A 72,089-nucleotide genomic window follows, 5' to 3' on the forward strand; every position below is an offset into this window, starting at 1 on the left:
CTGAGCTCGACGACGTAGATGTGACGTGAGCAAACCGTCTGTCTTCTAGTGGCTGTGCCAAGATCAATCTGAATCATTACCTTCCGAAACTCGCAGAGACGGAGAGCGTGAGTAGGAGCTGTCCATGATCTTGGAGCAGGAGAAACTTTTTGTAGGTGTTCTGATTAATTACTTTGTCATTTTGCCTCGACGTCCTCCCGATTGCCTGCGAGCTTCTCTTCCTGTCCATACGGTAATTTCCTACTGTGCGACAGAGAGTCGCGTGGCTGTGACGCAATCGTTAGCCTACTTTTACAAAAACTGCTTCTACAGGGCCATAACGTAAGCTACAAGGTAATGGAGCCTTTTATACATTTTCGTGTTTCTTTAGAAATAAATAATGGACAAATGGAGTCTTTAAACGCCTCAGATGTGAAGTTATTCGCTGTCAAAGTGACGCCAAAATGAATGGGAGTCAATGGGATGCTAACTGCAGGTGGGGTTCCGTTAGCCAATGGCGGCGCCCGGGGGTGCTTCAAAATAATACAAATCCCTGCACCCTTGGCTGCACCTGAAGTGACAGGGAAGTGGAGAGATGAGCGGGCCGCGATATTTTTTTTTCAATGGCTAATTTCATTGCGGACAGTTCTGGTAAAAGAAAAGGCGATGACCAACTTGAAAATAGCGAGAGAGAGAGAAAGAAAAAAAGTCAAGCTTCATATATACGATACCTCGTACCTGTACATTGGATTTACGACAACAGGCGATTCCGTGGCGCCAAATCCGTTGTGTTATTTGTGGTGAAAAACTGTAAGCTGGTTTTCGTTCATATTTGTGAAGCAGACCTTTTTAAATTTCGTTTTATTGTATCCTGGAATTTGTGTGCATTGTTTTGGATGCATATGTTTTTTATGGATGCTCAGGAAGAACAGCTTGTCTTGTGCACAGCTATGTAGTAATATCAATAAGCAGTTCATGCTCACATTAAAATAGTTTTGTTCTCATTGGTCTGATCTGGTATTTTTTGTTAAAGGTTACAGCTTAATCTCTAATTTTATACTTTTAAAAATGATTGGCTGAAATCACTAAGTTATGTGTTTGCTATTGTATTCTGAAACTGTCTGACTGTTGAAACTGGCTCTTATTTTCATACAATTAGCCTTTGTTGTCACCTGTTGGTGATTGAAAACAAAGTTGCTGTTGAAGTGATTGTCTTCAGTGGTTCTGGAGAGATTTGACAGGTGAAATGGACTGGTATTTTCATACAATTTGCCATTACTGCCACCTGCTAGTGAGTGAGTGCTGTGTGAGTTGCTTTTGAAGTAGACCTAATTGTATGGCAGAAAAGGGAAAAATTTTGTGAACCGGTCTGAAAGTTTAAAAAGATTGGTATATTCATACAAGTAGCCTTTGTTGCCACCTAGTTCATTATATGCAAATAAATGATAGGCTATTACTGTTTTACACAGTGATATGTTCCAAACGATGCATCTTAAAATTGACAACTGGTCCCTGGAATTTTTTTTATGAATATGCTGGTCCCTGGCACAAAAAAGGTTGGGAACCCCTGCCTTAAAACACCGGCACTGCCCACCAAGCCATGTCGTACTACATCTGCTTTGGTGGGCAGAGCTTATATGGCGGCAGGTCGGGCTGGTGCGAGCCTGCACACGATGGCTATCTTGCAGGCGTACCAGGCCGACCTGTTAAGAGAAATAGATCAAGGCGAGGGTCCTACTATGGAGGATATAGCTGAGCTTCGCAAAGCCACAGACCTGTCTCTCCGGGTTACCAAAGAGACGGCCCGTTCCATCGGTCGATCTATGGCAGCTCTGGTAACCACGGAGAGGCATCTGTGGCTTAACCTCTCAGGCATCAAGGAGAAGGACAGGGCCTTCCTCCTTGATGCACCCATTGCTACCACTGGTCTGTTCGGCGAGGCGGTTAATGCTGTCGTCGACAGATTTCAAGATACAAAAAAGCAGAGCGAAGCATTCAAGCAATATCTCCCACGCCGTTCAAGGTCTAGGAGGGCGGCTGCTAGAGATCAGTCACAGCCATCAGCCAGCTCCTCTTACCGCCAGAGCCAGAAAGGGAGTGTCGCTTCTAGAGGTCCCCCTCAAAAAGCTTGGGACTCTAGGCGGCACTTTCACCCACAGCCTCCTGAGAAGGCGGATCTGAGGACCGTCATCCAGTCTAGGAAGGCAAAGGGAAAGAGGTCCTAACTCCTATGAGACCTCGGAGGGCCGCCCCCCCCCGAGAGAGAGCGATTGAGGTCCCTTCTCTCGTTGGGCCCTCAGGAAGCTGGCGTCAGTATCCCGCCGTCTCTGACGCTTCGGGACACGCTAGCTTCCAGCGAGCACACGCTGGTCTGTCTGCCCCAAGGGCTTGCAGCCAGTCAGCGTTTGGGTTCGCACACCGTGAGTCGTTGTCGGTCTTTCCCTGCCGGTCCTCCGCTTCAGGGTGCCGTCAAGGACTTGCACAAAACACTGGACACCAGCCCCGAGGGGCTGGTTCCCTTGGTGAATTTTGCAGAGGCATGGCAAAACCTCGCGAATATTTCTCCATGGGTCCTGCGCACTGTAGAAATTGGGTACAGACTGCAGTTCCAGGTCCGCCCACCAAAATTCAACGGGGTGGTCTGGACTTCAGTGCACCCAGAGCAGGGTCTGGTGTTGGAACAGGAAGTTCACTCGCTGCTGGAAAAAGGGGCCATAGAGCATGTTCCCCCACCAGTCAGGGAGTCCGGGTTCTACAGCCGGTACTTCATAGTTCCCAAGAAGGATGGAGGGTTGCGTCCAATTCTAGATCTAAGGCACTTGAACCAGTCTCTGAGGAGATTCAAGTTCAAGATGCTCACTATTCCCATCATCGTGAGTCAAATCCAATCCGAGGATTGGTTTGTCACGATAGATCTAAAGGACGCATACTTCCATATATCCATCCTTCCATGTCACAGGAGGTTCCTGAGGTTCGCTTTCGGGGGCGAAGCGTACCAATATCGGGTTCTTCCATTCGGCCTAGCACTCTCCCCTCGCACATTCACCAAGTGTATGGATGCAGCTCTGGCCCCGCTGAGGCTCCAGGGCATCCGTGTGCTGAATTACATCGACGACTGGCTAATCCTGGCCCAGTCTCGAGAGTTGGCAGTTCGGCATCGAGATGTCGTCCTTGGCCATATTCAGCACTTGGGGTTGAGGCTCAACACGAAAAAGAGCGTGTTGACACCCGCCCAACGGACGAAGTTCTTGGGGGTGGTATGGGACTCGACAACGATGCAGGCACAAATGTCTCCTGCACGTATCGAGTCCATATTGACCACACTAAACAGGGTGAAGCTAGGCCACACCATCACAGTGAAACACTTCCAGAGAGTGTTGGGTCTCATGGCAGCAGCGTCCAGCGTGATTCCTTCTGGCCTTCTGCACATGAGAGCCCTGCAGTGGTGGTTGAAAGCCAAGGGGTTTTCCCCGAGGGGAAATCCTTTCCGCATGATAAGGGTTACGCGCAGATGCCTTCGTTCCCTATCAATGTGGAAGAAACCTTGGTTTCTGTCCCAAGGTCCCAAGTTGGGAGCGTTATGTCGCCGAATTACGATTTCGACAGACGCCTCCCTCACGGGCTGGGGCGCGGTCATGGACGGCCGCTTTGCGAGAGGTCTCTGGCAGGACCATCATTCCTCTTGGCACATAAATTGCCTAGAAATGTTGGCGGTGTTCCGGGCTCTGAGGTGCTTCCTGCCAGACCTCCACGGTCGCCATGTCCTTGTGAGAACCGACAACATGTCGGTGGTGTCTTATTTGAACCGCCAGGGGGGTCTGAGGTCGCGCCCTCTGTGCAGACTGGCGCATCAGATCCTCCTGTGGTCCCAGCGGAGACTATCGTCTCTCAGGGCGGTGTATGTCCCGGGGGACCAGAATCAGGGAGCAGACGTCCTGTCGAGGCAGGGGCTGAGGCCCGGGGAATGGAGACTCCACCCCGAGACGGTGGAGTTGATATGCGAGAGGTTCGGCCCGGTGGAAGTGGACTTATTTGCGTCTCGAGAGACGACACACTGTCCCCTGTGGTTCTCCCTCACGCATCCAGCCCCGCTGGGGTTGGATGCCATGGTACAGACGTGGCCGAGGCTACGTCTGTATGCTTTTCCCCCGATCGCTCTGCTCCCGGGAGTTCTGGAAAGGGTCCGTCGAGACGGTGTCAGTCTACTATTAGTAGCCCCGTTGTGGCCGGCCCGAGTATGGTTCTCGGATATCATATCACTCCTGGCAGGCCAGCCATGGCAGATCCCTCTGAGGAGGGACCTGCTGTCCCAGGCAGGGGGCTCAGTTCTCCACCCTCGGCCCGAGCTGTGGAAACTGTGGGTCTGGCCCTTGAGGGGGCACAGTACCTAGAAGCCGGCCTATCTACAGGAGTAGTTGAGACTATTCTCAGTTCCAGAGCTCCCTCCACGAGGAAGTTGTACGGCCTGAAGTGGAATGTATTTTCCATTTGGTGCAGAGAGCGTGGATTGGACCCAGTTAACTGCCCGGTGGCTTCAGTACTGGAGTTTCTCCATGACCGCTTTTCTGCTGGACTTACCCCATCCACACTCAAGGTTTATGTGGCTGCCATTGCGGCTTTCCACGCTCCTCTGAGTGACTGGCCTCTGGGGAGGCATCAGCTGGTCGTACGCTTCCTACGGGGAGCCTGGAGGATGAGACCTGCGACTCGCACCAGGGTTCCCACCTGGGACCTGGCAGTGGTCCTCGAAGCGTTGGCTGAGGCCCCCTTCGAGCCGCTGGAGTCGGCTGAGGCCAAGAACCTGACTCTCAAGATGGCTTTTCTCCTTGCCATCACCTCTCTTAAGAGGGTGGGAGATCTCCAGGCACTCTCGGTATCTCCTCAGTGCCTGGAGTTTGCTCCTGGGAGAGTCAAGGCCATCCTGCACCCCAGTTTGGGCTATGTCCCTAAGGTGCCAACCAATATGGCTAGGTCTACGGTTCTGCAGGCGTTTCATCCCCCACCTCATGTGACGGCAGAGGATGGAAGACTTCACCTGCTCTACCCTGTCAGAGCATTAGACATTTATGTTCAGAGGTCTTCACAATGGAGGAAGGCGGACCAGTTGCTGGTGTGTTTCGGGTCCCCCAAGAAAGGGCTTCCCGCCTCTAAGCAAACCATCAGCAACTGGATCGTTCAGACTATTTCCCTGGCCTATCAGGTGTGCAATCTGCCTTCACCTATGGCCGTGAGGGCTCACTCTACTAGAGGCATGGCGTCCTCCAAAGCCCTCCTTTCAGGGACTCCTATCCATGACATATGTGAGGCGGCGGGCTGGGCCACTCCGCACACATTCATGCGATTCTACAGTCTGGACCTTCCCTCTACACCCGGTGCACGAGTGCTTTCGTCCTAAGTTGTGCCTGAAGACAGCTTCACACTAGGATGAGCGGGGTTCGTTGTGGTATAGTGGGTATCTCGTTCCCCTAGTGTCGTCACCGACGCAGTTCGAGTTCCCTCGAAAGGGAACGTCTCGGGTTACGTATGTAACCCTTGTTCCCTGAGAAAGGGAACGAGACACTGCGTCGGTTCGCCACACCTCACCCCGCCTGGAGCACTTGCTTCATAGCAAAAGCTGACATTTCTGTGTGCCGGCGTGCTTTTGTACACATCCGTATATGCCGTCACACACTACGTCATCACGCAACGCCAATAGGATTGGACTGAGTTTCATTCATAAATTCAGACGCGCTACGCTGAAGGGCGTTCCCCTAGTGTCGTCACCGACGCAGTGTCTCGTTCCCTTTCTCAGGGAACAAGGGTTACATACGTAACCCGAGACGTTTTGCTTGGAAAGCCAATATGCGAGGGGGAGGAGTAGTTTACACCTTAGATTACAATGTCCCACCCACTCTGCATAATGACTCTGCCTAATGAGCCATTCATTCAGGTGTGACACTGACTGAGCCACAATGCAAGGACAAAAGATGTATTTAGACTTATATTGACCATTTAAGATTTCGCTTACATCTCTCTTGTAAATATGTTTTGCTATTTTATTAAAAATGTTACAATTACAACAATAATTACAATTTCAACAATATTTCAAGTGTACTCTTTCTTTGTAAAAAAAAAAAAAAAAAAAAAGATTATAGGCCTACATTTAATCATATGTATTCATTAGTTTGAATTTAGCCAACATTGGAACATCTAACATCTTAGTCTATGACTTTATTTTTGACAAAAATAGTATTTTATATATATATATATATATATATATATATATATATATAACGTTAGATATGAGCAAAAATTGCTAAACAAAAGCTTATTAGATGTGGCAGTATATTCTACAGTAGCCTAAAAACTGTTTAATACGTTGCTTATACAAAATTCATTTTATTTCAACATATTCCAGTCGATTTTTACTCATCTCAGTAGGCTATAGCAAAGCAGTTTATTCTTTCACACACAGACGCGCGATTCATATTTAGGCAAAACAGTCTTTACAAATATGTACCCTTCATTCATCTCACAGAAAGGTGAGTCATATTATAGAAATGCGATTCATCTTTTTGCGGTTTACATAGGCCTACACTAACGTTATTCCAAAACGTTATTACACATCAACACTTGAGAAAAGAAAACAGCCTACCTCACTCCTCAGCGGGATCTGCTCCTCATATCAATAAAGTAGGCTACATGTAGGAGCGGTCGAAGTCTCGGACGTGGAGCTCTCGGCATTTTGAAAACACCGCGCTGATATTGATTCTCGTTTTAGTTCTCCTTTTTTATCCAAAGTCTGCTTGCCATGGTCCATAATGTTTGAACGAAACAACAACAGCGTGCAGATAGACATTGCGAACTACACAGTGGTCCACCGTCGTTCATGGCTCTGGTTGCTATGTACGAGCGGAAACCAGGGAGAACGCAGATATGACGCCATTGACGGCGACAAAACGGAAATAAAGAAACGGGACGTGTCTTCGAATTAAATTACAAATTTCTCCTGGTTTGAAAGTTGTTGGAAACAGTCGGGATAATGTAAGTACAAAACTAAAAAAAATATCTAACATAGATACAGTGATTTTTGCAATTTTTTATGCAAAAAAGTTACATATTGTGCCTTTAAAGTCGGCATGAAACGGAAGTTGAGATTGTCATTTTTTTCCTTGTTGTGACGTATATCCGAGTGAAACGGCTTCTGAAATTAGAAAAATAATTTAGGGCGGGGCTTGATTTCGTCCATCGGGAATTGATTGGATCGTTGGAGGTTGGGCGTTGCACACAAAATGGAGGCAGATTTGAATGCCAGTTTAAATTTGTGGAGGATTTCTGAGAGGCGGTGCAGACACCGATAGCCGCATCCTCATCGGCTCTGGCCGCACCCTTTCGCCATGGCACGTGACCGAAAGAGAAGAGAGGTCATTTCGAGGGGGTAGGGAAGGGTAATGTATTTGATTAAAGATTATAAGGGTACACGAATTAAAAAAAAAAAAATTATGAATTGCACAGATAAATCATTTATAACAAACACTACAATATTACATGTAAAAAGAAGATTTGTCAAATTTGATTTCATGCCGACTTTAAATGTTTCCAGAAACAGTCTATCTATAGTCTAAGAGTCTATAAGAGAGAAAATGAGGGAAACAAATCCAGAAAATCACATTGTAGGATTTTTTATGAATTAATTGGTAAATTCCTCGGTAAAATAAGTATTTGGTCAATAACAAACAAGCAAGATTTCTGGCTCTCACAGACCTGTAACTTCTTCTTTAAGATGCTCCTCTGTCCTCCACTGGTTACCTGTATTAATGGCATCTGTTTGAACTCGTTATCAGTATAAAAGACACCTGTCCACAACCTCAAACAGTCAATCAAAGACCAAAGAGCTGTCAAAGGACACCAGAAACAAAATTGTAGACCTCCACCAGGCTGAGAATCTGCAATAGGTAAGCAGCTTTGTGTGAAGAAATCAACTGTGGGAGCAATTATTAGAAAATGGAAGACATACAAGACCACTGATAATCTCCCTCGATCTGAGGCTCCACGCAAGATCTCACCCCGTGGGGTCAAAGTGATCACAAGAATGGTGAGCAAAAATCCCAGAACCACACGGGGGGACCTAGTGAATGACCTGCAGAGAGCTGGGACCCAAGTAACAAAGGCTACCATCAGTGACACACTACGCCGCCAGGGACTCAAATCCTGCAGTGCCAGACGTGTCCCCCTGCTTAAGCCAGTACATGTCCAGGCCCGTCTGAAGTTTGCTAGAGAGCATTTGGATGATCCAGAAGAGGATTGGGAGAATGTCATATGGTCAGATGAAACAAAAATAGAACTTTTTGGTAAAAACTCAACTCGTCGTGTTTGGAGGAGAAAGAACACCATACCTACTGTGAAGCATGGGGGTGGAAACATCATGCTTTGGGGCGGTTTTTCTGCAAAGGGACCAGGACAACTGATCCGTGTAAAGGAAAGAATGAATGGGGCCATGTATCGTGAGATTTTGAGTGAAAACCACCTTCCATCAGCAAGGGCATGAAGATGAAACGTGGATGGGTCTTTCAGCATGACAATGATCCCAAACACACCGCCCGGGCAACGAAGGAGTGGCTTCATAAGAAGCATTTCAAGGTCCTGGAGACTCCAGATCTCAACCCCATAGAAAATCTTTGGAGGGAGTTGAAAGTCTGTGTTGCCCAGCGACAGCCCCAAATCATCACTGCTCTAGAGGAGATCTGCATGGAGGAATGGGCCAAAATACCAGCAACAGTGTGTGAAAACCTTGTGAAGACTTGCAGAAAACGTTTGACCTCTGTCATTGCCAACAAAGGGTATATAACAAAGTATTGAGATGAACTTTTGTTATTGACCAAATACTTATTTTGTTGCACTTATTGTATACTTATTTTAAATTCTTTAAAAATCAGACAATGTGATTTTCTGGATTTTGTTTCTCATTTTGTCTCTCATAGTTGAAGTGTAGCTATGATGAAAATTACAGGCCTCTCTCATCTTTTTAATTGGGAGAACTTGCACAATTGGTGGCTGACTAAATACTTTTTTGCCCCACTGTGTATATATATATATACCTCACCCAGGTCTTCAAACCTGGTCTTTGTCTTCCAGGTGCTAGAACAAGGAGGGTAAAGACTGCAGACTCCAGCATTCAGTTTAAAATGAGTTTTACTCACACAGCAAGTATAAGCAGACCTCCGTTACATACAGTAACTGTTGCATATGCTACATAAAAATCATATTCAATATTCGAACTGAAAAAAAAAGACACCAACTATCACAGAATGACTGTTTACATAAAGCTAATAAAGAGTGCAATATTTAAAGTGTAAAACCTTCAGTTGAAAAGATATAACAGTTGTACAAATAAATATGCCTTTCGTCCTCTACATTTGAAAGTAGACGGGCTTCATTTACAGCTTGGTGAGGAATACAGTACAATCGAAACATTCTCTTCAATTTTTGGATGTTTCAGCAGAATCAGACCTTGATTTATCGATTCCGCTTTTTAAACAAAATTGATTTAAAACCTTAAAACCTTATAGTGAGATATCTTAGTGAAGATCATACATTCAGATAATGGAATGAAAATAAACATTTACGGTATATTGAAAACAAATTTGACGACATCCTTGATCCCCTTTACTAGTTTCTGAAGGAAACCATTGTTTAGCTCAGCTTGTAATCTTGCCATTTCCATTTGATTCTTTGCTAATTCTGCTCGCATTTTCTCTAGTTGTTCCCCTCGAAATTTGTGCTCTAGAGCCTCAAATTCCCTCTTTCGCTGTTCTTCATTCTCTTTCAGGATCCGTTGTTTCTCTTCCTCAATTGCTCTCTCTGCCTCCTGAAGCAAGTCATTAGTGTAATATTCTCCACCATTATCAATGACCATTTCATCAATCTTGTGTAGCAGCTGCGTAACCTGGTTTGAATCCTTATTATTATTATCAATCGCAAAATATTGTCCTCTGCATCTATTGACAAATTCTAGTAATTCTGAACTGTTGCGCACAAAAGTTTGAATGTCCTGTCCTTCTAGTTGATCTCCATGAGTGAACACTACCATGGTGTAATTTAATGCATTTTTACCAAATAATCTTTCAATGTATTCTATTGCTTTTGCATTTTCTTCTGTGTATCTTTCCAATCTAATAACAATCAGAATGGCATGTGGACCAGGAGCAGAATGAGAAATACACGTCTTAATTTCTCTCTCTACCGTTTCTTTACTCAAACCTGTGTCAAAAACACCAGGAGTGTCAATAATTGAAATTTTTCTTCCATGAATAATCCTAAATTTCTTTTTAGAGTCTCGGGTTACAGATGAAGGTGAAAGACATGATTCAAAGACTTTTTCTCCCAGGATTGTGTTTCCAGTGGCACTTTTCCCAACGCCAGTCTTTCCAACCAGGACAATCCGGAGCTCACCTTTTTGTTCTGTTAAATAAATCACCACATTCAAGGCTTATTATTGATTTTCTGATTCATGACAGATAAAATAATTTCATTTTATATTAAAGCTATGTTTTGTTAATGCATACAAAGCACAAAAAGAACAACCAATAGAGGATAGGATAATGATTATTACCAATACAATTTTCTTCGAGAACACATTGATTGAGGGAAGTTTCGGTCTCAGTCGTCCACATCTGCAAAAAGTGGATTTGGGGAAAGTGGTTGAAAGTAGATGGAATGCAAATAATTTTGGACAAGTAAATTCTATTAATTTTATTAACAAAACAAATAAATCCTGAAAAAAAAATAAAAAAAAATAAACCGATGTCCATGTATTTTTAATAGTATTACAACTGACCCTGCGGAAGAGATATGAGGACATCCCCATCATCATTACATGAAAACAGTTTTTTATTAGTCGTTTCATTTTATCATTTTTAAGTGAATATGAGTGGATTTTAAATAATGTGTTATGGTGAGCAGATGCAGTTTTAAAATGAAAATCTTGTTAATTAAGAAATGTTTTTATTTTTATTTGTTCTCTCTTCAAAATGTTTTTATCAAAACATGTGTCCTAATTTCACTTTTAATATTTGCATTAGCAGTGGAGTGAATCTTGTGACGATTTGTCAGATTATTTAAGACGTTCAAGGCTGTTTGATGAAATTACAAGATATCAACAAGAATCTTAAAAATCCTAAAATGATGAAAATATGAAAATGAACATTACATTGACACCCTCATAACTATTAATTTCTCACCTAGCAAACTTATTTATTTCAATTCTATTATGTTCGGTTAATGGATTTACCATTGTGTAAATAAGCAAAGCATTAGTATAAGTGTGTGGTGTATATATAAACATCTCTATAGAAATACTTGAACTGCAACATATTCATCTTATAGTTGAGAAAGCACTGCCTAACAGGAATAACAGGAATATTCCCTCTGTGCCTCGAGGATTTTCATATTTAAATACTGACAGAAAGACTGTGATTGTTGGTTTGAATCCCACTAGTTCTCTTGTCCTAATAATATTATTTCAGTCTATTCTGAACATACAGAGCAACAGACAAAACAATATTCAATTATATTTCCATAGTGATAATTACCTGTGAACCGACTGCAAAACCACTGCAGAGACACAGAAACCAGATTCTGGATACAATCAGTTTCATTTTAGCTGTAGTTTGAGATTTGGATGTGTTAAAAATATGTAAATATAATGTAATTTATTTATTAATATAATACATAAAAAGCATTATTGGCAGTTTATTTATAAAACTAATTGCATTTTGTATTTTTCATGCTAAAAGGCAGTTCTGTCAGTTTAATCCTACCTTTCAGTGCCGATGTGCCGATCAGAATATATCTCTTCTGCTTTGTTCAGTTTTAGTTTCATCTGTTATTTATATCAGTTCTCTGTGAAGGGGAGGAGCCTGATGACGACTGCATGCTTAAAGACACAGGTTTACTTTCTGTTACTGATGTCTCCGGACAAAAAGTTAATATAGCTCAATGCAACACTGTTTATCTTCAAGCAATTTATGTTAGCTTTTGCATTCCCGTGAATTACAACTGATGACAATCACTGGTCGTCCTTGCCGTTTTGTGATGTTGAAAATAAATGAAATCCTTTATACAGGTTCAGGGTTAGTAACTGTGGCCAGTTATTGCCATTTCTATCCACTTTATTCCTACGCCCCATGATGCTTTGTGTGAATTATGTAACTTCAGTTAAGCTGTAAACAATCAGTGAAAGGCTCACTCTATGAACGCAATAATACGTTTAGGGTCTACTCACCCTTCAACCATCAAACATTAAATAGACATTTAAAAGTGTAAAAGCATCAACAAGATACTTTCAACAGACCATGAACAACCCCAAATGGAGGGTTAAATATCACTGTAGTAATATTTATCTGTAATATGTAACATGTTTGTAGCACTTGTTTGGATTATCAGCAGTTATTAAAGGTATAATGGAGGATTTTTTACTTCCGGGTGGATCACCTATACTATTGGTCCTCCTAATTGTCAATCATTCTGGTGAATCAATCAAACTTGTTCAAAAAGTGGAGAGGGCGGGTCATCTAAAATTTGGAAAGATCCTCCACTATACCTTTAAGCAGCTTTTTACTTTATTATTATAATACAGATAATATTTGAATTCTGTCAGAAGAACTAGGGATCGCTATGGAGACGGCGGGTTAGCTTAAGAAGTAACAGGCAGACACAAGATTAATTTAGAAATATAATTGGTTTAAATTTTGATTTGGAAGAAAAGTAGAAAGTCAATAAAATAAAATAAATTACAGGATCACAATAAACAATAAAACTGACTGTGCAAATTTCCACCTCGAGTGCACTCTTGTCTGTGTTTTCAAATATGAACCCACATAGTCAATTCAGCACTCAGAAAAAAAAATAAAAAAAAATAGACAGAATATCACAAGAGTATAATCTCTCTCTCAACAACCCGGTATCACGACAAGACGTGAAATAATCACGTTGGTCCCCTTTGGAAAACGTGTAGATGTCACAGTTTAACGCCCTCAAACGTGAATCTTAAGGCCTCATTATACTTCTGCGTCGGACATACGCCGGAGCCTATACGCCGTAGGCAACGTGTTGGTTTTAATTTATACTTCTGTGTCGTTGTCCGCGTTGACGCGTACCTAGGGAGCGTGTGAAACCCCGAGGGAGGGGTTCTGGCAGACCAATCACAGCGCTTTGTGTCCGCGTAGAATTGACGCGTTGTTACATTTTTGGAGAGGTGCACGTCAGGGTACGCCGTAGGGTACGCGCGCTACACACAGCCTACGACGTAGCTACGGCGGCAGTTCGACGCAGAAGCATAAAACAGGCTTTACACGTACCCTCAAACGTGAATCATACACGTACCATTATCCCGGGACGTTTGCTAATCCTACCCCAATCTAATCATAACCATTTCTTAAAACTAAGTTACGTAGGCTACAATTATAAAGAAAAACAACAGACAGACAAGTATAATCACAATAATTTATTTATTGAGAAAATGTCAAAATCGGTACCAAAAGTTGTTCACGTGACGATGTGTCGCAGTCCTCTCTGGCAGTGGTTTTGTATGAGGTAACAGAGCAGAATTTAAGTTATTAATTCAAATCCATGAAAATGTTAATCCGTCTTCGGTTCGGTAGTTCGGTTCGCTCTGAGGGCTGCGCGCTTCATTTCAAATGTGAATGTGCATGACGAAGCAGGCGAGGCGAGAGCCAATGAGCGTTTGATATTGCCGTAACCATAGTAACCTTGAGGGCGCAATTTTTGAATTTGAATTCATAACAAGCGCGGGGTTTGACGTTTACGGTCAAGATGACGATTACTGGATAAAGGGCTGAGTTTGGATCTTTTTCTTACAATATATGGATTCTGAAGGTTTGGATTACATCAAGCTAATAAAAATTATGTATTTTGTGAATCGATGTTGTGTTGTAAGGTTAGTATATTATGGTTATTAGGAACGATAAATAAATTATTGTGATTATACTCGTCTGTCTGTTGTTTTTCTTTATAATTATTGCATAGGTAGTTTTAAGAAATGGTTATGGTTAGGTTTAGGGGTAGGATTCGTGGCTCAAACTATCTTTTAATGACATATTGTCAGAGGCGGACAGAGTACACAGCTTCATTACTTGAGTAAAAGTACAGATACCCCTTGCTAAATTTTACTCAAGTACAAGTAAAAGTACTACAGTCAGATGTCTACTTAAGTAAAAGTACTAAAGTACTTGTTTTTAAAAGTACTTGAGTATCAAGAGTACAAGAGTACATTTTCTAAATATTGCATTACTACTGCCACAGTGCTTACATTGGTAAACACAGCAAACACTTGAAGCGAAAACTATCATTAACTTGTTCAGAAAATTGAAATAGTCTGGCGAGGTGGGGCCACGGGTTGGCACATTCCCGGGATGCGATATTTTTTTCCCCAGGATGGTAGGGGAAGACTCATGAATATTCATTAGGGAAGTCATCCCTGATTGGTCTGATGACCTACCCCTAACCCCACCCCTAAACCTACCCGTCACTGGGGGTCTTATGACCTCCATAACCCCGCCCCTAAACCTACCCGTCACTGGGGTTAAGACCAATCAGGGATGACTTCCCTAATGAATATTCATGAGTCTTCCCCTACCATCCTGGGAAAAAAAATATCGCTCCCAGGATGGACCTGCTGCGTATTCATCCATTGTTTCGTCCATGGTTTCTTCTCTTATCTAAATCTGACCATGGAGTTGACTTTGGCGGAAAGCTGAAGGTGATTGCTGATAGGCTGTCCCAATCAGTGGCATCTGCACAATCCAATCACATTTGAGAGGGTTTCCGAAATGTTTCTTTTTTTTTTAGAAGAAGTAACGGGTACTCACAGTTATGGATAGAAATGTAGTGGAGTAAAGAGTACAATATTTGCCTCTCAAATGTACTTGAGTAAAGTCATGAGTACTCCCCAAAAATGATACTCGAGTAAAGTACAGATCCCTCAAAATTGTACTTAAGTACTGTACTCAAGTAAATGTACTCAGTTACTGTCCGGCTCTGCATATTGTTCATAAAAATGCCATTTTCATACACATATCTGTCCATACGTTTTATCATTTTAATATTGTCCATAAAATGGGTATGTTTAGGTGTGGGAGTAGAAGGGATCTTACATTTATAATCTATAAAATGGTAAGGAAATTGTACAGATATCTTCAATGGCAAACGTGTATGATTCACGTTTGAGGGCGTTAAACTGTGACATCTACACGTTTTCCAGAGGGGACCAACATTTCACGTCTTGTCGTGATACCGGGTTGCTTCTTTTCTACAAACTGGATTGGCTCGCCATCAAACTCGCAGTCTACAGAATGTTACAGGAGGTCGTGCAGGTCTAAACGAATCGAGAAGAAAAGAAAAAAGAAAAAAACAAAGGAGAGAAAAAACCTGGTCTGATCACAGGCCAGAACATTCATTAAGTACATTTCAAAATAAGTTCCACATCTAAGATCCAGAATAACATCTAATACACAATTGCAATTTCTTCATGAACTAATATAATCACATTCGTTTACCTCTGAATCACTAGCTCTCTTTCATACAGACATGTGACCAACAATGGTGACGCTGAACTCTGAAATGAACAAATAACCATGCGGTTCACTATGACCGCTCAAACTGAAGTAATTACATACTAGTAACATACAAATATCTCTTTTTTTCCCACAGAATTGATTAACTAATTATTTACCTTTATGATCGTTTTTTTTTTTCTCACTCAGGCACACCTCGTGCGTAATCGTAAAATGGCGTCGGTGAACTGCAATGTACAATGACCATGCGGTTCACTTTAGACATTTGTTACTACTCAGATCAAAATACAATTTTTAAAGAAAATAACCAGTCCACAGCAACTAATTTAATGTTTAGTAGCAGTAATTCTATCCTATTATGAAGTATTAGTCTTTTTTTTTTTTCATTAATTATATGATACTGACCAAGTATCATTTATTCCTCTATTCAGTCGGCATCTTGTTCAGAATGCATCAATTTAACTAAATCTCAACTTCTCAATACTTTTTTCAAAGATTTTTAACCTCAGATATATAAAATGGATCACGACGATGGGATTGCGTCTGCTCCTCTCAATCAAGCTCATCTCTTCTGTCATCGCGCATGCTCGTCGACACTCATGACGTTAATGACAAGAGAGCTCTCATTGATTGATCGCTGAGAATTTATTCTAGAATATATTCACATATTTTTTCTTAATATTCTTAATCTTAATAAAAGGAAAATCATATAACTAAACTGTGTAAATTAAATAATTAACTTTATTTAGCCTGTGTTACATGTTGCCTTGATCAGAAATGTTCATTAACTTCAGCGTTACGTGATACTATTTCAAAGTGATATCCTTCATTTTGACAGATAATAAATTGTATTTACCTGTGAAAAGAAATCTGGAAAGAGACGTGAGGATTTGAGGAGAAAAATGAGAGATTCTTTGTGCATTCCAGTGAATTATTAATGGAATATATCGTAAATTAAATCGGGAGAACAGACCACAAATGTGCAGTGTATGTTGTCCTTTTTCATACTATTAGCGCAGAATGCAAAAGGGAAAAAATAAAATAATCACAAGGAAAAGAATACAGCGACTGAAAAGAGCTTTAGATATTCTCGTTATAACATATCACGTTGTGTTGTGTTATTCTCATGATGTCTGGAAATTTTTTTAAATAATGTCAAATTTTACTGACATTATCCTTTCTCATGACTCTGCTGACTTTGTACTGTAATTTTGTAGTAATGGTTATGGCAATGGTTATGAAATAAAAAACGCAGCCACATTGTGGCACATGAGCCACATTTAGTGAAGATTGACGTCAAAACATCCTGACAACTGATGGAACCAGCAGAACAAATATTAGAAGTAAAAGCAAGTGCTGTATCGTGTTCTCATTTCCTAACACATGAACCTGATGATAATGCTTCATTTGCATCCGTTCGAATCATCACTCATGACCACAGATTTGTTGAACATTTGTTTAACATGACCTGCTCTGAAGATGCTATGGGCGTTCACCCTGAAATGTACCTCAGGTTTGGGAACCGAAGCCCAATTATGTCATTAAACCTGCTTTCCAGAATACTCCCTGAAGAGTGTGTGAAGATTCAAACAAACACTATACAGAAACCTGCATGAAACTGCAGATACTTCTTCTAAAGTGTGTGTTTGTGTGCAGGACTGACTGACTGAAGGTGGCGAAGCAAATACACAAACCTCCTGTCTGAACAAGACAGAGGATACATCAACGTATACACACATTGCACCCATTTTACCCTAAAGCTACACTATGGGTGTGTCTCAACCAGAAGACCTAGTTAGGCTGCATATCTCGGCTGCCACGCCATCAAGAGTTGTTGAAGGCCGTCTCAATTTGAAGGATCCTTGGAAGACAACGTTAGTTTCGCATCCTTCCTTCGTTTTGAAGGATATATCATATCTTTCATGTCCTTCAATCATCAGTCACCCACAATCCATCGCACACATTCCAATTATCGAAACAGAACTGATGGAAAACGAGTCGGCACTGAGCTTGACTGAGTTTATTATGAAATGTAAGACACAAATAATGGGTGTTTCTCAATACTAAGTTTGAACCTGCTAATTTAGACTCAGGAGAATGAACTCTAAGAAAATCTTTGTAAACACTGGGTCCGTTCCCTTTCATTAGGGAACTCGCACTGCGTCGTTGAAAACGACTCTTTGGGGACGCTCCCTTAGCGTGCGCCTCTGAAGTATGAATGAAACTAATCCAATCCTGATTGGTGTTGCGTTGACGTAACGTGACGGCATAACCGGATGCATAAAAGTGACGCTGGCACACACACATTAGCTTTTGCTCTTCAGCAAGCGTTCTCTGTGAAACTGTCTGTTTTATTTGGTGTTGTTTGTCTGTTGAAATCCTCTATATTATGCGAGTGGAAGATACACTAAGTGTGTGCACCCCTGCCCTAGATTTCTCACGGGTGGGGCCACGCATCAGTTGTGTGTACACTGTTTAGGAGCGCAGCACGCACAGGCAGTTCTCGAGGGGGCTGCCTGTGAACACTGTGAAAGTACTCTGGATCAGAGTGCTGCGCTTCCGCTTGGCTATTTTTTTCTGGTAAGTAGATTTTGTAGAAGAATGGCAACGCCTTCCGAATATATCTATATGGGTCCTGAATATTATAAAATATGGGTACAGACTGCAATTCGGTCACCGACCTCCCAAGTTTACTGGGGTGGTACCGAATGCAGTGGTTCCAGAACAGGCTCGGGTTATGGAACAAGAAGTACAGACTCTACTGGATAAAGGGGCCATAGAAAGTGTTCCCCTACCAGACAGGGAGTCCCGGTTTTACAGCCGGTACTTTATAGTTCCAAAGGAAGTATGGCGGGCTGAGGCCGATTTTAGATTTGAGGCAGTTAGGCCGATTTTAGATTGGAGGCAGTTGAATCGTTCTCTGAGGAGATTCAGGTTCAAGATGCTCACTATTCCCATCATCGTGAATAAAATCAGATCCAAGGATTGGTTTGTCACGATAGATCCAAAAGATGCCTATTTTCATGTCTCCATCCTTCCATGTTACAGGAGGTTCCTTAGGTTCGCTTTCGGAGGCGAAGCGTACCAATATCGGGTTCTTCTGTTCGGCCTAGCACTTTCTCCCCGCACGTTCACTAAGTGTATGGATGCAGCTCTGGCCCCACTGAGGCTTCAGGGCATCCGTATACTGAATTATATCGATGACTGGCTTATTTTGACCCAGTCTCGAGAAATGGCAGTTCGGCATCGAGATGTCGTCCTTGGCCACATTCAGAAATTAGGGTTGAGACTCAACACTAAGAAAAGTGTGTTAGAACCAGCTCAGAAAACTACTTTTCTGGGCGTGGTATGGAATTCGGTTACGAAGCAGGCACGGATGTCTCCCGCACATATCGAATCCATCCTGATCATGGTGTCAGGGATAAAGCTAGGCCAGGCCATCACTGTAAAGCAATTTCAAAGACTGCTGGGCCTCATGGCAGTGGCATCCAACATAATTCCTTTGGGCCTTCTTCACACGAGGCCCCTTCAGTGGTGGCTCAAAGCCAAGGGGTTTTCCCCCAAGGGGAATCCGTTCTGTATAATAAAGGTTACGCGCAGATGCCTTCGTTCCCTATTAATATGGAAGAAACTAGAGATGCACCGATTGATCAGCTGGTGACCGGAATTGGCCAATTTTCAGTGATCAGCCGTGACCGGTGACCGGCCGGTCAGTCTGACAAATGCCGATGTTATGCTGGTCAAATGCACTCGGGCGCCGCATGAATAACATCGCGCAACATCAGCATCACACGTGCACACGGAACTCACATGTAGGAAACCTCGTGAATTACATCCATTCAGACCGCAAGCGCATATTTTTTTTCGGCATGCATGTTAATCAATGAGTGCATTCACAACGGGAGCAGGAGCAGCGCGTGAGCGTCAAGCAGGAGCGTCACGAGCAGTGAAGCGCGTGTTTCGGCCTATGGTTTCGCCGCCGAGTCTATTTGCTGCACTGCTCACGCTCAATTAAAGGGAAAGCACACTTTTGATGGACAAAATAGCCTAAACAGGGTTTCACAAAAAAAATGCACAAAATGCACAGAACTGGAGTAGGCCATGTCAGAAAAGAAAACGAAGACTAATATTTATAGAAAATGTACCCATTTAAACTTGTTTTATTATTCAGTTTGTACAAGTGATTGCAATAGGCCTGTGTGTGTGTGCTTTGAGAAATATCTTTATACTGCAAGGATATATTTATTTTATTTTGTATTTATATATTATTTTATTACCATTCCCTGTTTTCATACAGATGTTTAGTTTGCTAAATACATATATAAAAAAATGATTGGATATTGAATGTGAAAAGGAAATGGTTCTTCCATAACACTGCACTTTAGATGTGTGTGAATTACCCACACCTGGAGTAATTTATATAGTTCTATTTTATAGCATTTATCTGTTCAAAAAAATATGTATTATGTAAATTGTAAAAAGTTCTATTACAGAAAAGATATAAAACTGGGGGCAGTCATGGCCTAGTGGTTAGGGAGTTGGACTGGTAACCCAAAGGTTGCTGGTTCAATTCCAGAGCCGGTGGGAAATGACTGAGGTGCCCTTGAGCAAGGCACCTAACCCCTAATCGCTCCCCGGGCGCCACACAAAGGCTGCCCGCTGCTCTGGGTGTGTGTATCCACGTTTGCAGTGTGTGTGTGTGTTAACTACTCACTACTCTGCTCCTAATGTGTGTGCATTAACTTGGATGGGTTAAATGCAGAGGTCAAATTCCAAGTATGGGTTACCATACTTGGCCGTCACGTGTCACTTTCACTTTCACTTTCATAAAATAAATATTCGTGTGTGCTGTAAAGTGGTTAGAAAAAATGAAATCGGAATCGGCTAAAATCGGTATCAGCAGGTCAAACTTAATCAAAAATCGGAAATCGGAAACGGCCCAGAAAATTGTAATCGGTGCATCTCTAGAAGAAACCTTGGTTCTTGTCCCAAAGGCCAGTATTAGGGGCGTCATGTCGCCGGAAAACCATTTCGACAGACGCTTCCCTCACTGGCTGGGGCACGGTTGTCGGCAGCTTATCCAGGGGTCTGTGGCAGAACCATCATCATTCTTGGCATATAAATTGCCTAGAAATGTTGGCTGTGTTCAGGGCTCTGAGGAGCTTCCTCCCAGACATCAAGGGTTACCACATCTTGATAAGTTCGGATAATACATCAGTGGTAGCGTATCTGAACCGACAAGTGGGACTTAGATCGCTTTCTCTATCCAGACTGGCGCATCAGATTATTTTATGGTCTCAAGGGAAAATATTATCTATAAGAGCAATATATGTCCCGGGGGTTCAGAATCAGGGAGCAGACAACCTGTCAAGGCAGGGGCTGAGGCCCGGGGAATGGAGACTCCATCCAGAGGTGGTGGAGCTGATATGGCCAATGGAAGTGGATCTGTTTGCGTCTCGAGGGACGTCCCACTGTCCACTTTGGTTCTCACTCACTCATCCAGCCCGCTGGGGTTGGATGCCATGGTACAGGTCTGGCCGAGGCTTCGCCTGTACGCTTTTCCCCCGATCACTCTGCTCCCGGGAGTCCTTCAGAAGGGCATCAGTCTTCTTCTGGTAGCCCCATTTTGGCCGGCCCGAGTATGGTTTTCAGACTAAATTTCACTCCTGATAGGGCACTATATTCCATCCCCGCCTGGAGCTGTGGAAATTGTGGGTCTGGCCTCTGAGGGGGCTCAGTACCTAGATGCTGTCTATCATCTGGGGTGGTCGAAACCATACTTATCTCTAGGGCTCCGTCTGCTAGGAGATTATATGGCCTCAAGTGGAATGTTTATCCACTTGGTGTAGAGAACATGAGTTAGGTCCAGCTAACTGCCCAGTGGCTTCAGTTCTGGAGTTTCTTCAAGATCGTTTCTCTACGAATTTCTCCCCATCCACATGTAAGGTGTACGTGGCTGCCATTGTGGTGTTCTATGCACCACTGAATGTTGGGCCTTTGGGGAGGCACCAACTGGTCATACTATTTCTCCATGGTACATAGAGGATGAGACTGACATTCAGGTCCAGGATTCCTTCCTGGTACCTGGCGGTGGTTCTCGAAGGCCTATCCCTGGCTCCCTTCGATTCCCTTCAGTCGGCTTCGACTAGGACCTCACGTTCTAGATAGCCTTTCTCTTAGCTGCTTATAAGAGACTGGGAGATCTCCAAGCCCTGGCATTAACGTCAGCTTGCTTGGGGTTTGCCCCGGCGGAGTTAAGGCCATCCTGCATCCGAGACCCAGCTATGTGCCTTAAGTGCAATCTAACATGGCTAGGTCCATGGTCCTGCAAGCATTTCATCCTCCACCACATGTGTCGGCAGAAGAGGAGAGGTTCCTTGCTCTGCCAGTCAGAGTTCCGAGTATTTACCTTGAGAGGTCCTCTTCTTGGAGGAGGTCGGACCTACTGTAGTGTGTTTCGGGTCACCTAATGAGGGGCTCCCGGCTACAAGGTGAGCAATTTGCCTTCACCTTTGGCCGTAAGGGCTCATTCTACTAGAGGCATGGCATCCTCTAGGGCCCTCCTCTCGGGAGTGCCCCTCCAGGAGATCTGTGAGGCAGCCGGTTGGGCTACCCCACACACTTTTATCAGGTTTTATAGTCTGCACCTCCCTTGTCTGCCTGGCGCACATGTGCTCTAGTCCTAGCTGAGTGTCTGAGATCAGTTTCACTCTAGGGCAGGCCTTTTTCGGTGCGTGGCCTAGTGGGCATTCGTTCCCCAAAGAGTCGTTTTCAACGACGCAGTGCGAGTTCCCTACGAAAGGGAACGTCTCGGGTTACGTCTGTAACCCTTGTTCCCTGAGGAGGGAACGAGACACTGCGTCGTCTTGCCATGCCCCTCGATGCCTAGGAGCGGCTTGCTTCATCGTGAGGCTAATGTGTGTGTGTGTGCCAGCGTCACTTTTATGTATCCGGTTATGCCGTCACATGTTACGTCATGACGCAACACCAATCAGGATTGGATTAGTTTCATTCATACTTCAGAGGCGCACGCTAAGGAAGCATCCCCAAAGAGTCGTTTTCAACGACGCAGTGTCTTGTTCCCTCCTCAGGGAACAAGGGTTACAGACGTAACCCGAGACGTTTTACTGCATCTAGTGTTGAAACTCTGTTACTGCACCAAACAAATCTTACACCAAACTCAAATCTGGAACAACTTATTTAGATTTATGGCTTTAATTTTCTAGCAGTTTCAGAGTTAGTGCTGCTAATTTTTTGCTACCAAGAAAGAAAGTTCATTTCGAGCCCTGTAAATCTAGCTTTATATGTATTGGTACTGTATATATATATATGAGTTTTCATCTTAATGTCCCTCATCGGTCATTAAAGAGAATGAAGGAAAACACCAACCTGTTTGTTCCTCTGTATCTTCATCTCTCATTCTGCAGGGTTCCTCCTCAAACTCCATCTTTCAGTCGTTTCTCCTGTGGGAAGACGGGAATAATCCCAGGATTTAATCTCTCATGGCTTCACTGACTGAAGGAGTGAACTGTCATCACACAATCCTCTCAGTTATCCAGCTTTATTTACAAACAATTTAATTTCAGTTTCTAACTCATCTAGCTGCTTTCTGTTTCGCTTTTACATAATATTTATCATAGACTAAGTCGGTTAAAGAATTAGGGAGATTTATGCTTTAACAAATAAACATTCTTGAACTCAAAATGTCTTTATTATATGGTATGTCTGAAATAACAAATTCTTCAGTTGCTCATATTGTGTTACATCTTGTCTATCAGGTTTCATTCATTTATTACATAAAATATTGCTCAACACAATTCATAACCTTCACAAATTTGTCATGTGATCATCCAGTCAGAGCTGAGTTTACGCGCGTAAATCGGACATGACGACTAAAGGAAAAAAATTTGTTTTTAAACTCTGATTCTGATTAATTCAGAGTTTGACCAAACATTTGATATTTATATTTACCTGGTAATTAATATAATTAATACAATGATTGTAGTAACAGTTTGAAACAGCAGATTTCCAGCAGCGTATTGTTCTTGTCCTCCAGTCTCCTCCGTTTCTCCTCTGACTGTGAATGAAAGCAGCGGCTCGGGTCAGTGTTGACACCTTGTGGACAAACTCATTAACACACACATGATTTAATATGAGCTACAATAGTTTTCTGGTTCCAAATTAAAATACTGTTTGTAGTATAAAAAAACATAACCAATGTGATTAATGTTGCTGTCATTAACTAAGTTAAATGGAATAAAGTTTAAATAAAGTGAAAATAAAGTGCGCTGCTGCCATCTCGTGGTTGAAAGTGGCACTACATCCCTAAAGATCAGATTCTCTTTGAACAGAGTTTGAATTTTTTTTATGTAAATGAATATATTTCGAACATTTTAGATTAGATTATATGTAAGCTGTTTCTAAAGATCCTTTTAGATTAACATATCCATTATGTCTTGATAAACTTTCCAGTAGTTTCCATGTTCACCACACGATGGCACATCCACACACAGGTTCAGTGTAACAAAAAATGTGAAAATATATTTATAAACAATCTATTTATACGAGTTCATTTTCCTCACATTTTTTTGAACATACATAGCTTAATGACGTAATGGATATTAAAATAAAGTTAAACTAAATAGCGGAGCATAACCTAACACTTTTAGACTCTCTCAGTTTGTGTAAATCTACTTAGGGTTCAGAGTATTTATTTTTCCCACATTAATTTCCCACATGTCTAGTACACTTATGTGGTTTAGACAAATCTCTTATGTGGGACACGCATGTTAATTGGGTGTGTGAAAGACTTCAGCAGAGATTGTATTTTTTCGATTATGGAGTAAAAACACAACCTAACACACAGGGCTCGTTGTAACACACTTGTTTTAAATACTTCCACACATGCTAGCATGACGAAACCTAGTGTACTTACTAGATGCCATTTCAACACTATTTAGAGGAAAAAAATTCAGAAATCTTTGGAAGATATCACCAAACATTTATTTAACCTTAGCTAAAGTAAATTTCTTACTTATGGTAATTTTTCTTAATTTATTTTAAATTATTTTAAATCTCCGATATGTTATTAATTTAATTAATAACTTTTCTCCTTTCGGGTCGCGGGTTTCTGCCTAATCTTCATCTCAACCATCACCTCCATCTGTCACGATCGTCTGCATCTTCCTTCTCTACGCCTCACCACTCCACGTCTGTCTTGATGGTGTCTTTCCCCTCTTCCTCTCTCCTCCTACTGGCATCTCCTCATGTCCGCCTCTTCATCTCCCCGGCACACGTGTCCAAACCTTCCTTTCCTCATCAGATCTTGTAGTGGCATTACTTGTGCTTGCTTCCTTATCGCTTCATTAGTTTGGTGTTCCTCTAGACTTCAGGACAGTACCTCAGCATCCGCATCCCACAGGATCCTATCTGGTCTGCCAGGTTTCCTGCTATGGGCCATGTCTCACTTCCGTACAGTAGGGTCGGTCTTATAGCTGTCTTTTAGATGAGTGTTTTTAACTTTGTGTGTATTTTCTTATCGCACAGAACTCCTGTCAGCTCCTCCATCTACTCCATGCTTTGCTTATTCTCAACTCTTCCTATTTCCCGCAGCCTCAATCTTGGTGGATGGTGGTTCCCATGATATCTGAAGGCCGTTTGTTAGGGAGATTTGCGTGCTCTGTCATACTCGCTCCATCTTATACTCTCTTCTCTTCAGGTGTCAGGTGTTCTAACCATTAGGCCACGACTGAATGATATGTAGTAAACAAATGTTATCAAATGAGACTTTATTGTAAAGTGTAGAAGATGTAAAACCTTCAATCCAACGCAGACAGTCTCCCGGAAGTTCCCTGAAATTACTTTTGTATGTCGTGAGACAAAAGACTCAGAGTAAATACTACACTAAATGATGCCTGTGTGACACATTCTTGGCTTATCACCACATTTTTTTCATTGTGACTGAATGTGGAAGTGAAAGATTAGTCCAACAAGTCTAATCCACATCTACAGCTCACAGTGGTTTAAGATCTTAACTCATCATTCAGAGAGCTAGCACTACAACTACAGCACTAGAGTTAAAGATAGCATGCAAAACATACATAGGTCATATTTCTACATATCCTTCTAGACTCATTCTAGTTAAAAATAAAAATATGACAGCCAAACAAAACACATGTTTAGAAAACAACTACTTAAATCAAAAGTAAAAAATATACAGCGGGGGAAATAAGTATTGAACACGTCATCATTTTTCTCAGTAAATATATTTCCAAAGGTGCTATTGACATGAAATTTTCACCAGATGTTGATAACAACCCAAGTAAACCATACATACAAAGAAACAAACAAAAATAAGTTCAGAAATTAAGTTATGTGTAATAATGTGAAATGACACAGGGAAAAAGTATTGAACACATGAAGAAAGTGAGGCGCAAAAAGGCACTGAAAGCCAAGACAATTGGCCCCTGTCCGTGGAAATTAATAACAGCTGGTTCAGTCCCAACGGATGGCCTACAAAAAGGTCTCATTGCTAAGGTGTCACACAAGACACATCTCATGATGGGTAAAAGCAAAGAGCTGTCTCAAGACCTTCGCAACCTAATTGTTGCAAATCATAATGATGGCATTGGTTATACGCACCATTCTAATGGTGTGTTCACACCAAATTCGAATAGAGCGTCAAATTCGCGTCTATCGCGTCTAGTTATACGCTTGACCACTTTGTGTCCATTCGCGTGTCCGCGTCACTCGCGAATAAAACATCCCACGAAAAGGAGTGTCATCATTGTTTCTTTCTGACATATGTTTCTGTCATGTCTGAAATAAAAGATATTGTTGCTCTGTACTTGTTGTGGAAGTCCCAAATACGGCAATAATAGTTCACAGCACCATACAGAGGCGCACTCAACTCGGTGAATTTCACCGTCTTCACGTGAATTTTCCGCTCGAGTTGAAATTTTTCAACTTGTGCGGAATACACGATTGACGAGCTTTCGCGGCAAACGCGTCGCTCCCAATTCACGTCATTCGCGCCGCCCGGTGCGAATTCGCGTCTATTCGTGTCTTTGCATTGACTTTGTATGTAATCTACTCACACAAATAATTAAATTCGCATTTGGTGTGAACGCACCATAAGCTTCTGAATGGCCCAGTGAGCACTGTTGGGGCCATAATACAGAATTGAATAGGTGCTTTTCTTTTAACCATTAGCTTCAAAAAGACCTGCAGATAGCAGGTAGTGTGTTCTCAAAGAAAACAGCAAGTAATGCACTCCACCGCCATGGCCTGTATGCACGCTCACCACGCAAGACTCCATTACTGAAGAAAAAAAGCATGTTGAAGCTCATTTAAAGTTTGCTGCACGACATTTGGAAAAGCCAGTGAAATACTGGGAGAATATAGTGTGGTCACATGAGAGCAAAATTTAACTGTTTGGATGCCATAATACACACCATATTTGGAGGAGAAATGGCAGTGCACATTACTCTAAAAACACATTAAATCACCATTTAGAGAATTAAAAAGACAAACCCCTGGTTTCACAGACAGGGCTTAAGACTAGTCCTAGACTAAAATGTAAGTCTGAGCTGTTTCCACTGAAATAAACTTGCACTGACTGATCTTAAAAATATATCAGTGCCTTTTTAGTTTTAAGATGCACATCGGTAATGTTTTTTTCTAAGCATGTTTATAAAAATTACTTAAATGTCCTAATTGATCTATGGTCTAATCCTGGCTTAGTCTAAGCCCTGTCTGTGAAACCGGGCCATAGTGTGCTACTTGGGTGGCTTTATTCATAGCCTGCAGGCCTACATTTACAAAGATTCGAGGGGATCTTTGTAAATGTAAGGATGGAAGATGGTGAGCATGATGCGGCAACCCTTCCCTTCTCAGACCCTCTCTACCTAAAAGCTGCATTACTTGACCCCTCCTTTGGCACCATGTGGTTAATGCATGATGTCTTGGCTCCTGATCAGACCAAGGAGGTAGTGCCTACAATGAATAAAGGTAATTTGTAATTTAATACTGTTCAATTTGAAATATAACACAAATTGGTCTATAAATTATTTTAGTGTAGAGTTCATGTCTGTAACTCAGTAACTATAACTTATAATCCATACATATCTTCAACATTTTGCAATGAATGTTCTGTATTTTTCAGACCTGATTACCGAAGAGGCACACAAGACCACGCCATCTCCAGCTTCCACCAGTAACCCTGAAGTCCAAGTTGGAGAGCCAGAGGCAGGGCATCAATCTGGACTTTTCACAGGTTACCGCAAAAAAAAACAGAAAACCAATTCGTGCTCTAGTCCGCTTATCCAGCTTAACCACTACCTTGACCTTTGTGATGGACATAATGCTCTTCAGTTTTGGTCTATAAAAAAGTACCCGCTTTTTAGGTCAAGTGTACTGAATATTGTGGCACCATGCAAGGATTCCAGAATATCTTGGATCTGTGGCATAGGGTATCCATCGAGGTGAGTTTTAGCATTCAAACCCCGATAGTCTACACACAATCTTGAACTACCATCCTTCTTAGGCACTACTACGACAGGTGCTGCCCATGGAGACGCTGATGGCCTGACAATCTTCTTGGTTAGCAGATTATTGATTTCAGATTCAATGAACTGCTGCTTGTCCAGAGACACTTTATATGCGCGTTTTCTGACTGGTACTTCATCAGTTGTGAGGATTTGGTGTTTTACCATGTTGGAATGTCCTATTTCATGAGTGCATACTGCGGGCCATTGCAACATTAACTTTTCCAATTGTATTCTGAACTGACCATTAGTATTAGCTTGCTGAACCAGTTTTTGGATGATCAACTGGGTTTCGTTAGATGTAGGAGGGATGGGTACAGCTATATAAAAATGTACTGTCGCTTGGGATCCATGTGGCAAGAAAGGGAAAGTTTCTTCAGCTCTTCCTTCTCTGGCGGGTATGGTGTATTGTGATCTCTGAAAGTCTAAAGTCAATCCAGAATCCATCAGAAAGTCCATCTCTAGGATGATTGGCACAGTCAAATCCACATCACTCATTATGTATAATGTTAGCTCCATCTTACATCCTTGGATCTCACACTTCTAAGTCACTCTTCCAATTGCAGTCTGCTGCTGTCCATTGGCGAGAACAAATGCTTGTCCACCACAGGGCTGATATGACTCATTCTTGCTCATCTGGTCCCAGGTTGACTTTTTAATGAGAGAGAGTGTGCTACCAGTATCTACCATTGCTGTACAGTATCGATCTTGTAAAATAATAGGGATGGTGACAGTCTTGACTCCAGACAGTTTATGACATACAACTTTGCATACAATATACAAAATTTATTAACAATATGTTCAATGTCATCAGAATACAAATGAGGTAAGAAGAGTTAACAATGAGCTGAAAAATATGATAGAGAAAAAGAACGAGGGTAAGATATTAATCTATACATCAGTTACTCTGGACAATTTTTGTCATGTTATGTTTAAAAAAAGTTTCATAAGAAATGTTAATGCAGGGTCCAAAGATGAGAAGGCAAGTTTTAAAGTTGAGCCACTCACACACGGATAATGCATATTTTATAAAAATATTAAAAGGAATGGAACTGAAAATATCAGTGCTCGCTCCTCTATAAGCGCAACATGTTCACATATTCAAAACGATGAATAGTTTATTGGCATTGAGTGACTACAGTAATCTACAGCAGTGTTGACAACAGTGGCTGACATTAACCTCTACAAACACATCTGTCCTAATAGAGTGTATATCAGCTCTATAAGCTATAGCCAGTGCCTCCACAGTCCCGTCAGTAATGCTCAAGTTCCCATTATCAACACCAAAATACTTGTGTTCCTGTTTCCTGAATACAGGACAGTCTCTGACTCTATAAAGACACAACAATATTACAAATAACTCCTCTTCTGATTTCCATGCAAGCTCTGGTTAATATTTGTATATAAACTTAGTACTCTTCTAATCTACTTTGTGCACTTTAAAACAAGTCTTTTTAGGGATAGTTCACCCGAAACTGTCCACTGACTTCTAATGTATGGACAAAAAATATTGTCTTTTATGTTCTACAGAAGAAAGGAAGTTATCCAGCTTTTGATCGACATGAGGGCATATGTACATTGTCAATTTTCATTTCTGAGTGAACCATCTTTTTAATACATTTACATTTAATCATTTAGCAGACTTACAAATGAGGAGAACAATAGAAGTTAAACTGACAATATTCAAGTGCTGTGAATAATAGCGTGAATAGTAGTTATTTGGTAAAAGAGTATAATGTACATGCATTAGGAACACAAGCAAGACTATGACATTAAACTACTTGATGTTGTTGATCTGTCAGTCTATCGGGGGAATTAATGAGAATAAACCGTGCTTTATACAAGCCTCCTCTCCATCGTATGACACAGATCGTCAGCAGAAGCATCAACGGCACATCAATACATCTTTAACAAAACTCTGTTTACCGTATGTGTTTAATGGAGCGCAAGCAGAGCATTTGTGTTTTGAGTTTTATGGGTCAAGAGTTATCTCTAATAAACCTAAATATCACAGAAAGGAAGGGTGTGTGCAGTGAGAATGACATTAGGCGCGTTTCCATCACAGATTTGAGCAAAACTTTTGCGATTTTTTTAAAATGTCGGCAAAAAACTATTGCGAAATAACGGCGTTTCCATTAACCGATGCTATGCGACTAAAACTTCATTTTTCCACTCGCGATAAGTAAAATCTCTCCAAAAACCATGGCAATGGACGTTGGTAGGATTATGTACTATATCCCGGCCACTGCACTGGCCATTATTATTAATCGCAGGAGATGTGTGTGTGTTTTCAAAGCATTAATGGTTAGGAACGGCCCTTATTATACGTGTGAGCGGCACATATGAGTTTCTGGGTGTTTCTCCCTCAGATCTGCTTCCAGGTCTTGATCGTGGCATTTATTTGAGGTTTAGAATCCAGTATTCCTGTAATTATTTTGTCTTATATGAATTTCAAAAAGAGCTCAGTCTCGTCTTATGTCCAAACACACCGCGTCGTCTACGTCAGCTGACCTGTAAATGCGCAAAAACTGTTTCCATTGAAGTTTTGCAAAATATTTCTTTTTCGAATTGCCTGAAAAACCTCCTCATGCGAGCGGAGAAACTTTTTTGCGATAAATGGGAGTGTTTTTGTTGACATGTTTCCATTGGGCGTATTTTCAATTCGCAATTGCAATTTGAAGGGTAATGGAAACGCGGCTATTGACTTCATTTATTGAGTGCAGATGTTTAGACTGAACAGCAGGCGGTCTGTGAATGAGACACAGGCTTTTGCTTTGAAACACAGCAGGCAAACGCTGCACTACTGTCTCGAGAGTGTTCGTCCCAGCTGGGTGTCGAACACTGATGTGTGTCAGTTCTACAACAGCAATTCATTAACCCTCCAACATCAGGCCTCAAGAACACGTACAATACACAGTCAGCCAGTGAGTTCAGAAACATGAGACAAAAAAAAACACCTACACTGTTGTGAGCTCCTAAAATATCATCTATAACGATCACGATTAGACTGGGGAGAATGAGAAAAGTGTAAGTCAGAAGCACCACGAACAAACTACCCAGAATTTTTTTGCGCTTTAGAGGAGTAAGTGATATTGCGCGTGAAAGACCGCGACAAGTGCCAACAAAACACAGAATGATTATCGGGTAGGGGATTAAACAGATGATCAATATGGTCAGAGAGCTATAGTCTATGACTGTTAAGATCAGAGGAACAAGCCAGATGATCACAGAAACCAGACAGCAGACCTTTAGTGAATGAGATCTGTACCAGATAGGAGGAGAAACCAGAAGATATCGTTCAAAAGCAACACATGCCATAAAATACAGACCCACAATCAAACTATGCAAATATACTTCACCCCCCTGCCCTGTGAATATTATTATTAATATACAAATGATCTGAATGAGATCTGAAAGAATCAAATTAAAAACAAACACTGGAGTGGAGCGATCAGATTTGATAAGACCACACAACTCTAACAGAGTTAAGATCGTGACTAGAATCTCAGTGCCTGAAAAGATCATGATAAATATTACTGTTGAAAGCTGTTTCATGACAATCTCTTCAATCTGACGGGTCCATTCATCTTCATTATTTACTCCACTTGATCCGTCGATGCTGGCCATTGTTTCATGAAATCTTGACAGGCAGCACTAAATAACAAACCAGTCATTAGTTTTAAAAAATGCATTTACTATTTACTAATTTATTAAAAACATGCCATAACTTTTCTGTGTGACTGTTGAAATAAAGTTTCCTCAGTTTGCTTTAGAGGAGATGTGTGTAATGTTAGAAAGCTTGAAATACGTGAAATGTGAGATTAAAGTTTGGAAATCCTCCATTTGAAGAATATCACAGAAGCAAGAATGCTGTTGTTCTGAATATTCAGTCCAGCACAGCTGCAAGTGTACAATGGTTTATTAAACTGGGAATAAGTCTTGAAGAACTTACGTTACTGACAGGAGTGTGTGTTTCGTCTGCAGGTCAAAGCAGAAGTTTGTGGAGCAACACACAGACTGACAGATGTTTCACAAGTTTCCACTGCTCTTCATTCACTGCACACACTGTAAAAACACACATCTTAAAGCTTGTGGATCTAATGTAGGAAATGCCTGAGATTACAGACAAACAATTTGATCCAACGTGTGAAACTGTAATTACCTTAAAGACTCAATTAACTAACAATGGTAGTTTGAAAAACCAGTCTAACTTTCACAAATGTTTCGGCTCAACTACGACGACTGAAGTAATCTGAAAACGCTTTATATCTGATTCTTACATTTTTAAAGTTCACTCAGTGTTTATTCATATCCCCAGTAGAATCAGAAACCCATGAATGATCGCGAGAGAAAGTGGTTCCGACAGGACCTTAAAGAAAACTTCCAAACCAATTCCATCTACATTTTCTTCTACACATAATCAAGCACACTAGAGAGTCAACAAGCTGAACAACATGTGCTAACGTTTGAATAAAGGCTGAAACACAACGACACAATAATTCCCACATGAGACGACATGATCTTACCGGGAATCAGACGGAAGACTGAAGACGCTGCTCATCAGGAGATGATGGTGTTTATGAGCTGCTCACGTTCTTTTATAGCCTGAATTAACTCCAGAAACACCAAACACAGATGCATTAAACATCATTAGCAGTTAATGAACATGCAATCGCATCAGCAATCAGCCAAACTCCACAATATTAAACCATTTAAGAGCCACAAGTGTTATAGAAAGGAAAATGTGAATAGCCAGAAATACAGTGATATAATACTCAGATTCTGTCATACTGTAAGTTTATCAAATTATGATTAAGCAGTAAGGGCTAAATAAAAATGTCATGAGGTTGAAGGACAGGGTAAGGTGACAAGACAACGCAAGCACACAGCCCAAACAAATGGCCATGTGCTTACACATAAAATATGAGTCAGTCATGATCCTGCCTCAAGACAAGAGAAGATCTGGGACACAAAGGCAGAATCATGACAAAAAACATCAGTAAAGACAAAATATTTTAACAACTTTTACTACTGAAAACAAAATCACTACATGTTTATTTGCAGTTTCATTCCAGACACTGATGTTTGTGAATCACCGCATCAGTCCGTCAGTAAACGTTGAGTTAGTTTGATTCTGCACTATGCTTTAATAATGTTCCCCTAATGTGTGTGATGTAGTGATACATGTAAAGTATACTAACTGTATCCAAACGAGAAATGGGCATTTCTGTTAAATATTTACAAAACGTGCGTTCCAAATGTTAAAGGTCCCGTTGCATGCGATTCCATGTTTCAAACTTTAGTCAGTGTGTAATGTTGTTGTTAGAGCATAAATAATATCTGTAAAATTATAAAGCTCAAAGTTCAATGCCAAGCGAGATATTTTATTTAACAGAAGTTGACTACATAAAACAGCTCGATTGGACTACACCCCTCTACATCCTTCATTAGTGACATCACCAGAACCGTTTCTTGACTAACCTCCGCCCACAGGAATGCTCCCTCAACTCTACTGGCTACTTGCGCACTTCTTATAACTTAGCCTACTGTGTTTACTCAGCTCTTACGGTGATTTTCTGAAGTAAAACTGACGCTTCATCTTTTGTGTGGTGTACAATAAACTTTATTAAACTCATCAGTACATGTTTGATCATCATTCAGACAGCAGACTTGTAGGCTATTAATACATAGCCTACAAGCAGATGACAAATAAGTTATAATAACAGTAATTAAACTACTAAACCATACCTGTTTCATCTCTATACAGCACTCTGACTCTGTAGGCATTATTGTCCGACTCGAAATGAACGCCGTTACAGAGAGTTTCTGATATTATCATCATTCCGTGAGATGAATTTTTCCTGACAGACTGAGCACGAGCTCATGAAGCTCCGCCCCCTGTGTCGTCCAGCAGCACCTCATTTGCATTTAAAGGGGACACACTGAAACGGCTCGTTTTTCTGAGCCCCAAAAAATGTCAATTTAAACATGCTGTAAAAAATGATCTGTTGGGTATTTTGAGCTCAAACTTCACATACACACTCTGGGGACATCAGAGACTTATTTTACATCTTGTGAAAAGGGGCATAGAACGGGACCTTTAAATTAAATATTGGTGAAAAGCTAATTCATGTTCAAATATTGTGAACACTAGACTTTTCCACAGTACGGTACACATGAGGAACAATCAATCAGCATCTCAGCTTATGGTGAATAATGACAGTAATGAACACTTTCATCCACATGTTGATAGTGAACACAAAAGTGATGTTATGTATATATTTCACATATGATGAAATATGATGATTATATAACAGCTAAAATCATCAACAATACAGTTTTTATGCATTCTGTAAAGTTTCTGTCATGAAAGATGTAACTTGAAGCATTTCTACTGAGTTTAATAATTGATTTTCTTCCATTAGAAAACGGTTCCCTATTGAGTGGATGTGAGTGATTTTTTTCCTCAATTTTCAAAAGCTTGTCATTAAGAGATTCAGTATGATAGCACATTTCCTCATTTCCCATCAGCATTAATTCATTATGAATGTAATGAATGAATAGCACTGATGTTAACTGTTTCCTACTGAAAGTATCTGCACAATATACTGGACTATCTGTGAGTTGAATATGCTTATGTGGACTTAAATCCCGACTAGCATGAATTTAGATTTTGAAACAGATTTTGGTGAACAAAAGTGAGGTGACGGAAGCACTCGGGTCGTAGAAGTCTCTTCTCCAACTGAAAATCACAAGCGAAAAGTTCACTCGAGTCGGTTCACTCGAGACGGTTCACTCGCGACGGTTCACTCAAGACGATTCACTCGAGACAGTTCACTCAAGACGATTCACTCGAGTCGGTTCACTCGAGACGGTTCACTCGAGACAGAACACTCGGGTCGGTTCACTCGAGTCGGTTCACTCGAGACGGTTCACTCGCGACGGTTCACTCAAGACGATTCACTCGAGACAGTTCACTCAAGACGATTCACTCGAGTCGGTTCACTCGAGACGGTTCACTCGAGACAGAACACTCGGGTCGGTTCACTTGAAGGGTGATTCTTAGACTATGGGCACTTTTATGTACTTTGGTCATATTTTTAAAAATACATATAATTTTGGAAAATATACATATAATATACAAAAAATATACAAAAAAAAATACATATAATAAGAAGTCCTCTTTCTTTTTCAAACTAACAATAAAACCTCTTTGAAAACTTTTTACTACCTTTCTATTATGATTTTTTCATACTTTTCAACCTCCTTATAGGTGTCAAAATCACTGTTTTATGCCTGTCGCACACCCAGACTTTTTAACTTCAACACTGAAAATACAGTTTAAAAGTATGACTTATCTGGTAACTATTAATATACCTAAATTAAGCACTAGTAAAATAATTAAAATACATTATAGTATTTAATGTGAGACCACCATCAATGTTACTTTTTATACAAAATATAGCTGTCGCACAGTATTGGTGTCATTTCCACCACAACACTGTAATGTCCCTTTAAAAAGTTTGTGTGAAAGATTGTTTAGGTGGTTTCTATGGAAATGTTCAGAGACATCAGAGCACATGTTGGACATGGAGGCAATTTAAAATTTTCATCAAGAACAAAATAAGAAAAATCAAGGTAAATATTGCTTGATCAGTTAATATATATTTTTCTACATCATTTCCAAACATGCTTTACCTTCAAGGGTGTTTTTAAAAAGTTAAAAATTTTAAGTTAAATAAGAGTATTTTGCATACATGAAATGCTAAGTATTAATTCAAAGCTAATCAGTGAAGCTATCTTCCATTTTTTCACAAGAAACTACAGAAATGTCATTTCCACCACACTGCCCTCTGTGGTGGAAATGACATTTGTGATTACAAAGTACAATTGATATGGATTGCAAGAGTAGATTGACTTTGTGAATTGAGTTTACTGAGTGTGATGAGTTTAAGAGTTTTTCAAATAAATATTTCTCTAAATATTACTGTTTCTCAACATTCACGTTAATTCATTGTCATTTCCACCACCCTGTCATTTCCATCACCACACACATTTTTTAAAACCATTTAAAAAGTTCTCATCACACATTAAAAATGTATCCACAATTTAAGAGATCATGCTCTACTTAATATAAAAATTCAAGGTAGGCCTATTTATTTTTCTAATAAGCTCTTGCCCAAACCAATATTAAATTTCAGAGTGTGAAGTTCATCATTTGGTCCTTAGGGCAGTTAATTTATCTCATTGACAAATGTATAATTATTGTACACTGTGGAAAAACTGACAAAACTAGTTACAAAAATGATCTTAGACAATTCTTGAGTGACATAAGTTTTTCCGTTTTTAAATAACAGCTGTAGAGATGTGGTGGAAATGACATTTGTTCATTCCAGGACGGAATTTTTTTTTAAATATTAACTATTTCTCTTGTAATCTATCATACAGACCTTAAAACTAGACAAATTATTTAAACTTATGAGACTGTGTTACGTGACTTTTGAACAAGTTTTTTTTATTCAACTTCACAAGCCTAAAAGTGCCCCTAGTTGAAGAAACGCCCTGAAACAGAACAGCAGCCGATGAGGAGCAGAGCAAACAGCACTTAATGATGAAGCAACGGGCAGATCATTCTCATGCAGGACGCCGCTATTGTCCTTATCGCGTGCCTAAAAACAAAACAAAAAGGTGTTACACAGCGATTCCCTCTCCCTTGGCTTCACGCTCGAGCAGTATACTCACAACAAAACATGCTGTCCCGGGATTACTATCCCCAGCCAAACTATGCGGTGGATGGAGCCAGATGTCTCTGACAAAGCTCGTTGACAGAAAGCGCAGATAGATCTTACACTGCGTTTAGCATACAGATTAGTCAGATTACCCGCTCAGCCAAAGCAATCCATAGAAACTTAATTTACAAAACACCGTCGCATACAAATTTCCCTTACCTGTCTCAAATGTCCACATTCAACTCTCCAGAAAGCACAAAGACCGGCAATCAGCACCGACAGTGGGTAAGCAGCCTCAGCGATCTTTTACGAGCAACACCTTCTTCTTCTTCTTCTTCTTGTTGAATTTTTATTGGCGGTTGACAAACAACAAAATGGTGTATTTCCGCCACCAACTGGTATGGAGTGTTGATGGGGTACCCCCCCCCCCCCCCCCCCCCCCCCCTAAAAATAAAAATAAAAATATAACACTCATTTCTCGAGTTATTTTGCAGAATATACTTTGGTATAAATTGCATTTTTATTTTTTTTCAATTATGAATTAACAACCTTCTTTCATTCTCATATTTCTGACAATGCATTAAAACATGTTCTACTGTTTCCTCTTGCCCACAATAATCACATCTTCCCGTAGCCTATCATGTTTACCCATTTTATAAAGTGTACTATTTAATCTTGTGTGTCCAAATCTCACCCTTGATATAACTATTTCTTCTCTCCTGTTTTTCCCTGTAATTCTCATCTCTCCCACTTTCCTTAGAATTCTATAGAACCTCCGACCTTTTTTCTCCTTATCCCACTGTTTTTGCCACCTTTCCTTTAGTCTCTTCTTGATAATACTCTTAATTTCATTCTTACTTAAATTAACAATTAAATTAATGTCATTGTTTTTAACTGCTTCTTTATCTGCAATTTCATTTCCTTGGACACCAACATGTGCAGGCACCCACAAAAATACTACTGTAATCCCCATCATTTGAATTCTGTATATTGTTTGCATTATCTCCATTAAATTATCTGGTTTCTGAATGACTGTATTGTAAACTAGCCAATGATGAACATGAATCTGAACAAATAACTGATTTCACAGGTCTTATTTCTTCTATCCACTGTATTGCTAATAATAATGCAACCATTTCCCGTGTATAAACAGATAGCTCATCACTGATCCTTTTCCTTATTGATAGATGAAACTCTGGGACACGAGCAACACCTGACACGGCACTCCAGCAAAAAGCAGCAGGGCGCGTGGGTGACGTCACGGCCCCGGATAGTGACGCACACTAAGGAACCGGTAACCCATGCTCTTATACGCACCGGATGCCAGGCCATTGGCCAAACCATGACAAGTAGGAGGGGTCATAACCCTTCCTGCTACATAAACAATGAGGGTAGCGTAGAGGATTCCTTTTGAATTCCTGTGGTCTGAACTCCAAATAACGCTACACTGAAGATGCTACAATACTGCAAACTGAGTCAGCTAACCTGTAGCAGCTATCGCTAACTACAGCTAGCTGCTCTGCCCCTCAAGTCAACACAGTCTCCAGCTTACTGTTTGCTCTAATACTAGCACCTCCAACGAATGTTAGTTAGCTAGCTAGCACTAACAAGATAACGGGTATCTTTATTTTTCCACAACAGTCAGACACACCAGTTTTGTACTTAGCCTAGTTAACACATTGCCACAACTTCCTCGGGCCCCGAGATAAAACCAAAGTGAAAGGGGACTCACATACTTTACTGTGGCAGCTAGCAGCTTCTTGGCTTTTGGAAGCTGATGTTGCCGTTTCGTCGATGATAGAATTTAGCTGCTAGAAGCTAAAGCTAACAATCTAACGTGCTGCTCTTGGTCAAACTACGAGAAAGGAGTTTTTACTGTGTAACGAGTTCGCTCAATGAAATATGAATAACCAATCATAACTTGTTATAATTGATTATGAATATTTGGATCAGTTAAAGGTATAGCGGAGGATCTTTCCGAATTTTTTTTCAGCCAGCCAGAACTGAACTTTCTAGGCCAAGTGTGACCAGGCAAGGCATCGCTCCAAGCCCAGAGAGGGTCAAGGCAATCAGAGCTATGGATTCGCCCCAAAACATTAGTGAGTTGAGACGGGTGTTGGGGATGATGAATATTCGAAGTTTCGAATGCGCATGCGTCGCGCCTGAACGCGTTGTTGTCTTTGGAGCTCCATCGATTGATTTATAATTCTTGATTTCTCTTTAAACTCACTTACAACGAACATTTTCTACTTTTCCTCACCTCATAGTTACAACGCGGACTGTTGAGCAGACGTGTCTCAAGCCTAGTGATCCAACGCTGGATACTCTTATAGGTTACGTCCGTGGATCACGGCTGAACGCGTCTTCTCCGCACTCATTTACAAACAAACATTTTTTCGCCTATCGTGCGTCTACTCCACACCCGTACCACTAAAAAGACGGATTATATCCAAGACTTAAGCCATAAATTAGTATTAATATTGATAGCATCACTGGTAGCGTCGTTGCTAATTTAACTTACTGTCCATCTGTTAAAATGGCGAATATATCAGATGTAAGTAGTCTACCTTTTGGTGCAGGTGAGGACACATTTGAGCTGCACGCGGTACAGTCTGAGCTGGAAGCTGTTGAGAAACAGATCCACGACCTTTTAGTGAGAAAAGCCGAGCTGATAGACCGGCGTTTGGCTCTTGAAACATCACGCGCCGATGCTAACAAATCAGAGATTAACGTTACTAACCCGCTGACTCCGACTTCGTCTACTCCGTGCGTTTCTCAACATCGGTCCCGAGCGCCGAGGTCGCGATCAGCCATGGTCTCGTTCACTCCGGCTCCAACATGCCACCACGAAGCCTGGATATTTCCGCAGCGGAAGACGCGAGTCAGGTTTAGACCAAGAAAACTCTCTCCGACCCTCCCGGTTTTCAAGATATCCACACAAAACCGCTTCTCCCCTCTTCGCGAAACAGAACGCGATGCTGTGATCATCGGCGATTCCATCATTCGGCACGTACACGCTACGTTAAATAAAAGTAAGGTGCACAGTCACTGCTTTCCTGGTGCTCGTGTTTCTGAAATCGCTGCTCATGTTCCCGAGATTCTGAACGAGCGCGTCGGAACTGTGGTCTTGCACGCGGGAGTGAACGACATCAGGATGCGCCAGACGGAGGTTCTGATGAAAGACTTCAGGAATCTGATCGATACGGTACGCAGCACATCGCCTGATATAACGATCATTGTGTCAGGACCGCTTCCCACGTACCGACTAGGTCATGAAAAGTTTAGTAGATTATTCGCGCTAAATGAATGGTTAATATCATGGTGCAATGAGCAGAAACTGCTCTTTGTAAATAATTGGAATCTGTTTTGGGAGCGTCCTGGGCTTTACCGTGCCGATGGCTTACACCCAAGCAGATTCGGGTCGGATCTTCTGTCAGATAACATCTCCAAAATGTTAAATACCTTTTGACTAGTAACCAAAAGTCCAAATCATAGTCTCTGCTGCACCAATTTAACTGATATAAATACTAGTGTAGAACATTGCATAGAAACTGTGTCTATTCCTCGTTTAGTGAGATCAAATAATAAATCTACTGCAGGATCTAGAAAAAATCTAATTGTTATTAAACCAGAAAATGTTGCTATTAGTAATCAAAAACAATTTCTAAAGCTAGGTCTTCTAAACATTAGATCACTCACACCTAAGGCAGTTATTGTAAATGAAATAGTCACAGATAATAGCTTCGATGTACTTTGCCTTACTGAAACCTGGCTTAAACCAAATGATTATTTCGGTCTAAATGAGTCTACTCCATCAGGATACTCCTATAAGCACGAACCCCGTCTGATTGGTCGTGGCGGCGGTGTTGCAACAATCTATAGAGATATTCTCAATGTTACTCAGAAAACGGGCTATAAGTTTATTTCGTTTGAAGTACTTGTACTAAATGTTACGCTCTTAGATGTTAGAAAAACATCCCTATTATCTCTAGCCTTGGCTACCGTATAGACCGCCTGGGCCTTACGCTGATTTCCTAAAAGAGTTTGCAGATTTTCTCTCAGACCTATTAGTTAATTTCGATAAAGCATTAATTGTTGGAGACTTTAATATCCACGTAGATAATTCAAATGATGCGCTAGTGGCTGCGTTTACAGATTTATTAAATTCCTTTGGGATTAAGCAAAACGTTACCGGACCAACTCATCGTTTTAATCATACACTTGATTTAATTATATCACATGGAACCGATCCAACCGATATAGATATCATTCCACAAAGTGACGATGTCACTGACCATTACATGGTAACTTGCATATTACGTACTCCTGTAATATATCATGCTGCGCCGCGTTATCGACCAGGCAGAACAATCCTTCCATCCACCATAGATCATTTTTCAAATAGCTTATCTGATCTGTCTCAGCTGCTCAGTGAACCCAAACAAACAGATGAACTTGAGGAATTAACTAGCACTATGAGCACCATTCTCTCTGGTACATTGGATATTGTTGCACCCATTAGACTAAAAAAGGTCAGAGAGAAAATTAAAGCACCATGGTACAACAATACTACGCATGTTCTAAAGAGAAAAACCCGTAATTTGGAGCGTAAATGGAAAAAAAACTAACTTAGAGGTCTTTAGAATCGCATGGAAAGACAGTATGTCACGTTATAAAAAGGCCCTAAAAGAGGCCAGGGTTGAGCATCTCCGCAATCTAATAGAAAACAACCAAAACAATCCTAGGTTCTTATTTAACACCGTGGCTAGACTAACAAATAAACAGATGTCTCCTGAACAAAATATTCTGTTACAGTTTAGTAGTAATGATTTCATGAAGTTCTTCACTGAGAAAATAGAAAACATCAGAACCACAATTGTAAACGGTCAATCCTCAATCACACCTTATAATTCGGCCTCAATTATCACCCCGCAAGAACAATTACAGTGCTTTACAACTATAGAACAAAAAGAGTTAAATAAACTTATCATTTCATCTAAAACAACAACATGTTTATTAGATCCGATACCAACTAAACTATTGAAAGAAGTGTTACCTGTAGTGGAAGAGCCTCTCCTCAATATTATTAACTCATCTTTATCATTAGGTCATGTTCCAAGAACATTTAAACTGGCAGTTATAAAACCACTCATTAAGAAACCACAATTAGACCCAAATAACCTAGCAAATTATAGACCCATTTCAAATCTACCTTTTATGTCTAAAATACTAGAAAAAGTTGTGTCCTCTCAACTGGGCTCTTTCTTGCAAGAAAATTACATCTATGAAAAGTTTCAGTTTGGATTCAGGCCGCATCATAGCACTGAAACTGCGCTCGTTAAAATCACAAATGATTAACTTTTAGCTTCTGACCAAGGCTGTATCTCAATACTAGTTTTACTTGATCTTAGTGCTGCGTTCGATACTATAGATCACACAATACTCTTAGATCGACTACAAAATTATACTGGTGTTCAAGGACAAGCATTAAGCTGGTTTAGATCGTATTTATCTGACCGCTACCATTTTGTTTATCTAAATGGAGAAAAATCGATCATAACTCCAGTAAACTATGGAGTGCCGCAAGGATCTGTGTTAGGCCCTCTATTATTCTCAATATATAGGCTGCCACTTGGAAATATTATAAGGAAACATGGAATTAGTTTCCATTGTTATGCTGATGACACTCAAATATATATTTCATCACGGCCAGATGAAAACGCTAAATTATCCAAATTGACAGAGTGTGTTAAAGATATAAAAGATTGGATGACGCGCAATACTATAATTACTTTATAATTACTTAGGTAATACTTATTGGTTCAAAAAAACACCCACAAAACCTCTCACAATACAACTTTAACATAGTAGGATGTCCTGTTACTTCATCCTCTACAGTAAAAGACCTGGGTGTTATACTAGACTGCAACTTGTCTTTTGAAAATCATATTTCATATATTACAAAAACAGCCTTTTTCCACCTTAGAAACATTGCTAAGCTACGTAATATGCTATCAGTTTCTGATGCAGAAAAGCTAGTTCATGCATTCATGACCTCGAGACTAGATTACTGTAATGCTTTATTAGCTGGTTGTCCTGCATCCTCAATAAACAAGCTACAGTTAGTTCAAAATGCCGCCGCTAGAGTTCTAACTAGATCAAGAAAATATGATCATATAACACCAATTTTATCATCACTACATTGGTTACCTATAAAGTCACGTATGGTATTGCTACTGACTTATAAAGCCCTAAACGGCTTAGCTCCAGTCTATTTAACCGATCTTCTATCGCCCTATAATCCATCGCGCTCTTTAAGATCACTAAATTCGAGGCTTTTGGTCATACCTAGGATATCCAGATCCACCAAAGGAGGGAGAGCATTTTCACATTTAGCTCCAAAACTCTGGAATAGTCTTCCGGATACTGTTCGTTGCTCAGACTCGCTCTCCCAGTTTAAAACTAGATTAAAGACGCATCTCTTCAGCCAGGCATTTATATAATACTTTTAATCTTACAGTTAAATCCGACCTCTAGTTCATAAACGCCAGAGGAGAACTGGCCCCCGACTGAGCCCGGGTTCTCCCAAGGTTTTTTTTCTCCATTAGGTCACTTGATGGAGTTTTTCGGTTCCTTGCCACTGTTGCCTTTGGCTTGCTCAGTTGGGGATATTTGGGGATATTTAATTGAATTAATCAATCAACGATACCATTGATCAGCATTTCCAAACGTGGACATTCCACTAGAAACAAACATTGATGTATTGTTTTAATTTATTACTGTGAAGCTGCTTTGATACAACCTATGTTGTGAAAAGCGCTATATAAATAAACTTGACTTGACTTGATATGTGAACCTATAGGCTCCTCACTGTGCATAATGTTATTTTGGTCCTGCAAAATGAATATTAATAAAAGAAATCAAGCCACAATGTCTCACTTTTTTAGACATTTTTAATCAAAAATATTAATTTCTCTGACACTTGTTGCTGGCATGCAAAGATATTTTTTTTAGCTAGGACATACAAATGAGGAAAGATTACTGCTCTCTCTTTCCAGTAAGTTAGTGGATCATGAGTTCTGGGCAAATACGCATCGTTGAGGTATTTTTTCACTTCCACTGTGGCATCAGCTGTAGCATTGTGTGTCTCATATGTAGACCTATAAAATGTATATTCACACAATATTAGGCCTATATTATATTCACATGCTATTTTTAACATGATTGGCAGTTGTGATTGGGACATTAGGTTGTAGGGCATAGGGCTATGGACTTTCTAAACAGTGTCCCAAAAGATTGTAATTATATTTCAATTATAATTATATTTCAGACAATGCATACCTTGCTTAGATGGCCCAGCAGTGTCAGTAGCAGGTACAGGGGGAATGCCATCCTCTGCACCTGCAAAATGGCAGGATGAGTGCTCCTAAAATGGCGCATCATGGATGATGTATTGTTGCAGTAGGCTAGCTGCCGATCACAATACACACATCTCACTTTATTTGGGGTTTCTAAACGGAAATGCTCCCACACCACAGATGTACGGCATCTCTTCTGGGGAGCCTCCATTTTATCTATCTATCCAAATCTATGTATCTATGTTTCTATAATCTATCTATGTATCTAGATATGTATCTATCTATTAATCAAGCTGTCTAGATATATTTATATCTATGTATCTATTAATGTGTCACTATACTCTGTCTCTAGCCTATCAGTCAATGTGTTGTGTAAATTTAAATGTAAGCCTAAATAGCCTATAACTAATCAAATCGCACTATAAATGTCACTATATCATCAAAAATCCGCTATCTCAAAATCAAACTCCTCTCACAAAAACCCACGAGGTCAATATGCGTGGATTTCACTTTAATACAGATGTGCGATTGTGTGGTCTGTTCCCGACCGTGTCAATTAAACGCTGATTCGGCGGAAACACTTATTAGTGAAACACTTCGAGGCTTCGTTTGGCCATAGTCACCTGACATGGGTGTTTTAATTTGAATCACGCTTCGGATCAGTGTTTCGAAACATCTGCGCTTCGGGATCTCGCAAAGCTTCGGAACGACTGTTTCGCGTCAGCCATCCCTAACTGGATCTACAAGGTATGGACTGAGATTGTTATTCTGTGAACTTGAAAGAATGACACCATAGGAAGCAAACTGTATGCGATATTTATTAATTGAAGCCCAATAAAGAAAGACACTGTTTGCATCTTACATAGCCTTGCCACCCATCCCGGTTTTCCAGGGATTGTTCTCTTTTTTTGAGCGACAGTCCCGGGAAATTTATATTCTTTCCCGGGACACGAATTGTCCCGTTTTTTTTTTGTGAAAATGTATTTCTAAAGTAGTAATTTCCTGGTTTCAAATTAAACCGTTTCCTTCTACTGTTACTGTGTTTTCTTCATGGTTGTGTATCCAATCCTGTGTCCGGAATGTCAGGCGTTAACTTTTATTTGATTGGAAGCTCAACGTATATCGCCTAGCAACTGCCTGTGCTGTCGGTCGGTCGCAGCCGTCGCACGCATCCACATTCCACACACGTCCAGGATATCGCGTCCAGGATGAAACAGTTCCAGTTGCTAGCTAGCTTTTTTTAAACGTTCTATTTACTCAGTTTTGTGAAATGGGGGGAGAGACGGACGAGGAGGTGGTGCCCATGTCATGATCCAATCGGTTAATGGTTAATCGTGCATGCATGCATATATATACAGGGCTCTCAAGTGTCACGCATTGAGCGTGACAGTCACTCATTCGGTCTTTTGTCACGCACTCCCGCCACACATTGTATTTCTCACGCAGAAAAAAACTATGTATAATATATTTAATATGCCGCAGCGCCCAACATTTCTCTGGCCGTGCCGCTCTCGCTATGGAAACGGCAGGAATCAATCCGTCTCCCCTGGAATTCTTAGTCGAGCCTGCCACTTATCAGCCAATCAAAAAAAAGAAAGGGGCTACACAATAGCCAATCAGTAAATAGCACTATTGTATCTGGGTAAGATTTAACGCAACAACCAATGAAAAAAAGCATATCCTGGAATTATTCACTTGATTCTGCTACAGCGTCGTCTTCCGAAGTTTCGTTCACCCATAGAGGAAACCTCTCAAGCTCCGAGCATCACTTTGAGCACAGAGTAGTCATGATGATCTCCTGTTTTAATGTTACAACAAATTCACAGCTTGTTTGACACAAACATTGACAACTTGACTGCTGTTAGAGAATGTTTCCCAGATAATTAGCATCAGTTTTTCATGAGTGTCTGTAACTTAGTTAGCCAACAGTAGACAACACCTGCTCAGAACAAGTAGTCTAGGCCTAGTCATATTTTTGTTATCACACAATGACTGACATATTGTCACATTATAAACATCTCTCTCTCCAAATAGGCTTAATCATTTTATTAGCTCTAAATAAATGAAAGTATAGTCGATGTTATACACTACAGGCTAAACGTTTGAAAACATTACTATTTTTAATGTTTTTGAAAGAAGTTTCTTCTGTTCATCAAGCCTGCATTTATTTGATCAAAAATACAGAAAAAAACTCAATAATGTGATATATTACAATTTAAAATAATTGGTTTTCAATTTATTATACTTTAAATTATCATTTATTTCTGTGATCAAAGCTGAATTTTCAGCATCATTACTCCAGTCTTCAGTGTCACATGACATCCAGTCTATCACATGATCCTTTAGAAATCATTTTAATATTCTGATTTATTATGAGTGTTGGAAACAGTTCTGCTGCCTAATATATTTGATGAATAAAATATTAAAAAGAACTGGGCTGCGTTCTCCGAAACTACCTTAACGCTACGTCGTTCTTAAGTTGTACCTTAAGAAGTACCTTATCGTTAATACGTGTTTTCCGAAACCTTCTTAGTTAAGTATACCTTAAGTCATACGCTCGTAAGGTTGGTCTGGAGCGCTCTTAGCTATACCTTATCGCTGCTGACGGTTCATACCGCTAGTGGCCACCACTACGCAAAAAGCTTTTTTACACCGCAGTTTAATTACACATAGACAATTTTATATGAACATTTAATATAAAATCTGATTTAGTATTAAAATTAAATTTTTACTTTACTTTAAAATTGTACACATAAAATACTTAAGTTGTTATAGCCTACACCCAGTGTATGGAAGTGTTTTCATTAATAAAGTTTCCATACACTAATGGTTGTTAGCTTTTTTAATTACTATCCTAAGGCACATCAGCTGGCGAACCATTTGACAGAAAAGGCTTAGGAGTCTATATAAAGAAAGATGAGTTTACACAAACTTTATAGCTATGGCAGCGAGACAGCGAGTACTTGTTTTAAATCAAAGACGGCGCCGTCCGCGGAGACAGTTAGTGTATGTCAACTACATGGCTGGTGGATAATCAGCATACGTTGTGGAGAACATTAACACACTTATGGCCGTGACTCGTGAGGGTTTGGGGATTGCACTCTTGCTAAATTATAAACACATACTCATATTTATTTCTGCATGTACATATTTCAATGAGCCCCGATAAATGCAGTTTGTACTATTTCTAAAACGCTTCTTTATAAAGAACATTGTTTTCTCAATACTTTACCTATAGGGGAGAGTGGGGTGAGTTGTGCCAGTTTTTACTCAAAGTGACTTTAAAGTGAGGCCATGGCAGTAATGCCTTCAACTTAAGGATGTACATATATTTCAGGATGTGGTGCATCCCTGAGAACAATAACTTTGGATCTGAAATAAATTGTTTCAGAAATACAGCTCTTGGGAAAAAAGTGGTCTCATGGCACAACTTGCCCCTGGTGTGGGGGAAGTTGTGCCTTTGGGGGAATATGGGGGTAAATTGTGCCAGTAATTTCTGAAGTAAAACAGAACATTTTAATGTTATGAACCATAATGCTATATGAAAGCAAGATAAATTCAATACAAAATTACTAATTTAAAGTTTATTTTTATTGTCACCCTGGAATACCATAGCATGTGTTTTTCCTATATATGGTCAATTGCATGGATTTTGTATTGAACATAACTCATAACTCATAACTCAAGTCATAGAGACAAGGGGGTGGGCTCATTTTACTCAGACGACCAATAAGTCTCTCAGGATCATTGTGAAGCTATCAAGCTACACCCTAGCAACCATTTAGAGCACCATAGCAACACAATATATGATATTTGTGATATCATTTCAGGCAAAAAGGCTTTGGCAATAGATGCCTGTTGACATAGCGCTGTCTGTCAATTATGTAACATATAAGAATAAAGGGACTAGGCTAATTTCTAAACATCCTGACATAGGCCACTTAAAAATGGAATAAAACTTCTCTTTAATAACATAGTGCAAACTCAAAACTGAAATCAGTGTTAGCTAAATTAAACAAATAGCAGGCAGGCCTAAGTCAAACAATGATGAGGCATGCCCATCTCCTCACTTCTCAAGATTATCCCCTGTGAGAATGTAGGTCTAGGTGGTCTGGATCTGGCACAACTTAACCCAGGCCCTTTGGCACAAATCCCCCCAGACCCACAAGTTTGAAAAACTAGCATGATCCAGCAGTTAAGAGCTAACATCATGCTAACTGTATTAGACTCATTGTGTAGCCTACTAAAGCACTAAAACATGTGTGAAATGTTTTCAAACTTGTCTATAATTGTTCAGACACTACAATCAAAAAACCTTAATCATAGAAATTTTACTTTGAAAGGGAAAAAACAGTTTTTTGCACTAAAATATGCTTAACTCTCATGCCATGTGTCTCCCGTCTTTGGAGGACGAGTAAAAGTGATTGCTTTTCAAAATTATGTGGACACATGACCAATTTCTTCTATGGTTTTCCAGAAAAAAAGGGTGGAACTACTTCCCCCCTGGCACAAATCACCCCACTCTCCCCTACCGCTGTGAAGGAAAGAGCGCACAATCGATCATCGAGGCATCGATATCAACCTATTCAGCGCCTCCACCATGGACAGCGCCTGCTAAGGTCGAACTTAAAGGGGGGGTGAAATGCTATTTCATGCATACTGAGTTTTTTACACTGGTAAAGAGTTGGATTCCCATGCTAAACATGGACAAAGTTTCAAAAACTAAGTTTCACAAGTTTCGGAAAGTTTTTTTCGAGTATGGCTCTGTCGTAAGATAGGGCGGAATTTCCTTATATGGGTTCTAAGGGCACTTCTCCGGTAAGATCGCGGCCGCGCGCGCACTCGTAGACTAGAGCAAGAGTGAAAGCAGTTCGCCATCAAAGCGCCCTGCCCGGCTTTTGGGAAGCCAATGTCACCAAAGAAGTGTGTTTTTGGTTGCCAGGGCAAGACAACCCTGCACAGATTCCCAAAGAACCCAGCGTTAAGGCACCAGTGGATGGAGTTTGTTTTTCTGAGCATAAACGGAGTTGTGTAAGACTGTTGTTCCCTGCATTTGGACGATGATTGTTTTATAAACAAAGCCCAGATCGACGGATTTGCAGATGCACTCTTGCCTGTCTTCAAAACTTGAGAGCCCTGTATTATATATATAGGCTATGGATATATAATGCTATTTTGATTCACAAACATCAGTGTCTGGAATGAAACTGCAAATAAACATGTAGTGATTTTGTTTTCAGTAGGAAAAGTTGTTATAATGTTTTGTCTTTACTGATGTTTTTATTTAGCCCTTACTGCTTAATCATAATTTGATAAACGTACAGTATGACAGAATCTGAGTATTATATCACTGTATTTCTGGATATCCACATTTTCCTTTCTATAACACTTGTGGCTTTAAATGGTTTATATTGTGGAGTTTGGCTGATTGCCGATGCGATTGCATGTGCATTAACTGCTAATGATGTTTAATGCATCTGTGTTTGGTGTTTCTGGAGTTAATTCAGGCTGTAAAAGAACGTGAGCAGCTCATAAACACCAGCATCTCCTGATGAGCAGCGTCTTCAGTCTTCCGTCTGATTCCCGGTAAGATCATGTCGTCTCATGTGGGAATTATTGTGTCGTTGTGTTTCAGCCTTTATTCAAACGTTAGCACATGTTGTTCAGCTTGTTGACTCTCTAGTGTGCTTGATTATGTGTAGAAGAAACTAAAGAAATTAAGATGGAATTGTTTAAAGCAGGTTTGGAAGTTTTCTTTCAGGTCCTGTAGGAACTAGGGCTGGGCGGTATGACGGTATATATCGTTACCGCGGTAGAAAATGTCAACCGTAACAGATTTTTTTATTCCGTGATACCGCGACATGTAAATAAGTGGGCGTGGTTAACTCACGTGCAGCGTGCGTGAGACTGATACACTGAGATTTGTCAAAGAAACATGGAGAAAGCAGATCAAGAGGATCCACAATATCGTAGCGAATATAAATAACCTTAAATAATGTATAGTTATCTGCATCTTTCCCTCTCTTACGTATACTTTTTAAACAGGAAACTCGCATTCAGCATGACACGCGAGCGGTTGTCGTGGTAAACCTGCGAATCTGAGGCAAAATTACTAAATATGCAGCGCGAGTTATTTCTAACTCCAAACAATTGGCCACTGAACCAGCTGATAAAATCTTCATTTTATTCAATGTATGATTACAACTTGTCACTCAAATTAACCGATCACTTTTTACTGATGCAAAAGACGCGTGTGTCGGTGTTCACCGAGCTATGTAAAATAATGACGCAGTTACAAGGTGTGTATAATTTACACTACTTAGTCAACACTAACAGTAACAGTTTTCATACTGCTGTTCGCCAAGTCACTTATGAACTTGATGAACTTGACACTTCTGAACTTCTCTTGATTAAAGCTTTAGGTGACGGGTTGCCAGATATCACAAAAAGAGCAAAACAAGCCCTTTAAAACGCAGTATAATAAGCAGACATGGCAAAAAATATCCTACCAAATTAAAAGGAAGTAACTCATTTATTATGAATAGAATAGTTCAATATAAAATATTCAGATATTATAAACTGATTGATGAAGTAAAGCAATAACATGAGATGGAAAAATTATTCAGCAACACTTTATTTAAAGTTGAATTGCACCTATGAGTTGTATTTAATATCAATCAGTTGGGGGCAGTTCATCTAAAAGTTGATGAGAGTGTTTTGTTATCTATATTACACATATACAAAGCCCATTTTGTCTATTTTTCGAGAATAACTACATATATAAATAACTATATCGTGAAATATATCGTTACCGTGAAATAAAATTAGTCATACCGTGAAATAGAATTTTGGTCATACCGCCCACCCCTAGTAGGAACCACTTCCCATTTCAGGTTCTTGAGATTAATTTGATGATGATGTGATCAGCTCATAAACTTCATCTGTGTTGTAGTTTTATGTTCATTATGATTCCAGGGAAGATCATGAGATCATGAGTTTATATAGTCAACTATCTTTGTATTTCAGCCTCTGGTATCACTGTGATCATTTGCACTTAAACTAGTTTCCTTTAATTAACACTGAGTGTGATTTCAGTCAGTCAGCAACACAGATTTCCATTTCTTAAAGAAAACAGGCTTGCAGAGCAGCAGAAGAATCAATATTTAAGAAAGATCAGAGTATTTGTGCTTTCTCTCGCGATCATTCATGTGTTTCTGATTCTACTGGGGATATGAATAAACACTGAGTGAACTTTAAAAGTGAAAGCATCAGATATAAAGCGTTTTCAGATTCAGTCGTCGTAGTTGAGCCGAAGCGTTTGTGAAAGTTAGACTGGTTTTTCACTCAAACCACCATTGTTAGTTAATTGTGTCTTTAAAGGGGTCATATAATGGTACATGCACTTTTACAAGTTGATTGTACTGAAATGTGTGTTGGCAGTGCCTGTACACAACCATCCTATCATGATAAAAATCCATCCAGTGGTTTTGTTTTAATCTCCTTATATGTTTTCCCCTTCATTATATTGAGGCGTTCGATATTGTGATGTCACAATATCCAACGCCCCTCCCGCGATTGTGACTGACAGCCGTGTTTCAACACAAGACCCGCCCTGAGCGAGCTGTGACAGCTGTCGTCATAGTAGTCCGCCATTGTTGTTATGCTGGAGCAGAATGGCGTCTAAGCGATTGTGGTGTTCAGTTCTTAGATGTAATAAGGAACACAGCAGTCATTTTACTGTTCCGAGATCCGACCCGCTGAAGATGCAGTGGCTGAGTTGTGTTTTTGAAGGAAATATTCCCACCGATCAATCTAAATGCCATTATGTTTGCGCTAATCATTTCTCACCAGACTGCTTTTTAAACGAGTGTCAGTATAAAGCTGGGTTTGCTAAGAGGCTGCTACTGAAAAACGAATCTGTACTAACTATTCGTGTGCCTGCTGCAATTCCAGAAGAAGTAAGTATAACGTTTTATCAACCTGTATATTAATCTTTGCAAATCGCTTGCACTTTATGATGAATGTGGCTAATGTTTACACTCATTACTGCATCGTAGGGTACATTACGGCATGTTTTCTATGTAACGACGTTCTCAAAACAACTCATAATCCTATACTGTTTAATAATGAACAACGCGTTATGGTTAATGTGTTATAAAAACTGTGTACACAGGTGTTATAGTTAACGTTTTATTAACCTGTATATTAATCTTTGAGAAGCCTAACATTTACAAAAAAAGTTTTTCAGCATCAATCTGTCAACGAACTAACCTACACATAAGTAAAGCTAAACACATAGCATTTGTATCTCACTATTCTACCGTGCCAGTACATACAAAAATAGATCAAAATGACATTACGGCAACCAACCATTCAGAAACGTCCTGTCCGAGCCGTAATGGTGGAACTTCTTCGGGGCCGTCATCTTGTTCAGAGTCCGACTCAGGTTCAAATTGGTATGGTTGCAAAGACGATCCCCAGAAACTCCCGTTGCCATTCTTGTTCCAAAATATAACCTCAACTGTTGTCAAGGCAACGGTCCACGTGCGTTGTTTCAGAACGCCTCACAGCACAGAGGGGCGGAGTCAGCAAAGCTCATTATCATTTAAAGACACATGCACTGAAATGGCGTGCTGAAAACAGAGCTGTTTTTGACCAGGTAAAATGAGTGTTTTCTTACAATACTAATGAGAATTTTTAATTAAAGTATATTACAAACTTTTAATTTAGACCCTAAAGAAACATATTAGCTGGTACAAAAAGGCATTATATGACCCCTTTAAGGTAATTACAGTTTCACACGTTGGATCAAATAGTTTTCCTACATTAGATCCACAAGCTTTAAGATGTGTGTTTTTACAGTGAATGAAGAGCTCTTTAAACACGGCAGTGGAAACTTGTGAAACATCTGTCAGTCTGTGTGTTGCTCCACAAACTTCTGCTTTGACCTGCAGACGAAACACACACTCCTGTCAGTAACGTAAGTTCTTCAAGATTTACTCCCAGTTTAATAAACCATTGTACACTTGCAGCTGTGCTGGACTGAATATTCAGAACAACAGCATTCAGAATATTCTTGCTTCTGTGATATTGTTCAAATGGAGGATTTACAAACTTTAATCTTACATTTCACATATTTCAAGCTCTCTAACATTACACACATCTCCTCTAAAGCAAACTGAGGAAACTTTATTTCAACAGTCGCACAGAAAACAAGTTATGTCATATATTTTTCCCTAATGTTTTTAATAAATTAGTAAATAGTAATTTTATTTTTTTAAACTAATGACTGGTTTGTTATTTAGTGTTGCCTGTCAAGATTTCATGAAACAATGGCCAGCATCGACGGATCAAGTGGAGTAGATTATGAAGATGAATGGAGCCGTCAGACTGAAGAGTTTATCAGGAAACATGAGTTTGAAGCAGTAATAATTTTCAGTATCTTTTCAGGCACTGAGCTTCTGATCATGATCTTAACTCTGTTAGAGTTGTGTGGTCTTATCACATCTGATCACTCCACTCCAGTGTTTGTTTTTAATTTGATTCTTTCAGATCTCATTCAGATCATTTGTATATTAATAACGATTTCCATAAGGGATGTGAGTTATGCATTTTTGTATAGTTTTATTGTGGGTGTGTATTTTATGGCATGTGTTGCTTTTGAACGATATCTTCTGGTTTCTCCTCCTATCTGGTACAGATCTCATTCACTAAAGGTCTGCTGTGGCGTTTCTGTGATCATCTGGGTTGTTCCTCTGATCTTAACAGTCATAGACTTTAGCGAACTGACCATGCCGATCATCTGTTTAATCCCCTACCTGATAATCATTCTGTGTTTTGTTGGCACTTGTCGCGGTCTTTCACGCGCAATATCACTTACTCCTCTAAAGCGCAAACAAATTCTGGGAAGTTTGTTCGTGGTGCTTCTGACTTACACTTTTCTCATCCTCCCCTTTCTAATCATGATATCTACACTTGTTTTAGGAGTTCACAACAGTAAAGCATTTTTCATATTTTCTTGTCTTCTCCTGTTTCTGAACTCACTGGCTGACTGTGTATTGTACATATTCTTGAGGCCTGATGTTGGAGGGTTAATGAACTGCTGTTGTAGAACTGACACACATCAGTGTTCGACACACAGCTGGGACGAACACTCTCGAGACAGTAGAGCAGTGTTTGCCTGCTGTGTTTCAATGCAAAAGCCTGCGTCTCATTCACAGACCGCCTGCAGTTCAGTCTAAACATCTGCACGGCGTTCCCATTACCCTTCAAATTGCGAATTGAAAATACACCCAATGGAAACACGTCAATTTCGAAAAAACTAAGTTTATATACAAATATTAAGCAGAGCTTACATGGAAATCAGAAGAGGAGTTATTTGTAATATTGTTGTGTCTTTATAGAAGTGTTTCATAAATGTCTCATGTCGAGTCAGAGACTGTCCTGTATTCAGGAAACAGGAACACGAGTATTCTGGTGTTGATAAAGGGAACTTGAGCATTACTGACGGGACTGTGGAGGCTGGGAAACACTGGCTATAGCCTACAGAATAAATTAAAGGGGTGGTTGATTATGATTTCACTTTTCTAACTTTAGTTAGTGTGTAATGTTGCTGTTTGAGCATAAACAACATCTGCAAAGTTACAACACTCAAAGTTCAGAGCAAAGGGAGATATTTGCTTTTAAAGAAATAGCTTTTTAAGGACTACAGCAAACGGCTGGTAGAGACTACACAACATTAGTGACATCACCAACCCTGTAATTTACATAAACCCCGCCCCTGGGAATGAGATTTATAGATATGCTAATCAATGACTAGAAGATAACTACTCATAAGATACATAAATTCATCAACTAACCGTTTAGAAATGTCCTGTTGCTTCTACATGTTGTCACTTCTTCTTGAGTCTCTCCATCATTGTCTGACTCCAGTTTTGAACATAAACATTGACATTTCCAGTGCATGTGTGTGTGAGGTAAAAGGACACGAGCTCTTGAAGCTCCGCCCCCTGTGCCGGGAGCAGCAGCTCATTTGCATTTAAAGGGACACACACAAAAAGTGACAATTTTAACTTGCGATATAAAAATATCTGTGGGGCATTTTGAGCTAAAACTTCACACACACACTCTGGGGACATCAGAGACTTATTTTACATCTTGTGAAAAGGGCATTATACCCCTTTAAGAAATTAAGAATGACACACATACTCACAGCAGCCTAACTTATATATTTCTATATTTTAGGACAGATATGTTTGTAGAGGTTTATTTTAGGCACTGTTGTCAACACTGCTGTAGGTTACTGTAGTCACCCAATGCCAATAAACTAATTATTGTTTTGAAAATGTGAACTATTGCAGTTAATGCTTAACATTTAAACTTCATTACTTAAAAAAAAAATCCATTAAAAGTGGTGCGATTTGAGGGCGAGTACTAATATTTTCAGTTTCATTCCTTTTAATATTTTTATAAAATATGCATTATATGTACGTGTGTGAGTGTCTCAACTTTAAAACTTGCCTTCTCATCTTTCACACATTCATTCACACAGAACATACCTTAGTACTTCTTCAGATCAATATCTCCTCTGAATATCTGATCTGAGACGCAGCCGTATTGTTTCCTGAAGAGTTTCAAGAGTCTGAATGTTAAATGTAAAACTCAGATCTGATAAACTCCATCAGCTGCTCATTTAATCATCTCTGATTTATTAACACTGATTTCCATCAGCAGAACATTAGTGACTTTAACAGACGAACTGAAGCTGTTCAGAACAACAACAGATCAACACTTACTCAATACTCAATATCTACTGTTCACAAACACATCATAGTATACATTAAAGCAGAAGTTGCTAGAAGTTCAGTCATTCACACAAAATGTAAAATCACATTATTATTTGTGAGTTGATAATGAATGACATTCAGTGAATTAAACTGAGAGAATGTCACTTGTTTAAAATAGAAATGAAGGCATTGTAAATAAATGTGTATGAGTGTGTGTTTTCTATTCCTCCTAACACACAGAACATGATCTGCAGTTTTCATCTTTGTCCACTAGATGTCAGAAGTAGATTTGAGGTGAAACTCAAAGGCCTTTAGTTTCAGGATCAGAGACAGTGAAGAGAAATCAGAGAATCTGATCTGAAGCTCAATGAGGATCATCATGTGTCTCATATGAAGCAGAAAGAGACTCTCATCTGATCAGATTATATTACAGGATCAGTCACAGTCTCATTCCCCGTCTCATGGAACCATGTCTACTTCTGTAACCTGAGACTTTCCTCTCGGATGTGAGCTCACACTGCATCCTCTAGAGGGCGCTGTAGGGAACAAATGCCCTCCCGCCCAGCTGAGGGAATAATGACTGACGAGCACAAACGAGGACTCAACGGACTTAGATGCCAGAGTCATGCTGCGTCTCAATTCACCTACTTATAGGCCCACTACACCCTGGCTGAAAGTGTACTCTTTTTGTGAAGAAAAAGTAAATTCTTTTGAGTGTGTAGCAAAAAGTAGACAAGCTTTAAGACAAACTGTCACATCATACAATAGGCCTTTATCTCATTTCCTGGTTTCGGAACGTTTGAAATCTCCAAGCAGTGTCCTCGCTCTTCCGGTGGTTAGTTAGTTCCCAGAGAAACTATGGCTTCCTCCTCTCGCCGGTGCTATTGCAGTGTGCCGGGCTGCTCAAAACAAAGGTTCCTTAACTTCCATGACTTCCCAAAGGACGAACACCTCCGCAAGGCTTGGGTGAGATTAAGTCCTTCGTTCCATATAAGTCGGGGTAGTACGTTTGTGTGCAGCTTGCACTTTGACAAGGAGAGTCTTGAAAAGTGGGCTGAAGAGACTAAAATTAGGGATCAGAAAGAGTAGGCTACAATCTACATGGTGTCCTGTTGATAAACAAAAAGACTAGAAAGCCAGTAACGCATGTTGATGAGTAGGGACTAGAGCAGCCTTTCTCAAACTTTTTTCAGTCAGGGCACCTTTCAAAAGTGCATAAAATCTCAAGGCACCCCAGTGTAAAATATAATTTAAAAACACTGCTTAACCCAAATGTAAATGCAGATTATATATATATAATTATCTAAAATGAATTTACAATTTTATTAATCCGTTCATATGTTTAAACCTTTCACACGTAAGTTTAAAATATTCTGGCTGACCCCCCAGCGTGAGTTTTTCAAGGTGACCGTTATCAGAGCCCGTCTACGGAGAGCCTGTCCACTCCCTATTAAGCCCTATTGTACCGAATTTTGGTTGTAGTACCACCAGAGTTCCACTGGGGGCGCTCGCCATGAGTGCAAAATGAATGGGAGTCAATGGGGCTAGACGGCTAAATTTGTCTCTTTCACCCGATTGCCGTTGAGAAATCTCAGATGTGATTGTAGATTTTGCAAGTTCAACATGGGTTTTAGGTCGAAAGTTGAATGAATGAGTACTTATGTCGTTTTGATTTCTTACAGGTTGAGTTGTTGTTGCCCATAACACGCTAGCATTCTGCTAATGACGTCAGCATTCTGACGTCATTGACATTTTGAAAGACTTTTTTAAAGCAAATAAGTGACTCTAAAAAATCTAACACCCAGCAATGTGTAATTTCTTTGCATCTCCTTTCGAATACAACATTCAAATTACTAGACAAAAAATTATATCCTGAGAAAAGTGGATTTTGAGGGGTATACCGCCATTGACCTCCATTCATTCTGCACTCGTCCTGTGAGCGCCCTCATATGGAATCAGAGTGGAACTGCAACCAGTTCAGAAGCCGGAAGTGTAGTGAGAGTGAAACTTCTCGCCATATTAGACATTCTCTGCCGTTATTTAGAATGTGTCACTTTATGGTTTCCATGGTGACGCGTCATTGCTTGTCACGTGACAGACCGCAGCAACAACAGAGCTGAATGAATGAATCTGCTTTTATGTCATTTTTCCTTTTTTATTCAAAATATTCACAAATTTGTTAGATATGGCATGAAATATCTGATATTTCGATTGTCAAATACATGCAAGTGGAAGTGTTTTGTTTTTTGAACACCATTATAACGATCGCGTTAGTTGAGCTGTATGCGCGATGGGCGCCGCCATGTTAGTTTGTGCCGCAGATGCAGTTCAGAGAATCTGATCTGTTGGATTTACAACAAGTGAATTCATCCACTTCTCCCGAAATACATAAAAGTGAGTGGCAGGTGAACTGGGAGAAGAATAGAGTAAACTTTAAAGTTACTTACACAATGTGTAACGTAGACTAACCATGTTCCGTACACTTTTCACCTTTCACCGCACGTCAACGGCTACTCCTCTGTTGCTGAGAGGCATACAAGCTTGTGTGAGTGCTCATTCTCTGGGGAAATTCCTATTGGAGGATATATTCTTTGATTGATGTCTTTTGGACCAATAGTATTTGAGAAAAGTGGGGTAAAGTCCCTCCTCCTCCTAGGTTCGCATGCTCACAGACGTTAACGGTGTTCCGTACAGGCTGCCAACGGTGTTCCGTACAGAGCGCATACCTTGATTTTAACTGCAAAATTGACTTTAAAATTATAATTTGTGAGCTGTTTAATTATTTTAATTGTCTATTAAAGAATGACTATTTTTAAATGTTAAGATATTATGAATATAATCATCACTGCACGCAGTCTGTGTTGACAGACCTGTCTCAGTGCGAGAGTGGAGCCAAGCGGCCATTGTCCGGAATTTACGCTTAAAAATTCCCATTTCAAAGCAGTTATTCAACAAAAGGTAATATATTTAATGATTTGTGATAACATAATAATCATTTCATGAAGACTATAGCACTGTGAGAAGCATTAATCCAATTGAAATGTACATTATCACCGCTGTAATTGTCTCCCCACCTAAAGCTAATATCTGGGCTACCCACCCTCAGCCGATTGGCATTACAGTATTTGCAATCACCATCCCGTGGCAAAACGGAGCGTCTAAAAGAAAAGTTCTGACTGCTGACTGAACATTGGTCAGTGATCGAGCCTCTCCCGCTCGGCGCTGTCAAGCGCAGCTTCACCACACACAGCTAAATAAAACAGGCTGGTGGCAGACTAATAATTAATATTTCTGATGTAATGATTTCTGTGAAACGTGTAAAGTTGCACAGAAGAAAGCCCAATAGGACCTGCCCTGTACAGTTTAAGAATCTGTAGCCATAGTAGAGGACTATTATTTTGTTGAACAGACCTGACCTGAGCGACAACTGATGACGTCAAATGCTCAGATTGGCTTGACCAATCGGCGGAAGGGGGCGTGTCAGGCCGCCCAGATGTGGAAAACGAATTTTGAAGTCATTTATTCGTTTTTTTTGCCTGTGAACCAAAAAACGAAAAATCAAGCCGAAATCTCGTTTTTTCGTTTTTTTGAGAAAACGAAAAAACGAATAAAGGGGCCGTTTTCTCATTTCTGATTATTAAATTTCAAATTGAACAAAGAACTGCAAAGCGTTACACGGACCGATGTTGCATAACTTTATTACTCACATTCTTGGAATGCCAACAATCGTGTAATATAATAATGTTTTCAGATTTCATGTAAACAGTGAAGGGAATTAATATCAGTGACGATGATGATTTCACCTTTAGTGATCTGAGACGCACACTAAATTATTTTCCTCATTACACTGATCTTCATCTCTCTATTAATAGTGTTTTTAACAGGATCCAGGGCACATGAATGTCTCCATTATTTAACACACTTAATATATAAACATTACTATGGAAGCTTGTTTACGCCACTGACCAGAAAATAAAGGGAACAGTGACTATTCTTTTCACAATCGTGAGTGTATAATTAGCATCATTGGTTTTGCGTAGGAGGAATTAAGTATTTTATTTTGTTTAAGAATCAGGAACCTTTTCTGACCAAATGTTCTTCAAAGTCTCGGAAGTCTAACTTAAAAACTCAAAATAGCTGAATGGTGGAAATGGCAAACTCAATTTCTCCATTTTTTATAAAAAATGGAAGTAGCACCACGGATAACATGACATCCAGCCACAAACAGCACTTCCTCACTGAACATTTATTGAACTTGAACTGAACTGAAAGTAACTAGGCTATAGACTTATTTTGAACTCTATTGTTGTACAAACAGACGCTGTATTTAGCGGAAACGGATCTGCGTAGGGAGGAAAGAAAAAGTAAATATGTGGAAAACTTCTTTAACTAATTACATTTTTTTGTGGTTTTCACTAAACTCTCAGGACAAGCTGACGCTGCAGTATATAGGCTATATTGATTCATAAAAGTAGGGGAATACCTAGCACAACTACTCGATTTAGTGTGGCCCCTGTAATTGTCTCCACCCCTCGTACTAGTGACGCCCTGAACAGTCCAGTATAAACTGTCAGCACACGAGTTAAAACCACAGACTGAAAGATTAAACTGAACTCTCCAGCGGCGACTGACTCTAGGATTCTCACTTCTTTATTTCAGCAAGACTTTATCTTTATATATTCAGTGTGATTTTACAAAGACTCTGGATTGTTCTACATCTCTCTTCTTCTCACAGGTGAGATACAGATTTCTAAATACATAATTTCATTTCTCATGTTACGCCTGCGTCGTATTTTGTTTGTGTTTTCTTTTTCCCCTTTCTCGACTATCACAATTCATAGGTTTCACGATTGGTATCCATGCCAAAACTGACAAAAACGGAAAAAAACTTTAATAGGCTACATAGGCTATGTTACACACCCTATTACATCTAGACATCTTAAAGGTTCAGTATATAACTTTTTCACTCTACTAAAGCGTAAAAATACCACACTGTAAAAAATTCTAACCCTCCCAAATCAAATATTTCAAGTGACCGATAACATCTAAATTTTTTAATTGGCCCAAGTGAAATTCTGTAAATTATAAAATTAAATTTACAGAATTTCACTTGGGCCAATTGAAAAATTTAGATCGGTCACTTGAAATTTTTGATTTGGGAGGGTTAGAATTTTTTTACAGTGCATAATATGTTTGCATATATTGAGGAACCATGCTAAGATCTCTGAAAAACACTTCTACAGCCAGTTATTTTACTCTGAAATGTGAGTTTCCAGGCTGGAATGTTTCTTATTGTTTTGGTCTGTGATTTTGCACGTTTCCAGTTTTCATTGTCCACTGCGCTCGTTCCTGTTGCGTGTCTCAGACTGGCGACCCGTGTGAGAGCATACCTGGGCTGGATTGGGCTAAGAATCTTTAGCCGATTCTAAAGATGTTATTGGTTATGTGAATCGCAGTACTGATTGCCTACACCAAACACTGATCCCTAAACCTACCCGTCATTGTGACCTTAACCAATGAAATTACTGCAGGGCGGATTTCCGCTTAATTGGTTTGCGCCCAGTGGGATTTTTTTATTTATTTTTTATAGAAAGATTAAATGTACGGTAAGATATTTAAACGGGATGATAGCGGGATAGCAAGGTAAAATATGGGAGAATTCCGGGAAAAATGGGAGGGTTGACAGGTATGTGAGCGTCGTTTCTCCCGCCTCCTCAGACTCAACAATCTATGATATTTTGAATTGGACTGCAGTACTTATTTCAACCACTAGGCCTAGTTGTCATTCTTACAGACTGCACCTTTAAATAAAAATAACTCTCATTATAGCTTATACTTTACAGAGGAGTATTTTTTCATGTGGATGACTGGATTAGTTGCTACTTTAATCAGAAATGTTTTAATTGCTGCAGCTTGTAAATTAATTTGTCTGTATATTCCTTGTTTCATTGTGTATAGATGGAAATAGATAGTCAAGGGACTGTATTTAAGTTATGATGATAACTAGTTGTTGTTGTTTTCTGTTGATCCAGTCGGAGCTGTAAAGTGTCGTTCTGATGAATCAAATATGATCAAACATGAGGTGAGAAGAGAAAGATGTTTATGATCAGGACTCACACATAAACTCACATTTCTATATTTGTCATTTCTCATCATCATTGATTATTGTGAATATTGTAGAGTTAATCTGAGATGCTGTAATAACACTGAGCTCATGCAGATGTTGATCAGGAGTTGATCTGATGTCTCGTGATATGATGTTATATCGCTTTTGTAATGGCAATTTTGAGAAGTTAATATCAAACAGCATCAGAGGTGTAAGAAACATTCAAGAGGCAAAACTGTAATAAAGAGAAAAGGTTTATTTCAATGAGGTTTCCATTCACAAAAGCCGCAGCCACCCAGCTTTGAAATAGAATACCTACTAGACATAATAAAACATACAGATCTTATACAGTTTCTTGGCAAAAAACTCCTCCTTCCAGCTTTCTTGTAAACTTCCAGAAAGATACCCCCTATCTCCTGCTGGTTCGGACTGGTTTCTACCCCCCTGGTGCAGGTCACACTGTTCTTTGTCCCTGAGACACCCAAAGGCCTTCATCTACGACCTAAATTGCCTCTCGCTTCCCTGTCCCTCCTCAGCTGCTAGAAAACCTCACAGAAACATATGATTAAACAGTTTGGAAACGAATGATAATAAGAAATGCTGAATTTTCCAAAACAATTCCTCCTCTTTATCATTCTCTGATAAACGTATTAAAGGAAAATTTACCCTTGTCTTCTAATTTCTTGATCAAACATCATTACATCATTACATCATTACATTTCAAGAACAGAATTGATTCAAGTCTTTACATCACAGTTATACTCTTCATGTCTGACTTTTATATACCTGATCATTTACTTGAACCTTCATTAAAATTTAGAATGAAAAAAGCTTAGGCTGTTTTTTGTCGGGATAGGCCCCCCATGTTATAGCAAGCAAGTAAAGATTTATTCTGAAACCGGGCTAGATGAATAAGCACTGTTATTGCATCCCCGACACTTAGATCGGACCCTCAGTCACCCCAGTATAAACAAGAAATAGTATAGATCACATTAGTATGGAAAAAACATATCAATTCATAAAAAAAGATGCAAAGAAATAGTATACATAAAAATCCCTCAGCTCAAACCCTTCCACTTGTACGTCACCTCGTAACACTGATGACCGCTGTTTTTAACCTTCTGAACATATCATCATTCTTACAATGGAAAAAGAAATAAAAATAATGAAAACAATAATAATAATAAAAACAGTGAATAGAACAGTCAATCATTGACATCAAACCCTAAACAATCAAAGTTTAGTAAATCCCTTTCCTGGTCCCAGGAAGGCAAACAAAAAGAAAGAAAACACATTTAACTCATGTCTGTATACACGTCATCGCTGTCATAATCATCACATTGCTCTCCATCAGTTATTGGGTACAGAGTCAGTTTCACTGCTTGGACTGACGTGCTAACCGTCCCTGCCCTGATCAATCTCTGCACTAAGCTGGAAAGGCACTTCATAATGCATGGGAAACAAAACAGAATCAGTAATCCCATACCCACAATTGGCAAGACAGTTTGAATTATTCTATAACCCCCCTGACCATGCGGACATCAGCCACCCCACCCACTCACTACCAGTAGCTTTAGGCGGCTCTTTTACCGCTTTCCTCATGGGCTCGATGATATTGGTTATGTTGTCACTATAATCAGGAATGTTAAAACAACATGATACCCCCAACATTTTACAAACTCCACATTTCTTTGAAGTCAAAGCTTCAGAGCACAGCTGCTTACAGCGTTTGCTCTCCTCTTTTCACTGTTTGTTTCAGGACTCTTCACAAAAGTATACGATTTTGTACTACATGTCATCAATTTCATTAAAACTGTGTTGAAACAGTATTCCTCTATCAAGTGGTTAGTCTACAGATTCAACTTAATGTTATCTATATTTTCTCAGTCCCACTTATCTCTGCTGTTTCACAAAACCCTAAACATCATATTACTCATCTCTCAATCCCTAAATCGCACAGGCTCAGTTAACAGCTTTTAGCTGACATTGAATGAGAGAGACTCTCATAAACTTCTAAAATCAAACTTTATCTACCACTTAAACTTTTAACTCTAGCCCGGCAGTAAGGCATCTTTGCCAGAATTTACATCTATTTTCAAATAAACATAATTTTTAGATTTGTCTTTTGCCCACATCAGGGAAGTTAGACATTACAAATTTCCTCTCAGATCGTGTCTCTGTCGCACTGGACGTCTCAGCCACAGCACACACCAGATTCCGATAAGCAAACTGTCTCAGCCAATCACAAGCTTATCTTTTGAAAGCAAAACATCAGCTCCTAGTTCTTTCATGGTCAACTATTCCTCCACGTTCAAAACATTAACAAGCTGTTTGTTTAATCAGATGTCTTTCTACACATTTCACATTTAGCAACTATTAATCCAGTAATACTGCTTCTACTTATTTGATCACATTTCATCTCAATTTTAGTTGTCAAGTTCTCAATTACTTCAATGTATTTTCCTAGGAGTTTATCAATCTGCAATTAGGATTCACACTAACTTTTGAGGCTGCCCTCTCAGAGCTTGTGATACATTCTAATACATTCTATATCATCTAAAACCTTATCAAAGCATTTCATTCAAAACACTATCATCCTTTTAGTTACCAGTACTTTTAAAATATTTTGCAACTCATTTGTTGGAGTCATCTGTAATTTTACATCAACCTGTATTCATCAATTCACTAGCTCTTTCCTTCAAAAGGATTCCCTTAAGACTTAAATCTTCTTACGACTTCCATCTATTAACTTTCCTTCAACTTTCTTTCCTTCACTCTACTTACTTGCACGTTCTTTTCACATACTTTAGCACTGCGTTCACATTCTTAGTTCTTTCTCAGACGAAAACTTTAATATCGTCATTTAAACACTGTTCTACTTTCAAAAACCCACATTAATACACGTCACTTTCACGTTATATCTTTCTTTTCTGAGTGTCCATTTACAATTACAGGCTAAATGGCCCTGCTGACCATAATTAACACACTCTCTGTCATCTGGTGGGTTCAGACACCTTGCCTATAGTTTGATCATTGAGCTTTCAAACAGCTCCAACTTACTGCACACCCTTGAAGCAGTGTGTCCCCATCAGGAATGTAAACAGAGCCACTGATAAGCAGTTCTCTGTATTCTTTTACAGTCCACCAGTGGCGGATTCAATCACAATAGCCAAATCATAATCTTCATCATTATCAATGGCAGCACATTCATTTTCATAAACTGCACAGAAAATCATTCAACATATTCTAAAGGTTTTCACTAAACATTTTCAGAAGTTCCCACATTCATTAAAGCTGGATAACAGCACCCTGACCAGTCCTTTTTGCAAACGGTGATATGATATTACCACAAACCCAAACTGCCGCCGGTGAACTTTGATACGGTTTGTCGAATGGACACTTAAAGTTGATTTCTTCGTGGTTGGTTTTACTTCTGCAGTCTGACCACCCAGTTTTCAATTGTCTCAGTCTGACCTTTGCTTGTCCCCTCGTCTCTCATCCAGGCCAGCTCCTCTCCAGAGGCCCGTTCGATCTCGGGTGGCCCTGGCAGCACGATAGGTTTCGCCGTTGTTGTTTGTCGTCGTTGTTTGTCGTCGGGGTTCCTCCTCCTGTTGCGGTCCTAGCCACCGTTTCGCCCTCCAGCTCTTTCTCCTGAGGTCTCGAATCACCACGTAATCACCCGGTCTGATTTTGTGCAGGAACGTCTCTGCTACTTTGCCCCTGGTATTTCTTTCACCTGCACAGAACTGTTAGATCACAAACACAACATCTCTTTGCAGTAATTCAACATTTCATTCTCACACACATCTGTTGATGGAAGCCTCCTTCTTTCCCCCGTTATACCCATGAATGGTGGTCTACCAAAGAGGATTTCAAATGGGCTCAAATTTGTTTTTGACTCTCTTTTTCATTCGTTCACCCACGAGAGTCCTGTTTCTTCACAGCATTTTGCCAATTTGTTCTTTACCGTCTGGTTTTCACGCTCAACAGCGCCCCCGCTGGCAGCGTCTTAGGCACAGTGTGTTCCATCGTGACCACATATCCACGACTATATACCAAACAATATTTCTGTTTTCCGCACAGGGTTAGTTCAATGAAATCAATCATTAAATATTCAAATGGCCCGTCTGGGGCTGGCTGACTTGCCAGTGGTGTTTTAATGCCCCGTGCAATGTTATATGCGGTGCAAATCACAAATCTTTATCTTTTGCAAAAATTCTCAGCATATATTGTGAAACCTTTGGTAAACCACAATTCTCTCATTTGCATAATCATCCCCTCTTTTAATGCATGGTCCCACCAATGCATTAATTTAGCCTAATGTGGGAAAAAATGGCTGGGCAGACATGGCTGTCCACCAACAGATCTCCATACACCATCAACAAGGCTGCAGCCTGCCGTCTTCCATTTGTTTTTCTCAGCTCCTGTGGAAAAAGACTGCATGCTCTGTAAACAAGGAGAAATGTCATTGTTAAGGTTATTGTCAAGTTGTACGCAAGTGGCGCCACTGTTATCAGCTTCAGTTTGGGTTTGTTGCCGCTGCCTTCGCAGCCATATCAGCTCTGGCGTTGCCTGTTGATACGAAACTTTTATCATTAATATGCGCTGCGCATTTACAAATCACAATCTTGTCTGGCAGCATAATGGCCTCCAAAAGGTCAGATACTAACGTAGCGTTCAGTATTGGTTGTCCGTCTGACTTAAAAATTTTCTGTGCTTCCACAGAGCACCAAAGTCATGCGTGACCCCAAAAGCATAACGCGAGTCTGTGTAAATCGTTACACACTTGTCAGTCATCAGTTTACATGCTTCAGTCAAAGCGACTAGTTCAGCTGCCTGTGCAGAGTAATGACATGGTAATTTGCCAGATCTTACAGTTTCAAATTCAGTCGTCACCGCATAACCTACGTTATTCTGTCCTGTTTGTGGATTCTTCGACGCAGATCCATCCACAAAAAGGACATTGTCACAATTATCAAGCGGAACGTCCAACAAATCTGGACGCGGTGTGCACACCTTTTAACAGTGACATTTGGCATGTCAAACAAAATTTTATGATACCTCAATCGAGCTGTAGACAAATGTGACGTTCTCTGCTCCTGCAAAATCAAAGACACCAAATGTGAGACCCCTAAAGTCAGATCAGCATAGCCTACAAACTCTCTTGAGGCCATTGAGGGCCAGTTCAGCTACCACCACCGCCCGGAGACAGTGTGGCAATCCCGCTGCCACGGGGTCGAGTTTTGTTGAAAATAGGCTACCTTCTCATCGGTCACCATGCGTCTACAGGAGAACAGAAGTCATAAGGTCATGCTTTTCATCAACCATCTAAACAATGGATGGTCTACAACCAGAAGGCCTAACAATCGAGATATCTCATTGTGCTTTCATGTTATCAAATGCTGTCTCAGCTTCACTTGTCCAAACAAGTCTGTCACATGACTTCAACCCTTTCCCTGTTGTCAGGGCTCGTAAAGGCTGTTCTAAAATGGCATAATTGGGAATGAATGTACGACAGTAAGCACACATCCCCAAAAATGACAGCAACTGTTTTTTGTTACAGGCTTTGGGGCCTCTTTTATGCCCTGCACCCTTTTCTGTGACAGTGCTTTGCTGTTTTGTTTGATAACATGCCCCAGGAAGGTCACTTCCTGTTTCACAAACTGCAGCTTTGAAAGGCTGACCTGGTGCCCCTCCCTTTCAAGATGCTTCAGGAGAGTCACAGTGTCAGCCCTGCAAATAGACTCACCTTCTGAACAGATCAAAAGGTCATCAACATAAGAAAGGAGTTCGGTTAATTTCGGTTCTAACTTGTGAACCATCACAAGGCCTAATTACACCCTCTTTCAACAGAGCATCAAACACTGGTTTTATACCCTCTATTGCTTCACGTTTCAGGGGATACTGTGCCTTACATGGTCTGAAATCAGATTTTGGTGTGATTACAACTGGCTCACAACCTTTTATCAGCCCCACATCATATTTGTTTTTTGCCCACAAGTTTGGTGATATTTGTGCCAAAGAAATATCAATTTCTGAGGCAGAAATATCCTTCTCATCCTGTGTTGTCACATTTCTTTCCCAATAGCAGTCACATTTCTCTGAACCCCCAACCTCAAAGTCACATTTTGATTTAAATGCCCCCATACTCTGACTCTCTGCTGTGTGTGTGTCAACTCTCACCCAGTCTGTGGCCGATAGACACTCTCTCACAAAAAGGCCCACATCTCTCCACTGCTGGCTTATGGCCTTGGAGACAGATAAGTGGCAGGCAGTGTTCTCTGTCATTTAGATAACAAACTTTCTGACTGTCACACTGCAGCCAATGCGCACACACACTTTCTGTCCAGAAAATCTGGTCAAATTTCACACTTTCATTCTTCACAGAATTAAACCACATCTTTTCAAAATCTGAATCTCGCTCTGTTACGACATGTGATGTACAATGCATTTTGTCATTTGTCATAAACTCTGTATTGACTGGGTCTGTACGATCTTTTGCCAATTTCAAAATCTTTTCTGCCCAATCAATATCTGTTACCTGCCAGACACAAGCCCACTTCGGCTCAAATTTAGAACAAGTAATTTGTGGTGCCTCCTCAATGCTAATTCCATAAGAATCAGCACAGAGGGACAAATTTAATTTACACTTTCCCGTAGAAAACATGGTAAATCACATGGTCGTAACGTGGACAGACTGATACCAGAATCGACCAAAAATTCAATAATTACCCCCTTGACTAATAACGGGTAAATTGGCATTTCAGGAAACCCTGTACTTTTGTACAATCTCATACATTCGTCATTCACAACACTGCTCAAAGTATCAGAAACTTTGCTCAAAGTTTCATCAGACACACAAAAAGATTTGCAAGCAGTTTTTTCATTGCAGACAGCAGAAAGAAAATCAGTGTATGTGTTTGTGTGTGCGTCGTGTGTGTGTGTGTTAGTAAAAATATTTTCACTTCCCTTTGCTGTAGCCAGAGATTGGCCAGAACCGGACTCTTTCCGTCCCGCTCTCCAGCCCCCCTCGGTTCAATCCGACTTCATGGTGGGACACGCGCTGCTCCAGTGTCCGTCCTTCTTGCACACTCTACATTTTGTACAGTCTCGGAGCGAGTGGGCATTTGTGGCACAAACATAACAGCTCCATTTTCCTCCAGCAGCTCTTCCTTTCTGTCCTTTTCGACCAGCAGGGTTTGAGCAGGAAGATGCAGGTTTGTTGGGTTGTTTAGGTCGTCGTTGTTGCATAACCACCATTGTGAGGGGTTTTTTCTTCTCCTTTCTGTCCTCTTCAGCGTGAGTAGCGTGCCGCAGCGTTGCACTCAAACGCCCGTGTAACTGTGCATGAAACTGCGCTGTTAGTCTGTGTGCCACTCGCTCTGCGGCCTCTGCCCCCTCTCGCGCTTCTCTTGCATCTGCCTCTGCCTGCGCTGCTCTTTGGGCTGCCTCTGCCAGTTCAATTTGTGCTCGTGCTTCTGCAAGTCGTGCTTCTTGGGCTGTTCTCGGGGCTGGTGGAAAGCGGTCCAGATCGAGCCTGAGGGCCGGTATCTCTGCTACTGGGTAGTGAGCTGTATTGTAGGCAGACGGCGGAGCCGTTGCCATCTCAGTCACATGTGGAAAAGCACATACATTCGGTTCATTAGTAGCATTCTGTTCCAGTGGAACTGTTTTTACACACACAACATTACATGCCAATTCTTTTTGTATTTGCTCTCGTTCTCGCCTGTCAGCCTCTTCTACCCAACACATTATAGTCGGTTCACAGTTCTTACACACATGTTTGACACACACACAGCAGCTACTCTGTTTTCCCTCGTTCTTTTCTACTGACTCTTTTACTATATTTAGTCTTATTTTACTCAAGGTCCCCGCTTCGGGAAAATCGTGAAATTTGATCAGTTTCTGTATGTCAACCATACATTTACCACCATAATTATTTCTCATTTGACAGAAAATTGGTGTATAAAAATGATCTAATTTACTGTTAGATGACCCCATTTTTGGCTGAATTTCCCTTCTGGATTTCACTTTCGACACGTGTCTTGCAGTATCTGTCAAACGTCTTCAACAGACCCGATCTTATTTCACCCAAAATCGGTCGGGTTTCAGCAAATATGCTGTGCTTTTGTAATTATGTTTTACTCAAAATCTTCTATTCACCTAATCAATCCGGCGTGGCTCTTCCGTCCACTCTTGCAAGACTTCTTCGGGTTACAGAGACTTCGAGCAAAACTAATTAACCAGCACCTGTGATTATCTGAATCACCAGTGGTACCCCTGTCCACTAACGAGCTAAGTGTGGCAGAAACCGGTCTGAATCTGTCAGATCAGTTTCTCCCTCAAAAATTGTGATTCCCTAAATCACCTCTCGCCCGTACCAAAAGGAAAAACTCAGCCAACATGGTTCACGTTCACACACAATTATCAAATCACACTTAACATCAATAAAACAGTTCTGCCGTTTCTTACCCAGAGATGCTTTCTCTTTTCTGTAATTGCCGCGGATTCTTTCTGATCCTGGTGGGAGTTCCTCCCCTGGTTCTGAACGCCGGAATTGTCTCTCTCTCCCTTAACCTGTTGAGTCACTATCTCAAACAGTCGGGGTATGAGACGGCTGCCTGATGCCGCCGGGATTGTACACTTCCGTCAAAATCCGTTCTTCAGGACCAGGAGAAGAAGATCCGCACAGGATCCCACTCTGACACCAAGTTGTAATGGCAATTTTGAGAAGTTAATATCAAACAGCATCAGAGGTGTAAGAAACATTCAAGAGGCAAAACTGTAATAAAGAGAAAAGGTTTATTTCAATGAGGTTTCCATTCACAAAAGCCGCAGCCACCCAGCTTTGAAATAGAATACCTACTAGACATAATAAAACATACAGATCTTATACAGTTTCTTGGCAAAAAACTCCTCCTTCCAGCTTTCTTGTAAACTTCCAGAAAGATACCCCCTATCTCCTGCTGGTTCGGACTGGTTTCTACCCCCCTGGTGCAGGTCACACTGTTCTTTGTCCCTGAGACACCCAAAGGCCTTCATCTACGACCTAAATTGCCTCTCGCTTCCCTGTCCCTCCTCAGCTGCTAGAAAACCTCACAGAAACATATGATTAAACAGTTTGGAAACGAATGATAATAAGAAATGCTGAATTTTCCAAAACAGCTTTAATGAAACTCTGTCTGTGTGATTGAACAGATTCAAATGAAGAGGAGAAAGAAAATCAGCAGAAATCACAGATCAGCAGAAAACAAGAAGACTGAGAGAAAAATAGAGGACAGAAATGAGACACAAACCAGTGAATCACCAGAGGAAAGAGGACAGACACGTGATAGATGTGAGAGTATGGACAAAATAATTTCAAGCTGTGAGTGTTTGATCATTATTGAACTTTAAAGAACATACAGTATTATGATGTATTCAGATTCATCAGATTGACTTTCTACACTTATAGACTATTGAAGCTTTTCACAGATGTGTGATTATGTAATCGACAGGGTGATTTTGATTGAGAACAACATCTCATAAATTCAGTATATTTGTGATTTCTAGTCTCCTGTGATCCAGACGAGCCTGTAAAGTTTGATTCTGATGTCAAAACTGAGGAGAGATTCTCATCAAACCCTTCATCATTGACGTCCATCAACAGTGTTTCCGGAGTCGCAGTTTTCCTGCACAATTGGGCTTTTTGGAAAATACGTTCATAGGAAATATTACAGAGCCGCAGGTTGTGTGGTTTTGGTCTACTTTTAAAATGTACCACAGCCGCAAAAAAGGTTTATCTGTAGACAAGGACAAATGAAACCGAATCCTGTACACCATCCCTGGTCTGGAGTGCATGTTTGATGTCACTTCACAAATAGAGATTACATGTGTTTCGCTCATACCGGGAATTTTAAGCTAGTTTAAAGGTACAATATGTATTTTTTTTTTTGCTTTAAAAATAGCAAAAATCACTATATCTATGTTATATATATTTTTTAGTTGTGTACTTACATTATCCCGACTGTTTCC

At 40.3% G+C, this 72,089-nt stretch overlaps 1 protein-coding gene and 2 long non-coding RNA genes across 3 annotated transcripts in view; 1 reads left to right on the plus strand and 2 right to left on the minus strand.

The window, feature by feature from the left end:
- Positions 1 to 9,134: 9,134 nt before the first annotated feature.
- Positions 9,135 to 11,893, minus strand: LOC308706158 (GTPase IMAP family member 9-like). The gene is made up of 4 exons (XM_081391558.1): positions 11,778 to 11,893; positions 11,550 to 11,620; positions 10,571 to 10,631; positions 9,135 to 10,419 (listed from the first exon to the last, which is right to left on the minus strand). Exons 2-4 carry the CDS (start codon positions 11,613 to 11,615, stop codon positions 9,581 to 9,583), a joined length of 966 nt encoding a protein of 321 aa, XP_081247684.1. The 5' UTR covers positions 11,616 to 11,620; positions 11,778 to 11,893; the 3' UTR covers positions 9,135 to 9,580.
- A 16,941-nt stretch (positions 11,894 to 28,834) lies between these two features.
- LOC308706159 lies at positions 28,835 to 37,168 on the minus strand. The gene is made up of 4 exons (XR_014032002.1): positions 37,045 to 37,168; positions 32,623 to 32,710; positions 32,049 to 32,161; positions 28,835 to 31,750 (listed from the first exon to the last, which is right to left on the minus strand). It is a non-coding gene; the product is annotated as an uncharacterized lncRNA (long non-coding RNA).
- Positions 37,169 to 60,559: 23,391 nt separating this feature from the next.
- The window catches only part of LOC308705526, a 14,467-nt gene continuing 2,937 nt past the window's right edge, over positions 60,560 to 72,089 (plus strand). The window contains exons 1-3 of the long non-coding RNA XR_014031930.1: positions 60,560 to 60,704; positions 71,274 to 71,442; positions 71,628 to 72,089. The exon at positions 71,628 to 72,089 is cut by the window's right edge and continues 2,937 nt beyond it. This is a non-coding gene — a long non-coding RNA (uncharacterized lncRNA). The remainder of the gene's footprint in view (positions 60,705 to 71,273; positions 71,443 to 71,627) is intronic.

Source organism: Scardinius erythrophthalmus, assembly GCF_964197995.2.
Source record: "Scardinius erythrophthalmus genome assembly, chromosome: 17".
In the NCBI taxonomy this organism is placed as follows: domain Eukaryota; kingdom Metazoa; phylum Chordata; class Actinopteri; order Cypriniformes; family Leuciscidae; genus Scardinius; species Scardinius erythrophthalmus.

Excerpts from the sequence above, each read along its gene's own strand:
- LOC308706158 (XM_081391558.1), bottom strand. The coding sequence starts at position 11,615 with ATGAAACTGATTGTATCCAGAATCTGGTTTCTGTGTCTCTGCAGTGGT. Across the intron at positions 10,632-11,549 it reads GTTTTGCAGTCGGTTCACAG|ATGTGGACGACTGAGACCGA; the intron begins GTAATTATCACT and ends CACTTTTTGCAG. Across the intron at positions 10,420-10,570 it reads TCTCGAAGAAAATTGTATTG|AACAAAAAGGTGAGCTCCGG; the intron begins GTAATAATCATT and ends TTTATTTAACAG.